This window comes from Zingiber officinale, chromosome 5A (genome assembly GCF_018446385.1).
Source record: "Zingiber officinale cultivar Zhangliang chromosome 5A, Zo_v1.1, whole genome shotgun sequence".
NCBI classification, from domain to species: domain Eukaryota; kingdom Viridiplantae; phylum Streptophyta; class Magnoliopsida; order Zingiberales; family Zingiberaceae; genus Zingiber; species Zingiber officinale.
Window position 1 is genome coordinate 6,212,056 of NC_055994.1, and position 65,309 is coordinate 6,277,364.

Sequence of the window (65,309 nt, forward strand, 5' to 3'; positions counted from 1 at the left end):
GTGACCAATACGATATCCATGATATATATATATATATATATATATATAGCAGAAGTAAGAACTGAGAGGCAATAGCATAACAGGAAATGTGATATAGTAAAGAAATGTGCAATAAGTGAAAATTCCTATGTAGCTAATAAAGGTGAATATGATACATATCCGGTAACCACATTTAGAGCCAGTCAACAGTCCCATGAACCTAGAGGCGTCCCTACTAGAGAACATGCATCCAGTCATATAGTCGAACTAACGATAAATTACTAGTCAAGTTTGGATGGGCCCTCCCCGAAGCTCATCCCGGGTCACCCATCCCGTACTGTCACCACATATGTCCATACTCATCCTATTAGCTACATAAACAAAACATAAACTATCCATACCATTTCCATACCACTTGCATATTTCCTTTATACTGTCAACATTTAACAATTTGATAGCATAATGAACACGTAATAGCATAACCACAAATAAAGCAGAACTAGCATTTATATCTGAACTGGCAAAATAGTCACCATTTACTCTAAGAAATTTAAGAATTCTCTATACAACTAAGCTCCTTGATTCTATTCATTGACTACAAGCACACACAAGAATTCCTCCGCCTACAGGTATAGCATCTATAATCCGATCTAATTGATCCCTCAATTAATGAAATGAGTAAAACAACACAAGTAGAAGCAAATCCACCGAACAGAACACTTAAATAACAACCAAAGAAAACATCACCGGTGAAAGGAAACTCGCAGAACAGATCTCTTAAGTAAAAACCCAAACGTCTCCAGATAATCCTGAGATTTGAAAACAGTAAAGAACGATCAAGGCCTTTAGAACGAGAATTCTGCACAAATCCTTTAAAAAAAACAACAGAATAGAACATCGCAAACCAAAGCTTAATTCTCCATGAAATTCAACGCCATTTCACCTTTGAAAACACTCATGAATCCACGGGGTAAATCAACCGGAAGTAACCAAGCTAAAACATCGTAGAAACCTCAAAACACCACACACTCCAACAATCTAGCACCCCAGCCAGACATTTATACAAACAGATTTCTTACCTTTTCGATGCCAAGAAACTCCACGAGATTCCCGAACAAAGCAATCCACATACCTCAAAAAGAAGACTCGATCGACAACAGAATGAACTGTAAGAATCGGAAAGAACCTATGCAAACTAAGCAATACATCAAAGTAACCAATAAATCAAACTGTACTCCGTAGAGGAAAAGAAAAACCCATCCAAAGCATACTATCGCAACATCCTATGGTAGGAAAGTAATCCTGCACTGAAAAGAACCAAACTCCGCACATTAACCACTTCACCGCACATTAACCAACATCGTGAAAATGTCTAATAAAACCAAACTCCACCAGAAATCTAGGAATCCATACCGTAAAGAACTGATCAACACAAAAATCGCGGAGCAAGAAAACCCATTCAGAACCAAACACCATACTATCGAACAAGCGGACCAGTACCTCATCATCTCCATACGTTCCACTCCTATACCTCACAGATTTCATAGCGTCACAGTTAGATTCACTTGCCTCCCTTTCCTTGGGTCGCCTTCCTCGCCTTTGCGTTGTCCCGTCGCCGATGTGATGGTCGATAGTCTCCTCGCCGTTCCCTTCAAGCTTGCCGACTCGAGGAGCTACTTGGCCGGAGTCGTAATCCTCGGTGGAGAGCTCCGTCGCAGATCCCGCGCGAAGCGTGGAGTCAGCGAATTTGAGGAAGGGGCGTGAGAAACGGTGCGTGAGAAACGGTAAGGTTAGGTTTAAATACCTAAGTCAATTAAATCCCAACTTAGGTAATTGAGCTCAATTAACTCCTAACTTAACTTATTTGGGTATTTCTAAATTGGCTTTTTCATACCTAATTATATCCCTTAAAATCTAAAATAATTCCCTAAAAATTCATAAAAATTTCAGTAAACTCCATAAATTCATATCAATTTAATTCCTGATAAATCATCCATAAAAACATATCTATTTTTCCTAAAAATAATCCAATTAGGTTAGATTTTATCTCACCAAATCCCCCTTTTATTATAACTTTTATACATATTTAGGTCATGCAATTTATTTAAGTTCGGATATACTGTAACCTATTATATTAAACATAATTAAAGCTAGCCACTTAACGTAAACTCCATTCTAACTATACCCGAACCAATTAAATAATTTCTTTTATTTAAAACAATTAGTGTAGGACATAAGAAAAATTTAAAAAATAAAATTACTGCAGTAATAATTGATTTTGGCAGTAAAAAATAAAATCAAGCTAGGGTCGGCCACCTCATGAACCCATGAACCATGCCTTTGGCCGGCCCTAGCTTGGACTCCAAGCTAACTTGGTTGGCTCCTATAGGATGGGTAAGAAGGTGGGTATAGGTGGGTATAAATCTCTATATACAAGAGGCTACGATAGGGACCGAGAGGAGGAATTGATTTTGGTCTCCCGATGAAATTAAACTTCCCATGTTCGCCCCAAACACACAACTTAATTCCATCAATAATAATTCATTCCACTAAAGAACTATTATTGAACTACCGCACCAATCCCAAATTACATTTTGAGCTCCTTCTTATTATGAGTGTGTTAGTCTCCCTGTGTTTAAGATGTCGAATGTCCACTAATTAAATGAGTTACTGACAACTTACTTAATTAATATCTTAATCCAAGAGTAATACCACTCAACCTTATCGTCATGTCGGACTAAGTCCACCCGCAGGGTTTAACATGACAATCCTTATGAGCTCCTCTTATGGACATTATCAACTTAGATCACTAGGACACGGTTTCCTTCTATAATCAACAATACACTATAAATGATATCATTTCCCAACTTATCTGGCTTATTGATTTATCGAACTAAATCTCACCCATTGATAAATTAAAGAAATAAATATCAAATATATGTGCTTGTTATTATATTAGGATTAAGAACACACACTTCCATAATAACTGAGGTCTTTGTTCCTTTATAAAGTCAGTATAAAAAGAAACGACCTCTAATGGTTCTACTCAATACACTCTAAGTGTACTAGTGTAATTATATAGTTAAGATAAACTAATACCTAATTACATTACGACCTTTCAATGGTTTGTTCCTTTCCATCTTGGTCGTGAGCTACTGTTTATAATTTATAAGGTGCTGATAACATGATCCTCTGTGTGTGACACCACACACCATGTTATCTACAATATAAATTAATTGAACAACTACATTTATCATAAATGTAGACATTTGACCAATCTGATTCTTATTTCTAGATAAATGTTTATACCAAAAGCTAGAATTTTAGTATACACTCTAACAAATATTACTTCTATAATCCCACATAAGACAAGGTGTTTGTTGCCAGGACTGGTGTATTTCTAGAAAGGGAATTTATTTCTAGAAAAACTAGTGGGAGTGAAGTCGATCTTGAAGAAGTTCAAGATACTAGCACTGACACAATGATGGAAATTGAACAAGTACCATAAGATGTTGTGGATTAGGATTTTGTTACACCACAAGAAGTTGTGGAACAACAACTTGTTCAAGTAGCATAAGCTCTACACAGATCTGATAGGACCCATCGTCAACTTGAGAAATATTCTTTTCTCTTGTCTGACAACGGTGATGTAGTGCTAGTTGGTCTCAACGAGCCTACATCTTATCAGGAAGCTATACAGGGCCCAGATTCTGAGAAATGGTTAGAGGCCATGAGATCCGAGATAGAATCCATGTACACTAACCAAGTATGGACTTTGGTTGATCCACCTGAAGGGATCAAATCCATTGAATGTAAGTGGGTCTTCAAAGTGAAGACTGACATGGATGGAAATATGCATACCTATAAAGGTAGATTAGTGGCTAAAGGATTCAAGCAGATTCATGGTATAGACTATGATGAAATATTTTCACCAGTTGTGATGCTCAAGTCCATTCGGATCATGCTTGCTATTGCTGCTTACTATGATTATGAGATCTTGCAGATAGATGTCAAAATCGTATTTCTTAATTGAAATCTACTCGAGGATGTGTACATGACACAACCTGAGGGTTTTGTAGATCCAGAGTATGCTGGAAAGGTTTGTAAGTTGCAAAGATCCATTTATGGATTGAAGCAAGCTTCTAGAAGCTGGAATCTTCGATTCGATGATGCGATCAAAATGTTTGGTTTCAGTAAAAGTGAAGATGAACCTTGTGTCTACAAGAAGGTTAGTGGGAGCACAGACATCTTTTTCATATTGTATGTAGATGACATACTACTCATTGGAAATAATATCCCTACTCTTCAGTCAATGAAGACTTATCTTGGGAATTGTTTAGCAATGAAAGAATTAGGTGAAGCAACCTATATTTTAGGTCTTAAGATCTATAAAGATAGATCTAAAAGATTGCTTGGTCTGAATCAGGGTACGTACATTGACAAGGTGCTTAAACGTTTTTCCATGGAGAATTCCAAGAAGGGATTCTTGCCTATGTCACATGGTGTGAGTCTTTCGAAGACTCAATGCCCCTCTTCTAAGGTAGAAAGGGACCACATGGATCAGATTTCTTATGCATCTGCTATAGGGTCTATCATGTACATCATGCTTTGTACTCATTCAGATGTCTCATATGCTTTAAGCATGATGAGTAGATATCAGTCAGATCCAGGTGAAGGTCATTAGACAACAATCAAGAATATTCTTGAGTACTTGAGAAGAACTCAAGATTATTTCTTGATCTTTGGAGGCGATGAAGAGCTTGTTGTAAAGGGTTACAGCTGTTGCTGTAAAGAGTTATAGTTGTTACTATAAAGGATTATAGTGGTGTAAGTTTCCAAATTGACAAAGATGATTCTAGATCGCAGTTAGGGTATGTATTTTACATAAATGGTGGTCTTGGGTATTGGATACTACAACGATTCGAGGGATCATCGATATATGAGATATGATGATATGCAGAGAACCAAGCAATGCTAACATTACGGATCCTTTGACCAAGGCTTTGACACCGAGAAAGCATGATGGTCACACTAGGTCAATGGATATTAGATATTTTAGTGATTGACACTAGTGACATAAGGAGATTGTTAGTGTAACCCCTAAGAGGCAATCAAGAGTTGATTGACTTAGGACATTTTGTATCATATTTCGTTGTATCATTAGAAGGCAAAGGTTATGGTTATTATATTTACTTCAGTTCAGTGCCGAATGAATAAGTATAATAATGTCCTTGGGTAGTAGATTCTTATCTACAGTATATCAATTAGTTGAATTGATAGTGAGATATTGTAGAGAACACTACTCTTAACTGTTCCTAGTCGAGCATTAATATACAAGGACAATATTAATGCATTGAGACTAGTATGTAGGTCAACGGATAACTTGATCTCACAAGTCATGGATATGAGATATCAGGTTGACACATGGGTATATATTAGAGAATATATACTGAATGACTCACCATGAAAATGTTTCATGGATCGTCGTATGAGTGTCATAAACATTCTCATGTGACTATTAGTATGAATAGTCCTTAGACCTGAAGTCACTACGGTTCCCTACATAAGGAGTTGTATACTTTGGTATCGTCAAACGTCACCCGTAACAGGATGGACTATAAAGTCGATCACTGGGTAGGTAATAAATTATGCGGAGGGATGTGAGTGATGTAGATGGGATCTATCCCTTCCATATGACGGAAGCGATATCTGTGGGCCCCTTGATTAGTAGGACACAAGAAAGCATGACCATGCGTAAATGAGTCAATATGAGATATTGAGCTTATTTGATAAGTGTGTCTACTTGGAGATCAAGAAACACAAAGATTGATAAGAGGATGATAGGTATATGCCTCATTGATCAATCTAGATATCAAGGATAGAGGGACCAAGTCATACAAGATAATAGCCACAGACAGGTTAGGTCGAATCTCGACTTTCTTGTCAGTTGGGTAGCAATGATGTTTTGCTAGATGCCACTCATTGTTTATGTATCGCAAATGTTGATTTGGATACATTGTCAACGTTATGAGAGCCTATAGGGTCACACACAAAGAACATATTGATTTGGAGATGAGTATTTTAGTTTGACTAAAATATTAAGGATATTAAGAATAATGGGTAAATCCAAAGTGTTTGTGTCATCTTAGTGATGATTGGCACTAGTGCTAGTGGGACATTGTTAGTAATTAGCCCTAAGAGTCAATCATGAGATGATTAGGCCTTTTGGGTTACTCATTGAGTTAGACTCAAATGAACCTACTCATTGGATTGAGTCCAATCCGAATTAGACATATTGGATTAATGGGTTAGACTCAATGGGTTAGACTTATTAGGTTATTGGATTAATGGTTAATCCAATATAATAATTCAATCCATTAAGAGGAATACAAAGAGATAAAAGACTCTTGGTATTCATGGGATAAATATAAATAGTCTTTTGTAATGAATTTTTCATAGGTGTTGAGAAGTGAAGAGAATGGTGTCTCTTCATCTCCCTCTTCTTCCTCTTCCTTCCATGGTCGAATCTTCCTCCATGGGCGAATCATATTTCTTGCTAGCACAAGAAGATGATTCTTCTCCGAATGCTTCGTTCGTGCGACGAACGAAGGATATGTTCGTGTGGATTCCGTAGAGGCGCGGACGCTTGAATGCGCTGAGATCTGGATCCAAAGAAAAAGGTTGCTGTCGGGATTGCAAAGGGCACGCATCAAAGGTATAATCCTATCATGTAACTTAGTATAGATTGTTTCAGAAAATGTTTCTTCCCTTCACATGGATCCGCTGGATAAGAGGATCTAGTAATTTTTCCACTGCGCTTTCGTGTGTTTAGCGTGCTAGATCCCAACACTACTTACTGATGGTTTCTCTCTTCCTTTTGCTCGTGCTTGCAGGTGTCTCCTAGTTCTCAAGTCTTCTTCTAGTCAAGTTTGACACAAACTCACCAACAGTCCACTGCTCATCGCTTTCAAACATGATCACTCATTTATATTTATATTTCAAAAAAAAAAATTGTTTGCTTACTTCTTTCAAATGTAGGATGGTAATGTTATTTGAATTCTCCTTTTATTCATTACATGTAGACTGACTTCTTTCGTGAATAGAATAGATTCGCACAAGTATCATAAGATATACTACAATTCTTGATACTTATTTTTCAATTCGTGCCACTAAACTCCTAGATCTTCATCACCTCTCTTGTAGAGAAGTTAGAGATTTTATTTGAAATTCAATGAATCATCACCGGCTATCAAAAGTCATCTTGTTTGAAAGTATCTAGAAAGAATCAATGTTAGGCACTTCGATGTCAGGTATGGCATTTGGCACAAGCAGTGCTATTGCTCATAAGGTAGTTGATGATGTCATAGGGTCTCGTTCACACCAATCAGCATGAGACTTAAGGGTGTAAATGAGCTAAACTTAACTACATTCGAACTTAAGGTTTTAGGTGATTGGAAACCTGCCCTTCCTCTTTGATTTGTTTCTATCATCTTCTAGGTTAACTCAAAATTTTTACCCATTTGTTAGGCATTAAGTGGCTACCTTTTCTAAATCAATTATGATGTCTTCATAGGACGCCATTATAGTTGGTGACGAACATTACTCACCCTTGTAATCGGCGTGTTTTCTTCCATTAGCACTATTATTGCCGGTGCGGCAACATCACTCACCCTTGTAATCGGAGTGTCTTTTCCTACTCTTGTAACATGCACTACTTTATAACCAACACCTCTTCTGTCACTCACTAATGCCTTTTCAGTTTTGCAATAGTCCTATCATGCCTGCACTCGATTTTATCTGTCTTGCTTCGGTGATGACTTGGAAGGACCTATTGGGGGCTAGGCTCCATGGCAGGTTGAACTCGGAGGAGTCAGTTCTACCTATTTCAAGTTCATCACAACCTAGATTGAACTGTTGGATTTAATCTTTTTAAGATGAGCATCATGTAATTTGTATATGTGAATACGAATTAAATTTGTTTAAGTAATCTAACTTGAGGTTATTGGACTTCGGGTTATTATATGTGAATTGAATATATAGAATCTTTTAGCTCGATCCATTTTTATCTATGGATTGATAACGAATTTGATTTCTATATAAGGGAGAGGTTCCTATTGGATTAGGCTTTCTTGACAGAACCCTCGTTCCTCATTAGCAAGTGTTTGCGGTGCCCTTTGAAAGGCTTCCCTTCTCTTGCTTGTGCTTCTTCTTCCTCAAGGATTTCGGGATCAAGCAAACGATGCTCTACAACAATTGTCATTCCACTTCAATTAGGTGCATTGTCATTTTCAGCATTTTATTTTGTTATGCCATGTTTCGTTGAAACTAGATCCACGCTTAGACTTACTTTCTCTGTTTTGAATTCTCTTTTGGGTCCTAGAATTAGTATCAGAACCATAGATTATGTTTCATCATTGTTTGTGGCAATAAAGTTAAGATTTTTCATCGTTTTCATTGTTTTATGCTAGATTCGATTTTCTAGTATAAACCAATGTTTGATCATCAAAGATCTAGCAGAGAAAACCAAGAAAATGCTTGATCTTCTAAGTTTTTCATGATTTCCATGAAGAACGGGAAGAACAATGGTGAACCGTTGTCGTCTTTATGAAGAGCTGCCACGTTCAATCTCTTTTAGGTCAAATCGTGATGATGTAATCGATTACCAAGCCTAAATTTGTGAACAATTTAATCTGGAATCGACTGACTTGATCGATCAGTTGCCATCAATTGATTAACGACTGAACTCGAGCGTAAATTGATCAGAATCGATTATTGGGATACTACCAATCAATTGCTTGTCAATCGATTGATGGTCTTGTCACGAGATATAGAATCGATTAGGTCAATTAATTGAAGCTACCAATCGATTGATAATTTTTGTTGATCGATTAATAACCTTAAATTGTGATAGAATCGATTTAATCGATCAGTATAATTGATTGCAAGTCTCAATCAATTGGTGATTTTCATCAATCAATTGATGGACATGAAGTCAAGAATAGAAGGCTCTAGGATCGATTGGTGAATCGATTAGTGAATATCAATCAATTACCAAGGATCAACAATCGATTGGAGCGTGTGATGTCGAACACAGAAGGTTCTATGATTGATTAGCATAATTAATTGGTTATCACCAATCGATTGACACACACCATCAATCGATTGATGGTCATGTAGTTGAATACTGTAGACTTTTAGATCGATTAAGGTAATTGATTAGATCATACCAATTGATTTTCATATAGTATCAATCGATTAAAAAGTCTAAACTCGAGCTATTAAGGTTGATTAAGTGATTAACTATTCGATTAAGGTTCCTAGAGTTTTCTTGGATCTATATACATCCTGACTACTAAATTAAATTATTGTGTTGTTGCAAAGGAAGATACATTAGGTAAGTTTAGTGCATGTTGTGCCAGTAGACGTATATCTATATTAAAAGTAACTAGCCCAAAGGAAAATTATTTTATGCTAGATATAAAGGTAGCTTGTAACTAAGAAACAAAATATTTTTGTTCAAATCATGCATAAAATATGTCGGCCTAAAGAAAAACATATTGCATGGTAGATTAAGGTTGTTATGAGCTATGAACCATTATATAACTCATATAAAGTATCATGTTATGCGCACAATAGGTCGACCCAAAAAAAACTCATTGTGTCGCCAACTAAAGGTTGAGTTATATTATAGAGTGTTGGATCGAAACACGCATGAAAGAGGAGGTGAATCACGTGGTTTTTAAAACTTTTATTTTTCTTTTAAAAATAAAGTAAGTACGTGCAGTAGAAAAAGTGAAAATAGGAAAGTACAAGAACGCAAGTGGTTTTACTTGGTTCGGAGCCTTCGGTGACTCCTACTCCAAGACCCAAGTCATGTGGACCTATCAATAGGTAATTTACTAAATTAAATTATTGTGTTGTTGCAAAGGAAGATACATTAGGTAAGTTTAGTACATGTTGTGTCAGTAGACATATATCTATATTAAAAGTAACTTACCCAAAGGAAAATTATTTTATGCTAGATATAAAGGTAGCTTATAACTAAGGAACAAAATATTTTTGTTCAAATCATACATAAAATATGTCGACCTAAAGAAAAGCATATTGCATGGTAGATTAAGGTTGTTATGAGCTATGAACCATTATATAACTCATATAAAGTATCATGTTATGCGCACAATGGGTCGACCCAAAAAACTCATTGTGTTGCCAACTAAAGGTTGAGTTATATTATAGAGTGTTGGATCGAGATACACATGAGAGAGGGGGTGAATCACGTGGTTTTTAAAACTTTTCTTTTTTAAAAAAAATAAAGTAAGTACGCACAGCAGAAAAAGCGAAAATAGGAAAGTACAAGAATGCAAGTGGTTTTACTTGGTTCGGAGCCTTCGGTAACTACTACTTCAAGACTCAGGTCCTACGGACCTATCAATAGATAATTCACTAAAAATCTCTTCTGAAACTGTTGGAAGAGGGGATCGAGTGCAAAAAGAATATGACAAGTGTAACACGCTACACTTTCCTTTTCTGTAGAAATTAAGTATAAAATTTACTTTCATTACCCAACACTTGTAATGATCAAATCAGATTTGGTATTGGTCAGCTTCTCAGTGGTAGTTGGGTGTAGTAGTGTCGTAGCAGAGTAGCAGCGCAAAGCAGAAGTAGTCATAATGTCAAACAGACGCATAGAAGCTTGTAATTGAAGTGTGTTTGAGTTGTTGGTCGAGATGCTCTTTTATTAAGTGTTGAAGGCACCTTTCATAGCACCGAAGGCGCCTTCAACCCTAAAATTTTATCCAGCAATTTCAGCTTATTATTGTCACCGAAGTCTTCTGCGTTATACTACTGAAGGTATCTTCCAAGCTCCCGAAGGCGCCTTTCATAAACAGTACAAGGCGCCTTCTATCGCCTAAAAGACGCTTCAAGTACTGTTCACCCGAAGTACTTTGTGCTCCTTTTGCCCTACAAATTGTTTTAGTCCAACATAAAAATATCTAACTTGTAAAATAAAGTTAGTATAATAAACATAGAATTGAATAGTAATTAGATCTTGTCTCTACAAGACCAGGATCTAGTTAGGGTCTCAATTTAGGTTTTTGAAATAAACATAAATTGGACTGACACCTATTGTCCCCTCAACCGGAGCGCGTCCTCACTGAGTCACTATCCTCTAGTGACTTACTTTCACTTAAAAGGTGTCGAGTTATCTCCTCAACGTCCAATTTGACCCACCAGGTCTTTCTGCTAAAATCGCACATCTGGACTTCGCTAATCTAGAATTGAACATCTCGATCTCCTATTGGAATCGCACATTCGAACTTCAACCCATCGGGACTTGAACATCCTGATCTTATGCCAGAATTCCACATTTGTATTTCGCCAATCGGGAATCGGACATTCCAACTGGACTTCCTAAGTAGTATCTGATCCTCTTGACTCGTCAAGTTAGTCAACCCTACATACTCGATAACAATGTTAGATCAACAGCACATCTAAATTTAATCCACTTGTCATTCATCAAAACTTAGGTTTTATCATTGGTGCTAATGACACCAACATAAAGTACCGTTAATAAATTATATTTAGTTCAAAGAATAAACTGTAATATTGTATTTGATATCTCATAAAGAGCTCATTCATATGCATTTAAATTTTATTTTTATGCATATCTTATGTTTTATTATTTGTACTTATATACGCTCTTAGCTTTAATTAAAATGTGAGCTTACATTATTTTCTCTCTTTAATTTTAGTTCAATCTGTAACAGCTAATATTAATAACATCTTTATATTAACTGGTTTAAATTTTATTAAATGGACAGAATACGTTATAGTAGTTTTAGGTTGTATTGACTTAGACTATGTATTGAGACATGATCGCTCTACACCCCTGACTAGTGCTAGCACTATAAAGCAGAGGACTAAATTTGAAAAATGTGAGCGATCGAATCATATGAGTCTAAGTATCATGAAGCTTTCCATTTTGGTACCAATTAAAACTTCAATAATTGAGGGAGAGGATACTAGGAGTTTTTTTAGCCAATTATAAATCATTTAGTAGCAAATAAAAATGTCGAGACAACCACACTTCTTTCGAAGTTGGTAACTATATGGTATAATGACAAAGGAAATATTAGAGAGTATAATATGAAGATGTCCAATATCACCACAAGTCTTAAAGCACTAAAACTTAAAATGTCTGAGTCTATGTTAGTATATTTCGTCTTAATGTCTCTGCTTGCACGGTTCAGTACTTTTAAGATATCTTATAATACTCAAAAGAAAAAGTGATATTAAATGAGCTTATAGTCAGTGCGTGCATGAGGAGATTGAGGTATGAGAAACCTAAAAGTGTTCACTTAGCATCTGGTTCCCAAGGTTCGAGCAAGAAGCGAAAAAGGATTAACAATAAAGGAAAGGGAAAGTAAACCATAGAATATTAGTATTTTGGTCATAAAGAGGATAAAAAATAGGACACTGAGTCCACTTGTTTCTTTTGCAAGAAGAAAGATTCCCTCAAATAGGTCAATTGATATGTAAAAAAGGGTAAACTTTTCAACTTTGTTAGTTCATAAGTCTATTTGGCTATTGTACTCCTAACACTTGGTGGATAAATATCGGTGCTACTACTCACATAAGTGGTGGCAAAAGGCGACTACGCTCGCCCCCAAGGCCCCCGCCAACCCGTCCCAGGGCCAACACGGAGGAGTACTACTCACATAAGTGTCTCTATGCAGGGTTGTCTCAGGAGTCATCTTCTGCTTGATGGTGAAAGATACATCTATAAGGGAATGAGAAGAAGGTTAAAGTAGAGTCTATTGATGTTTTTAGGCTTTATTTAGGAACTAATATCTTTTTGGATTTAAAACATATATTTATTATATCATCTTTTCGATAAAATTTAATTTTAATTTCTTGTTTGGACAAATTAAGTTATTCTTGTTCATTTAAAAATGGAATGTTTAATATTTTATTTAATTTAGTGTTGGTTGGCAATGATTTCTTGGTTGATAAGCTTTATAAATTAAACACTATAACTCCTACGATTAACAACATGATTATGCATAGTATAGGTACTCAATGCAAATTAACTAATGAGTATTCATCCATGTTGTTGCATAAATATTTAGGACATATATCTAGACAATCCTAAAAAGGTTAATGTCATATGAAATTGTTGGTGTAGACAACTAACAAAATTCTTAATTTTCTTAACATGTTAGACTTTGATATTTGCATTAAGTGTGTTAAGAGGAGATAACTAACAAAAGAAATAAGAGAACAAGTCGATCTAGTGATGTTTTGGAGCTAATTTATACTGACGTTTGTGGCTCATTCCTTAAAGTATCTTGGAATGAACATACATATTTTATTACCTGTATAGATCATTACTCTTAATTCGGCTCTTAGTACCTTATTTATAAGAAGTCGCAATCTTTAGACATGTTCAAAATTTTCAAAGCTAAAGTTGAAAATCAACTAGGTTAGAAAATTAAAGTCATCATATTTGACCATGGAGGTGAATATTACGGTGGATATGATAAATCAGATGAATAACATCGAAGAACATTTGTGAATTACTTTACTGATTGTAGAATTGTGCCTCAATATATCATATCTGATACTCTCAGTCAGAATAATATAACTAAGCGTCACAATCGTATCCTAAAAGATATGGTAAGAAATATGACAGCTTTCACTTCTTTACCTGAGTCTTTGTGAGGTGAAACACTTAAGACTGTAGTTTACCTACTTAATAGAGTACCTAGTAAGATAATAACTAAAATCTCTTTCTAAATACGGAGGAGTAAAAAGGCTAGTATTTTTGGAGTTATCTGTTGGAGTTGCAAGGTTGCAAACATAGTCCCACATTGAAAACACATGGAAAAGATCATGGGTTTATAAGAGAAAAGATATTTTCATTGGTATGAAGCCTTTTGGGTAGAGCCCAAGAGCAAAATCATAAGGGCTTAGGCCTAAAGTGGACAATATCATATCATTGTGGAGATATCTAAATTTTTTTCGATCCAACAATTAGTATCAGAGCCCGGGCTGCCAGAAGGTTTAACCACCGACTGCGCACAATAGCTATGGTCTGATTGAGCCATGTGGGTACAATATTGATCTCGAACAAAGAAAGTGGGGGCTTCTATGTTCCGATCAAGAGGATCAGACACCAGGCAGAAAGTCCTAGTTGTGGCTAGGCAAGGAAGTCCTAGTAGGTCGGGTGGACCGAGGAGCAGGAAGACCTGGTGGGTCAAGGGTCGGACATGGGAAGCCTGTGGTCCTTTATTTGAGGGGGGGATTGTTGGGGTTGCAAGGTTGCAAACATAGTCCCACATTGAAAACACATGGAAAAGATCATGGCTTTATAAGAGAAAAGATATTTCCATTGGTATGAGGCCTTTTGGGTAGAGCCCAAGAGCAAAACCATGAGGGCTTAGGCCTAAAGTGGACAATATCATACCATTATGGAGATATCTAAATTCTTTTCGATCCAACATTATCCATCTAAGGCTAGGCCTTATAGGCCTAATGAAAAAATTGGATTCAAGAATTGTTAGCTATAATTTTGTAAGTTACTATGAGAAGTCAAGGGAATATAAATTTTATAATCCCTTTAAAAGATCCTTCTTCAAAATGAAAAGTGTCAAATTCATTGAGGACAGTGAGACCATTAAACTTAGGGAGATAACTTTTGAGGAAAGTCTTGATAATCCTCCTATGGTCACTATTAGTGTAATTACTAGCAATATGGTTTTCATACCATACATCATGGATATTGCACATCTAGTGGGAGCAGTGAACCAAGATATGCTTGTGTCATCTCCAATATAATAGGAGGTTTCTTCCACTCAAAGTGAGATATTGCCTTATATTAATGAATAAGTACTACCTTAAGCACAAGTGTCTTTAAGGTGATCCACTAGAAATAGAAGATCCACAATTCCTCATGATTATGTTTATTTCTAAAGAGTATGAGTTTGACATAGGTTAGAAAGTGATCCTGCATCTTTCCAAAAAGTCAAACAATGTTCTAACCTCAAAAGGTGTATAAACGCCATGCAAAAAGAGTTTAAGTTTATGACAGACTGACATTTGGAAACTTCTTGAATTGCCTAAAGGTACGAAACTCGTTGATTGTAAATGAATTTTTAAAACCAAGCAAGATTCAAAGGGCAATATCGAAAAGTATAAGACTGATCTTGTTACCAAGGGATTCACTCAGAAGAAAGACATTGATCACAAGGAAATTTTCTCAGTGATAAGTCCATTTATAATTTGAAACAGACATCCCGTCAGTGGTACCAAAAATTTAATCAAGTGGTTATCTCATTTGGATTTAAGGAGAACCTTGTTGATCAGTGCATATATGTCCAGCTCAGTGGGAACAAGTTTGTTATACTTATCCTGTATAAAGACAATATATTGCTAGCAAATAATAATTAGGGTCTACTACATGAAACCAAGTTATTTCTATCCAATATTTTTGAAATGAAAGATCTTGGTGAAATATCCTTTGTTTTAGCCATACAGATATGTGTTGTGATCGTTAAGAGATATTTTTGGACTTTCACAGAAGACCTATATTGAAAAGATGCTTATAAAATATGACATGCAAAACTGTACACCTGGTGATACATTTGTGTCTAGAGATGATAGATTCAGTTTGTAGTAGTGTCCAAGACTTGAATTTAAAATAAAGGAGATGGAGCAATTCCTTTATGTGTCAGCTATGGAAAGTCTCATGTATGCACAGGTCGATACACGACCAGATATAACATTCATAGTGGAGATATTAGATAGATATATTAGTAACCTAGAACTGTCTTATTAGAAAGTAGTAAATAAAGTGATGCGGTATTTGCAAAGAACTATAGGACATATGCTCATGGATCGAAGGTCAGATCGCCTTGAGGTGATTTGATAATCAAGCTCTGATTTTGCTGGGTGCTTGGATAGTAAGAGATCTCCTTTAGGCTATATTTCATGCTTGCTAGAGGGGTTGTATTTTAGAAGAGCATCAAGCATATGCTAGTAGCCACTTCTACTATGGAGGCAGAGTTGTTAGCATGATATAAAGCATCCAATCACGGAATTTGGCTACAAAATTTCATCACAGCGCTGCAAATTATTGATGGCATTGACAGATCGTTAAGGATAAACTGTGATAATAAAGCTGCATAACTTTAGTTTAAGCACATCGACATCAAGTTTCTAGTGATTAAAGAGAAAGTTCAGAATCATCAGGTGATGATAGAGTACATCAGCACAAATTCTGCGTTGGCAAATCCACTCACTAAAGGCTTGGTGTCTAAAGTGTTTTATACACATACTGTGGATATGAGAGTTCTTCTTAGGAAAGAAATACTCATCTAGTGAGAGTTTGTATTTATTTTATTGTTCTATGTTAATAAAAACAAACATTTGATTTTGATTATTGTGCATACTTAAAGTTTAAAATATTAATGAGTATTTATATGTTTGTTTGACACTCTGAATAAAGTATCATGATTTACTGTTGCTGTTTAACATTTGGTGTTTGTAAATATGATATAAATTTCTTTTGGAATCATAAGACTTAGATATTTGCTGTTGTAGTTTAACATAAAATATTACAAATATGATAGCATAAAGTATTTACAAATATAATCATAATCTTTTGGGTTACTCTAGAACTAGTTGGAAATTGATATGTATTAATCACATTTCATATAATTTCATATTATACAAATGAAGTTATGACCTATTTATAGTTGGGCTTGTTATAATGACATCTTAATTTATGTCATTAATGATATTAGTATTATAATTATTGTTGGGCTTGTTATAGTCATATATAATAACTATGACATATTTAATCCTATACAAATGAAGTTAATATATCAAATTGTTTACAAGAATATTCTGTATCTATAAAGTTTGATATCAATCAAAGTTATAGTTGTATATTATATACACATCACATGTAGCCTAAGTAGGAGATTATTAAATTTAGGTCTCCGTTGGATTAGATCATCTTGATAAAATTCTCGTTCCCCATTGATGAGTATTTACAGCACTGTCACCTTAAATCCTTCGGAAGGCTTCTCTTACTTCCACTTCTCCTTCCTCCTCAGGGATTTCGGGATCAAGAAGACAACTCTCTATGATAGTAGCTATTCTGCTTCAATTTGATTTATTGTCGTTTTCATCGTATCATTTTATTTTGTCATGCCATGTTTCGTTGCATGCTTAGACTTAGTTTCTCTCTTTAAAATTATCTTTCGGTTTCTAGAATTCATGTTGATTGGGGATTACAAGAACTATCATAAAATTCACCATGAGGTGACCTCGGCAAAACAAGTCCGACTTATTCGAGCTTGCCACGAGTTAATCTAATCTAACTTGAGTTCCATCTTGATTCGGACGGATCAATATCTATGCAGATCGAATCTCGGTCATATCACGTGGCGCCGATATCCTCCCTACATCAAATACATTTTTGTTAAATCAATTCTTATGTTCTTATTATATTGGAATTTGATGGACAATTAAATACATGAAGTCTAGGGTTTGAATTTCGATAAAGTTAAGATAAAAATTTTCTTTATATGTTAGTCATTATTCTAAAAGCTAGTAGTCATCTATGATTTACCTCCTTCGTGTTGGCCTTGGGACGGATTGACGGGAGCGCTGAGGGCGAACATATTCATTTTTTATCACCATTTGAACAATTTAGTTGTCTCTAGGGCTATGATACTGTGATAAAATATTTAGATTATCATCTAGATATCTAAGGTTTGATTCTCAACTATAACATTTTTATAGAAATTTTTCCTCTAAATGAAAGATAATCTAAAAAACTTTCGTGAAATTAAATCGGACCGATCATCTTAAAAATATTCAAGAAGATTAATTAAAATTATCATTTTATGATCTATTTAGTTGTAGAGACCGACTGAAAAATATTCGGAAAACTTTTTAGCTACAAAACTTTCCACTGTTTACCTTCCGAAGAAGGATGAACTACTCATCGATTTTGTAGTTTACTTATCATTAACAGAGAGATGGATTTGTGAATCCATTAGCAGATCATTTTTTGGATATGTTTGATTAGAGATTATCCTTCATAATCCTAGTTATTCATCTAAGATTATCAACGAAAATCCTGTTTGATTTAGGTAATCGATGATTTCTGAATAATATTCTATGTCCGATACGTCAGCAAAAGAGACATGCAATCCGGAATCGAAAAATCTCGAAAAATTAAGATTTTTTTTTATTTTGGGATTAACGAAATATTTTTACCCAAAATATTCTCGAATAAGAGAAAAATGTGATAAAAAGAAAAACGTAAAAAAATATATAAAATAAAATTTAAAAATAGATTTTTTTAAAAAAAAATCAAAAAATGATAAAAAAATTAAAAACGTAAAAAATAATAAAAACATAAAAAAATATATATAAAATAAAAGAAATAGAAAAAGCATAAAAAAAATAAAAATCATTAAAAAAAAATAAAAAATGTAAAAAAATTTTAAAAAAATAAAAAAAAATGTAAAAAAATAAAAAAAAACTTTAAACAAATAAATAAATAAATAAAATAAAAAAACACATAAAAATAAAGAAAAAAAATTAGAAAAATGACTTTGTCGAGATTCGTCCCAGGGCCAACACAGAGGAGGTAAATCACGGACGATTACTAGCCTTTGAAATAGTGATTAGCACATAAGGGAGACATTTACCTCGCTTTGTCGAGATTCGAACCTCATAGTAGCAATATCTCATGTGCTAGCCACTGAATCCATCCGAGGAGACTTAAAAATAAAAATAATAATAATATATATGGTTGATTTTGTAACTAAAGATAATATAATAAAATATTAAATTAGGTTATTCATTAAAATCTTCAAATAAACAAGTTTTTGTTGCATTACAAGTTGAACAAAATAATATTTGATTATTTTTTATTCCACATAATCTTGGTTATGTGATTACTTGATAATCACATAACCAAAATTATACATGATAATTTGAACCAAACGCATCTTTTAAAAAAAAATTTTCTCGTTCATCCAAATCCTCTTGATCTTCCCCTGCCGCGGCACACACGACCACCTCTCCATCGGCGCCATGACACGGGCAGCACCGCTAGTTCACTTGCACTCGCCGCCTCTCCTCCTACCGCTCCTTCAGCTGTTGTTGCTCCTCCTCTTCCTTCTCTCCTCGCCCTCTACGGCCACTAGAGCGGTGGATAATGCAGCCAAACTCAACTTGCAGGCTTCTTCTGTTCCAGCGCACGGCGGCTTGGATGCTCTAGCAAAGGCTTGACTTCACGGCAGCGTGCGGAGAATCTCCACGCCTCTGATCTACTCCACCACCACTGATGTTAGTTAATTAATTAGCTCCCTTCTGCTCTCTTCTCCTTCCCTGCAATGAAGCATTTCTTCACTGTATCGACTGTGTCTTATTTTCATGTGAATCAACTTAACTCCCTTCCACGGTTCCACCCTCATTGTCCCTGCGCAAATGTAGCACAACCAACCCAAGGTGGCAGCCTCGCGAGGCACCTTCACAGAGCTTGAGCCGGCGACGCTGTGAGCACTTGAAGAAGGTCTTTGCGCACTCAGCGGTCGAACCCCGCCTTGAGAACCTTTGCTTTTGCTAGCGAGAGCTTAGAATAGAAGGAGAAGATACGAGATGTCGAAAGAGGTGGCAATGGAGGGGAGCATCCACCGACATCTTATTGAAGAATTTTGGTAGAACTCTTGAGGAGAAAGAGATATTTTGTTTTCTATATCATAAACTTTTGATTACAAAGCCTTTATATAGACTTGAAAGAAACTTAGAGGGTAAGTAAGCTTAAATGCTAAGTAACCGTTTAGCTTATCAAGGTGACTCTTTAGCTTATCAAGGTGACTCTTTGATTCATACAACAATTGCATGCACGATGGAAGAGTGATGGTCCAACTTCCTCATAATGATGGTCAACACATTAACTTTAACACTCCCCCTTAATGTGTTGTCGGATTCCAAGTTTGGCTCGGAGTTGTTCAAATCTTTCTCTCGGAAGTGCTTTTGTGAAGATGTCAGACAATTGCTCCTCAGATCGACAGAACTCAAGTTGAATTTCTTTATCTTCAATTGTCTGTCGAATGAAATGATGCTTGAGTGCTATATGTCGAGTTCGGCTGTGGTGAACTGGGTTCTTAGCCATAGCGATTGCAGATTTGTTATCGCAGTATAGCACGGTTCCTTCAATCTGATGATGACCGAGATCAGCTAAGATTCTTCGAAGCCAAATTGCTTGTGAAGTGGCTACTGATGCTGAGATGTACTCGGCTTCCGCAGACGATTGTGCAACACTTTGTTGTTTCTTGGACAACCATGAGAATATTGCTGAACCAAAAGAGAAACAGTACCCCGAGGTGCTTTTCATGTCGTCTAAGGATCCACCAAGATCACTGTCACAATAACCGACAAGGTTAAGTGCGTGATTCTTTTGAAAGCTTAGACCGAGGTCGGTTGTCCCTTGAACATATCGTAAGACGCGCTTTGCTGCACCGAGATGAAAATGGCTCGGACTCTGCATAAATCTTGAGAGTAGACTTGCAGCATACATGAGATCAGGTCTAGTTGCTGTGAGGTATAACAAATTACCAATGAGGCTACGGTAATGAGTGACATCCGCTGCTTTTCCTCCATCTTCCTTTTTCAATTTCTCCCCCATAATAAGTGGTGTAGAGACAGGATTGCATCCCAGCATGTTGAATTTCTTCAGAATCTTTTCTGCATATATCTTTTGGCAAATAAATACTATCTCTTCTTCTTGGTAGATCTCCATGCCCAAGAAATGTCGAAGTAGACCCATATCGCTCATTTCATACTTTTGAGTCATGTCATTTTTGAACTCTTCGATCATCTTCTTGTTGCTTCCAGTGAAAATTAGATCATCAACATAAAGAGTGACTATAAGAACATCATTACCTTGCTGCTTGACATACAAAGTTGGTTCACTCTTGCTCTTCTCGAATTTTGTTTGGTTGAAATAGTTGTCGATCTCACTGTACCAAGCGCGAGGAGATTGTTTAAGTCCATATAGCGCTTTCTTAAGTTTGTAGACTTTTCCTTCTTTTCCTTTTAGGATGAAACCCTGAGGTTGATCTACATACACTTCTTCCTTCAATTCACCATTGAGAAACGCTGACTTGACATCAAGCTGATAAAGTTTCCACCCTTTGCTGGCGGCGAATGCAATTATAGCTCGGATTGTGTCAAGCCGAGCTACTGGGGCAAATGTCTTCCCATAGTCAATTCCAAGCTGTTGAGAATAACCTTTGGCAACTAGTCTTGCTTTGTGTTTTTGAATGGATCCGTCTGGGTTGTGCTTGACTTTGTAGATCCATTTAACACCTATGACTTCTTTATTTGTCGGTTTATCAACAAGCTCCCATGTCTGATTTTTTTCAATCACACGGACTTCCTCCTCCATTGCTTTTTTCCACAATTCTTCTTTGATTGCTTCATCAAAGTTCTCAGGCTCAATGGAGCAATAATTGCATGTAGCATATATATCATCTAATGATCTGTACCTTTTTGGAGTTGTGCTCGGGGATGAGGAGTTTGATGAAGTTGGATCAGTTGAGCTTTCGTCATTGGGTTGAGATGAGCTTGAATCTGGTGTGCTTGGCTCAATTTCATCTTCTTTGTCAATACTGATCAAAATGTCTTTCTTCTCAACTTTGTTTTCTTCCCAATTCCATAAAGCATTTTCATCAACTTGAACATCTCGGCTAATAATAACTTGACCCAACTGTAGGTTAAATAGTCTATAACCTTTGCTCATGGTACTGTAGCCGACAAAAATACACCTTTCGCTAGATTCGTCAAGTTTGCTTCGTTTCTCTTTTGGAATTTGAGAATAGCAAATGCTTCCGAATACCTTGAGATGGTTCACCGATGGTCTTCTACCACTCCATGCTTCAAACGGAGTCTTGTTTGGTATGGCCGTGGTTGGACATCGATTGGATAAGTAAACGGCTGTGTAGACTGCTTCAGCCCAGAAGATTTTGGGTAAACCTTTCTCGTGCATCATTGATTTTGCCATTTCAACGATTGTCTGGTTTTTCCTCTCGGTAACACCATTTTGTTGAGGGGTGTACCTTACCGTTAGTTGCCTTTCTACTCCTTCATCTTCACAAAAATTATGAAATTCTTTAGAAGTGTATTCTTTGCCTCTGTCACTTCTTAAGGTTTTGATGAAGCATCCACTCTGTTTTTCGACGAGACTCTTAAACTTCTTGAATATCATAAATACTTCCGACTTCTGTCTCATGAAATAGACCCAAGTCATGCGAGTGTGATCATCGATGAAAAGAATGAAATACCTATTCTGAGCATGAGAAAGGGTGTCCATCGGTCCGCAGACGTCGGTGTGGATAAGTTCCAACTTTTCTTTAGCTCTCCATGATACTCCTTTCGGAAAAGGAAGTCGATGTTGCTTTCCAAACGTGCATCCTTCGCATATATGTTGCTTTCCTTCTATGTGAGGAAGTCCTTGCACCATACTCTTGCCAGATAATTCTTTGAGGCTTTGAAAATTAAGATGACCAAGTCGTCGATGCCATAAGGTTGATGTCAGGTAGTCCGAGGTAGAAGCTCGATGAGCTTTTAGATCGGCATAATTGATGTTGAGAGCAAAGCTTCGATTGACCATTTTGATCTTTGTGAACACCTTTGACTTATCTCTCCTGTCAAATATAACACATTCATTGTTATCGAAGCAGAGCTTGTACCCATTTTCCACCAATTGTCCAAGGCTGAGTAAATTTTGACTCAAGCTTGGCACACACAAGACATTGTTGATGCAGCTCAGACCTTCCTTCGTCTCGATGGCGATTCTCCCAAGTCCTTTTGACTTTGTTTGCTCTCCGTTTCCAAACTGAACAGGAGCATTGATGTTATTGTCGATCTCAGAGAAAATTTCTGAGATCGGCGTCATATGGTTGCTACATCCGTTGTCTAGCAACCATTTTCCTTGCTCCTTGTTGGTGGCTGTGTGACATACATAGAATGTTCCATGTGTCTCCTCAGCTGTTTGATTTTCTCCAACCTGATTTGCCTGATAAGAGTTCCTACTTCGGCAATCTTTGGTGAGGTGACCAAATCGATTGCATATTTTGCATCTCGATTGGCCTTTGAACCAACAGTCCTTCTCGGAGTGATTTGGCTTATTGCAGTTGCTGCAATTCGATGAGTTATCTTTTCCTCTTCCTTTTGAGTTACGTCCACCTCGTCCTCTTGATTTCCATCCACCTCGTGATTGGCCCTCTCGTTCGTTGTTACCAATTTTGAGCTTTGATTGGAATGCACCCTCTATTGGCTTTTCAGAATGTCTGGACAATCTTTGCTCGAACGATTTTAGGGACGCCATCACTTCTTGAACTGTGAGTGTTGTTAGGTCCTTTGTTTCTTCAATAACGGCAACAATGGGATCATATTTCTCAGGAAGACAGATGAGAATCTTTCGTACCAATCTCTGATCTGTAATATCTTCACCATGAGATTTCATTATGTTGACCAAATCAAATATTCTGGTTGAGAATTCCATGAGTGTTTCTTTCTCCTGCATCTTGGCATTTTCGAATTCCTTGAGTAGTGATTGGAGCTTAATCGCTCTCACTTTCACATCTCCTTGAAATTCGCTCTGCAAGATCTCCCATGCTTCTTTAGCAGTGTCGGCACGCATGATTCTGGGAAATATAGCCTTAGTGACTGCTCTTTGAAGGATTGAGAGAGCACTTGCGTCGGCTTGTCGAGACTTCTCTAATTTCTACAGACCGGCTTCGTTGAGGGTAGTGGTTTCCTCGGGCTCTTGCACTCCATTCTCCACAATCTCCCATTGGTTAAGAGATCGAAAGATGGTCTTCATCTTTACATACCAGAAATCATAGTCTTCGCCATTAAACTCTGGAATGAGATGGTTGATGTTTGTTAAGCTCGAGTTGGCCATGGATTTTGATTGGTAGAACCTGGAGGCTCTGATACCAAATATTGAAGAATTTTGATAGAACTCTTGAGGAGAAAGAGATATTTTGTTTTCTATATCATAAACTTTTGATTACAAAGCCTTTATGTAGACTTGAAAGAAACTTAGAGGGTAAGTAAGCTTAAATGCTAAGTAACCGTTTAGCTTATCAAGGTGACTCTTTAGCTTATCAAGGTGACTCTTTGATTCATACAACAATTGCATGCACGATGGAAGAGTGATGGTCCAATTTCCTCATAATGATGGTCAACACATTAACTTTAACACATCTCAAGTAATATGCGCGTGATCTACTTATTGTTGTCGATTTGAGTGTTCCTCATTTTTACTTTGAAAAAAGAAAAAAAAAATGATAATCTTAATTAGTTTCATTAATTATTTTAGGATGATTGATTAGATTTTATGAAAATTTTCTATCGATCATCAGGATAAATCAAGAAATACACATGTATGATCAATCTAAAAGCCTCACATCTTTTGATTACGCCTCCCATTTGAAAAAAAAATTCTGACAAATATTTCATAATTAGGATTCAAATTATGAATACCTGAACGATAATTTTAACATTCTATCGTGACACCATAATCCTGAAAACTCTCATTTCTAGTTGAGCACTGATGGTGAAGAAGTTTTAATTAAGGTGGACACATCATCCCAGCGGTGACAGGAGCGGAATGTGTCACTTTTTTTTTTCCCTCTTCGTTTTGGATTTCCAAAGATATTATTCTTTTAGACATTCTTTTCTCTCCTTCTGATCCGTACCTTGAAGTAAACATAGCATTACATTACCTCGAAGTAAACATAGCATTAGTGTAAGTTTGGTCACTTTCATCCTTGCAAATGGAGCGATATTTTTTTAACAGTTAAAAAATAACTAAAAAATTCAATTGGGCTTAATAATTAAGAAATAACTCCAGTATTAACTTTAGATTTAAATAATAATTTAATTAAACTATTTACTTCAATATGTTATTCATCAGAATCACTACCATTATTATATTAACAATTACAAATTATCTATCAACAAATATATTTAATTTTTAAATTAAATAATATAAATACTCAGATGCGGTTCTGATATAGCCGATAATCCAATCTTAGACCAGGTTAATCCAATCTTAGACCAGGCTAACCTTCAACGTGCACCGCGAGGCATCCTATTGCACTTTCCTAGAAAAAGGCCTTTAAAATCATGCCGTGCGCGGTTCACCTTTATTCGCCTAGGGTTTGCATTCTCTTCGATCCGGTTCCTGGTAGGGTTTCAGCCTTTTGCTATTGCTTCTTTGTGTTTCTGATCGAGGACCAAATGATTTTTTACTGATCGTCGGGGATTTGTTGTTTCTCTGTAGATTTTGTGAAAGAGGGATCTGTAGCGGTGATGTCGGCGAAGGAAGAGAACCGGATCTTTGTGGGTGGCTTGTCGAGGGATACCTCGGAGCGGCGGCTGGAGGCGGAGTTCAGCCGGTTTGGAAAGGTCGTCGAGGCTAAAGTATAAATCGTTTCCTCTTTTTTTTTTTCGTTTCGGCAAATTCAATTAGGGTTTTATTTCCTATGACTTATCTGATTCGATCTTCATCCAACAAGCAAGATGACTTATTTTTCTTCATGGTTTGACAAGGTTTCAATTGCATATTAAAAATGTCAATTTGTTTACCGAATGAATAAGATCATTGTGAAATGAACGGTAAAGATTGTGTTCTCAATCGGATTTTTCTGAGTTAAGAAAAGCAACAGTCATCTAATTTTGTTGCATCAGTTCTAAACAAGCAGCATAAATACTTGTTTCGACGGCAACTATTTTACTCATTGATTCTCTACATTTGTTTTTTTTTTGTCTGTGCAACTGACTCTTACATTTTTTATGTCTCTTATCATTGAAAATTTATCTGACATGATAAGATGTCTTGGCTGCTGGGCTTGACGTGATTACAATCCTACTTCGTCCTTAGGTGAACGTGCAAGATAACCATCGATCTTAGTTTGCCATGCGTGGTGGCATGAGTATAAGTTTGTTTGTTTTTATCTCGGTAAATGACTTATCTATAGATAATCTCCTGGTTAAATCTCTGAGCAGGAGCCTGCTTTTTGTTTTCTGGCTGATGTGGTGCTTTCACAGTTGGATTATGAAAACTTGCACATTCAACTCTCCAGTCAACTCAGAGACCTCATGGGTTATATTATCTGACTACTGTTTATCAGTCTCAATGTTATGAACTAGTTTCGGAGAGAAATCAAGATTGAGTTGCATGGTTAATGTTCAATAGACTGTTCCAGACCATAAGGCTTTAACTTTTATTCAGTGGACAAGGCTTCTCAGGTGATGGATTTTAGTGAGAGTGTTCACCCAAGCAAACACTTTGAGACTAAAAGAGAAGAATGCCATACTAATACCATTTGAGTTGTTGGCGTCCCATGTCATGCACCATTAGTGAATGCTGGCTTGAATCAAATGCTTGATTCTTGATTTGACTTGTCTGCTTATTAGTTTAGGGTAAAATTCTTTTTTCTGCTCTTCAACGTTTCTGCTGAGAAATCCATGGGAAGCAGATCACAACACCTATCTTCTAGTCAGTGGATTGCCTTGCTGACAATAAAAGGCTTCTAGAGGTGTGATTTTTAGTTTAATATTCACCTAAGCAAACACTTTGAGATTAAAAGAGAATGCTACCATATTGATCATTGAGTTGTACACCCAATGTTCTACACATATGGGAATGTTGGCTTGACTCAAGTTCTTGATCCATGATTTGAGTTGTCTAGGTAAAGTTCATTTTTCTGCTCTTCACTGTGTCTGCTGAGAAATCCACTGGAAGTGTGTTCTGTTGTTGATTTTGAATCGACTCTTTTAGCTTCTCTGAGGGATGCTTGAAAGATCTTTAACAGACTCATCAATTCAATTCAGAATAAACTTTCCCAGGGCTTCTGGCTCATCAAACTCTGTGTTAAGTGAGTTGCAGATTTCACACGTTATCACCTCTTCAGTAAGCAGAAGGATTGCAACCACTTCTTGCATGTTACCGCCTTTGTTTAAAATTTTTCATGCCAATATTTGTGGTTTTAGAGTGTTACTCTAAATGGAGACAGTTTTATAGGCAAGTGAGAATGGGCATTGCTGCAAAGGTGAAAATTGTGCTTGGGTGCAAACCATTAAGCAGAAATGAGTGTCACTGTAGCTGGAAAATGTGTAGAAAGCGGAAGGAAATACTTTTTAATTGGTCATTTCTTTCTGAACAAATTGGATCATTTCAGCAACTTGACTTTGATAGAGAACAACAAAGTAACCAACAGTAACATCAAAACCAGCAGAAGGTCCCTAATTGACAGTTGCTGAATTGTAAAAATTTTCAGAAAAAGAATCTGCTGCCTTTTCTTGCAATTTTACTCTTGAATCTCAGGCTATTATATCGTCATTACCCAATCAGGGAAAAGCATACCATCCTTATCTTGATTTCCTCATCTTCTGCATCAAATTGCGCTTTTTATAAGATCTCCATCCCTTTCTTTTGAAAGTTGGCCTTTCAGCTGCTTTTTTCTTAAAGCAAAATATGTGGTTAATTTTGTTTAGGTTTGTCACCAGATACATGTGGTTAGATGCTTACTTTAACTTTCTTAAAATGTTGTTCATAGGAACCAGTAATGAATGATACGGGATATCAGAGTGATAGTACTAGCATTAGTGTTATCATGTTGCTTGCTGTTCCTTTGACTATTGGTGTGTGTTTCGGGGATCCTTGGATGTAAAAGTTATTTTTGGATTCATATTGTCGCTCCAGTTATCTCAATTCAAGCTTCTTCCTAGTATTTTCAGAGTTCTTAATGTGGTTCTGGAACTGGCCAACTCTTCGTGCTCTAGATTTATTGATTCTCATCAACTGTTCACTTGGCTGTTGTCTCTGAGCTTAAGATTTTGACTGTTGTGCAATCTGCATATTTGAATCAGATGAGATTTTTGTGGCAATTTAGTTGCGGTAGTTGTTGCAGTGTTTTGTTTTATTCATCGTCTAGGAAAATCTTATTTGAAGGTGGTATTGAAGAGTTGCATATTTTGTTCTTAAGGGAATACCAACTTAAGATTGAAACGGTACAAGAGTCCAAGCATAAACTCATTGTTTACATCATCTGATCCATCAAAGTCATCGAACTGTTTATTGTGCTTTGTTGAGCCTGTTTCATTGGGTTGCATTGCCCTGAAAGTGAGCATTGTTACTGGTTGTAAGATGAAGAGTCAGCAAGGTTTTGTATTATCAGATGTCTATATTGGATGGTAAAACTGTCATACGTGGGTTTTTCTTTAGTCACAATAGGCTGTGGGTTCTTTCACACAAACAAAAATGCAGTGAAATGTCTGAACATATCACATTGTTAATTGACAAATGAGGTGATTGATCTTCATCAGTATCACTTCATTATCAGGTAAATTGTGTTAGCAAATACATTGAATTTAAACACGGATAATCTCTATTTAATTAACTTTTTTTTGTTATGCATATTTGCATACCAAATCTCCTTGTTGTATAAACTTCATTTCCATCAACTTATGCAGATCTCCATGTAATAGATGATTATGTATGTCTTTTCATGCGTGGTATATTTTAGGAGAAAGGCTGAAATGTTTCTTTATAAATTTAGTTGCATATTCTCCTTTATCATTCTACACATAAATCAAACCATTACCTATATTAATTACCATTACCAGTATCATTACTGTTAATACTATCAATACTCTTATCCATACCAGGGAAGTTTGGTACTAATATTGTTACCAACAGTAATACAAATAGAGTGACCATTTCAGGTAACATAAACAATAGTACAATGAAAATTCCTCCAGTCTCTATGATTATCAATTTCCTTACCCATGCCACTTTTCTTTTGCCATTTCGTGGTTTTATTACTCCTTTTCCCCATCCTTCATCCCTCCCATTTTTTTTCTATTATACAAGTTACAGTTTCTTTTTTTATCTAGTTATATTTATATTCTCATCACATCTTAACAATATTTCATTTTTTTAATATTACTGAAATTAGCCCATGGGATGTATTGGATGCAGGGAGCATGATTAATTAAACTTGAAAATATTTATATTTTCATGCATTTTTCACATTTTTTGATATTTTCATAATTAATAGTTAAGCTGATTTTGCTACATTAGTATGTTTTTGGAATTTCCTTTTGAGCACATCAGTGCATTCACATGGATAACTGGTGTTTTTAGACTGTCTCTTCTATTTCGACCAAAATATTCTACCGGGTAAAAAGACAATAAATTCCTATTAATAAATTTAAATGTTATTTCTTGTTGTCTCTCTGCGCCACTGCTCATATGGTTCTTATATTGGCTGTTGCTGCAATTTCTTTTTTGTCTTTTGAATTAAAATTGGAAATGAGGAATTTAGTAGCTATAGGACCATCACATTTTGTTATGTTCATTTAAGCATTATGCCTCATTATATTGTTTCTTCATGCGGTTATTTTCCTAGTGTCATACATGATTTTGACAGCAATACATATTTTGAGAAATTTTTTTTGGGTTAGTGGAATTTAAGCAAGATATTACATTACTTGTCTGACCATATGCAGGGTAACTAGTTTGAATAGCAGTATCTATTGCTTAGTAGTCTTCTCATTTGTAGGTTATGGTTGAGAGAGATACTGGCCGCTCTCGTGGGTTTGGATTTGTGACATTTTCTGATGCACGTGCAGCTGAGATCTCTATTAGCCAGATGCATGAATGCGAGCTGGATGGACGTGTCATTTCAGTGAACAAGGCTGAGCCTAAAATGAACACAGATAACACTCGCTATGATGGTGGTGGGTACAAGTCCTATGGTATGGGAGGCTATCATGGTGTTGATGGACCCCCACCTGCAGGGCGTTCTGATGAATGCTTTAAGTGCGGTCGTCTTGGACACTGGGCGCGTGAGTGCCCATCTGCTGGAGGAGGTAATGATGGTCGATTTTCCTCTCGCTCCAAATTTGGAGGTGATGGGCGAGGGGGACATGATCACAATGATCGTTTCATTGATGATCGCTATGATGGTGGCTACTATGGTGACCGAGACCATATAGACAGCAGGGACAGCCGTTATGGTGGTGGTCGTGAACGATATGGGCCTCCTGGTGATCACTTTTCAGGTGGTAGATATAGAGGTGGACCAGAGAATTACGCACATAATGGATACAGCAGGGAGAGAAGCTATGAGAGGGATGGGCCTCATGTTGGTAGCTATGATAGAGATGCGGTGCCAAGAGGTGGCAGTGGCTATGATAGAGATGGATCACGTGGTGGTGGAAGCGACAGATATGGGTCTGGTGGACCTGCTCGCTACAGTGGTGGAAGTTTCAGGGAAAGGTCAGGGCCTTATGATCGTCCTGGTAGGGGTGGACGTCCGTCATCCTACGATGTTCGCTATTAATGCTTCTGGTGGTTTACTAGGTAAATCAGGGTGGCATGTGAAACAATGCAGTTGCTTTGTTCAAGACTGAGAGACATGTAAACTCCTCTCATTAGGACACTGGAATCTGTCTTTGCAAACTGTTGTTTATGGATGTTTGTGCTTCATCTGCACTAGTTGTAGCCAGCAGTGTCTTTTAATATGATTTCTATCTGGATCTTACTCTTTTCAGTGCAGACTCCATCCTTAAGTTCTCAGGTTTCAGTTTCTTCAGTATCAGAATGTTTGTTAGTTGTGATCAAGTTAAGCTGAGCTGATAGAATGTGATGCCTATCTCCATCCTTCTGAAATGCTATTGCAATTTGTTTCGACTGATTGTAAAGTTTCTCTTCACTTTTGATCAGGACAAACTTCGAGTGATGTAAGTTTAGTGGCTATCTAAGAGGCTATTAGTTCAAATACCCTTCCTGCTGATCAATGCTGAGAATGAATTAGATACCAGATTATGTTATTAATCCAGATTGGTATATTGATGCCTGACAGTACAGATATGCAGCTAATTAATACTTGTAAACATGTCTGATGCTGTGCTTTGTCTCAGGCAGCTGTACATGAGATATGAGAAGAGCCACTCATGCTTCTTTTCATTCATAGTTCAGTCGTTTTAAGGTGCTTCAGTTGTCTGTTTGTTATCGACACTTTTCAGACAAATGAAAGGATTTAAGTGAGCTCCACGGTTACTAGTTTTGCTCATGGCAGGATTGCCCTTCGGGTTATATGATGTTTGCATAGATGGGACTCCTGAGCTTTGTTTTGTGAGCTCGATGGAATTTAATGGCCATGTAGTCAGACAAGATTCGCCCAATTGATTTCAAATAGGTGAGACTAGCACTTAATGGTTTTGATTCTGCCGAATATTAGGATTAGAGAGCATTTACAATTAACTGGTCTCTAGATTCTTAAAGAGCAGTTTCTTGTTTTCAGTTCATTGAAAATGGTGAAAGAAGTAAACCAAATGATTATTCCAAAAGTTGTTTTTGTGCTGAATGTACATGTGATCTGGAGAGGCGTTTTTAGTTTTATTAATCATCAATGAAACTTGTGAAGTTGAAAGATAACATGAGATGCATACAATTGCATGTTGCGCATGATGTAAAAATGCGTAGTGTTGTATTAGATAATAATATCACTTATTATTGAAGTTTTATTTTATGGACCATTCTTCTTCTCCTCGCGGGTTGTTGCAGATCATGCTTGTATGGTTGTTTGTTTTAATGGATTTTAGGGTTAATTTTTAGTGGATAAAAAATATGGGTGTTTGATCCTTTCCAGGTAAAAGACTGAAGTATTAGAGTAAAATATTTTTTGTGATTTATTTGTTTGTATTTTGTTGTGGTATTGATGATATTGGGCCGCTTAAGGAGAGTTATAACACCTTTTGTTTGTCATAATCGTCTTAATTATGTTTTCCTAGGTTTGATTGCATGATTTTCTAAAATTTGAATGATTTGTACAAATAACAATCTTTTATTCTTATAAAACTAGGTATCATAAAAATATCCATCGATTAGGTAACCTGTAAAAGGGTAAATCATGGAGTTAAGTTATAAGTTGATCATTAAGTGGTTAAGAGATAGGAAGAGCTTTGTTTTTTTCTAACACGTTGGTGATTCATGCCATAGTTTACAAAATTACGATTCGGATCGTACGATCCTATGATTCGGAAATCCAAAATCGATTTAGGATTGTGTAGAATTATTTTTTGTAGTAGGATCAGAACATAATCAGTAGGACTTTGAGAGGTCATAGTTTTTGACTCGGATTGAACCATGGGACCTATAATATATCAAATCAAAGCTCGTTCAGAGATCTTTAATAAATTTCAAAGTTTATCCTTAACCATCCTATTTCAAATCCAAAAAAAATATAATTTAAATCCTCTTCATATGTTTAGAAAATTTTATCTTTTTTTTTCATCTTATTTGGATTTTAAATTATTTAAACATATATATATATTTTTTAAATTAGTTTTTTATGAATAATATTTTGTCATTTCTTTTCTCTAAAATGATGAGTTTTTGGATCATATTATATAGTATTGTGTGGCATTAACCGGTCTTTAGAAGATTATTTCCGACGTTTATATTTGAATTAAAGGATTCAATAGCTTCTGTTATATACGTTAAGTATTTTGTTGGCCTTTAAATTGAATTATCTTATAAAATAAAAAAATATTTTTGACATTGAATGTGTTATTATTATTATTGTGTTAATAGAATTTTTATAGTTTTTCATTGTATAATATGAAAATATAAATATTATTATTATGCAGTGAATGATAGTTGAATTACAAGTTAATTTAAATTTGTACATGTAGTAATATAATTTGAATGTTAAGTGTAAATGATTTTATATATATATATAAAATTAGTTATTTATTTATATGTAAATGAGTTTTTAAGATATTTTTTCTAATTATTAATCATGTATGATAATATTTTAAGGATTTTGGTAGGATCGTACGATTCTACGATCCGATCCTGACCAATCCGATCCTGACCCTAAATCAATTATACGTAAGATCGCGATTCTATAAACTATGATTCATGCCCGCAAATGTATCATTCATGATTTCTATTATTGTGTCATGTAACATCAGATTATACACAACATGAGAGGTGATTGACTTAACTTTAAAAAGGATTTAACCACAAATGTTATTAGGTATCTGCTACTCTTAAATTATTATTGATTGAAATACATAGCTATATTATGTGATTGTTATCTCCAACATGTTCATATTACCTTGTTATATAGTCTTATAAAGTTTTTTCTTCAAGTAGCATGAATGATATTGAATAATTACCTTACGTCAGGAGTCATCTTACTTATTCAATTTATTTGATGACCAAAATGTGAAGCTGAATAGTCCAGCCTCAATCAATATTTATTTAAACAAAAAATGTAAACCTAACAAGCTTTAATATTTTGATATTTACTTCATATATATTTTTTTTAAATCAATATTTAATAAAAAAAATTCCAATAACTCAAGATAGGTTGGAAAATTCAAAAAAAAAAAACTATAAATTCTAACAAAACACTGTACATTTCCAATCCAACCTCACTTGATTTTTTTTTTTTAAACACAAGCAAACTACTTAGTTGACTTTAGTTCAACTAATATTAAACTTCAAAAATATTATAAAAAAAACAATCTATTTTTTTCAGCACTTAAATATTATTTCCCATTTTACCATCATTTTAAGCTGAAAAATTCTATATTTTTAATGAATTTAAAAATAGACATTTAACTAAAAATACCCTCTCGGCGCACGTTATCCCTTCCGCTGCGAACAAAAGAAAAGGGCAATCTTCCGAAACACGTTCTCTCCGCCAATAAATCCACGTCCACGACCTCGTCGTATGTTCCAGTTCTACCAATTTCTTTATTGGCTTACCTACGGTGGTCCCACTGTCCGTGTCTCAGGGCGAGAATGCGGGTTAACGAAAGGCGACGCCCCAAGCCAGGAAACCTTCGCTCTTATATACGACCTTTTATATGCGCACTGTCTCATTCTCCCCCTTCTCTTCGCGTTCTCCTCCTGCTCCTCCTCCGTCTCGTTCGATCTCTCTGCTCCCCTTCGACTCCGTTCTTCTCCACCACCCAAATCGCCCCCCGAGTCTTCTTCTTCGTTTCTCGGGTCCCTTATTCCCTCGCAAAATCGGATCTTGTTCGGTTTTTCTCGTCAGATCCCTGCTTGCCGCGCTTCGGCAAGTGGTTGATCCATCAATGCCGTGCCTCGAGCTGTAGAAGCGGACCTTGTCGCTGCGCCTGGATGAGGAGAGGTATCATGCACGGTGGGACCGCGGCGGAGTGACGAAGGGCTCCTGGCTGGCGGCAGACGCGGAGATGGAGACCTCGGGGGCGGAAGAGGAGGAAGAGGCGGCGGCTGCGGGACCTGCGCAGATGGTGAAGGTGAAGCGGAAGATTTTGGCCTCGTGCTTGACGTGCCCCATCTGCAATAAGCTCATGCGGGACGCCACCACCATCTCCGAGTGCCTGCATACGTGTGAGCACACCCACCGCCCCCTCTTCTCTTCGCTTCTTCCTCCTATTTGGGCCTCCCGCCTTTCAGATGTTTCGAAGTCGTGATCGATGTTTTTTTTACTGTGTTTACGAAGATTCCTCATGGTCTTGGTTTCTCCGGTCTTCATTCTACGTAATATCTCGGCGTTACGATGCTCTTTGTGATAACAAACTGCACGCTTGCTAGTTTCTAAGATTAGAGATCAACAAACGTCCTTGAAGGTTGGATTTCTGGTATCATCTAAACTTTCCAATTCCTTCCCTTACGCCATGACGCGTCATGATGGCATGCATTGGTTTTCCGTATTCCTGCGTTTATCCTGTCCCGGTTTCGTCTCTGCTTTGATTCATTATTAATTCAGATTTGTATTTTTATCAGATCGAAATTACTTTATGAACCAAGAAAGGACCTCAATGCATGCAGGGAAAACGATAGAGTTTTATCTTTGGCTTTACGTAGCTTCTTGTATGATTTATTAACATTTTTGAAATATATTTAGGTAAGTAACTTGGGATTGATCGTCATTTTGTTGTAAGATTTTGAGTCGTTGATGTAACCGCAATATTCGTTTAGCTATGCGCCTATTTGGTTTACATTAGTTTTCTCTTGTTTGCCGTCATAGATACCATTGGCTTCTATCACATATGTGACGCACGATCCTTTTCTGTTAATTATTCAACTTCGAAAAACTACTACAGTCTGCTGATTTTTTGGGTTGATATCATTCTCTTATTCAAAATAAGATTGTGATGGTTGGATAATCTTTTGCTGGTAAAATTTTAATTTTGAATTTCGTGACTAATTGAAAATTATATTTCTTGGCCAATTACTTCTTCATATTTTAGTTACTTTATTTTATGTACTTATATCCTAAAAGATGTGTCTTCGTGTCTGTAACTTGAGTTGATCAATTATGTAAACTAACATTTCTTCCTTGTCCAGTTTGCAGGAATTGCATATATGAGAAGCTCGACGAAGAAGAGACAGATCGCTGTCCTGTGTGCAATATTCATCTAGGGTGTCTTCCTGTAGAAAAGCTCAGGTAATTTTGTTTTCCTTAAACATTTCAAACTGTATTTTGTATGGATTTCTCATGGATCATCATTCTCAATTGCATTGTGCTGCATTTGTTTGATCCTTGAATCTGTATAACTGGCTATTTAAGTGTTAAACATGGTGGATATTCTTGTAGTTTAAGTTGTAACTTCAATTTTCTAGGTACTATTACTAACTTTATAATTGTAGACTAGGCGAATGCAAGAATCTAAATAAAAGAAAAACAAAGTGCCCAGGATTAATTGCTGGTATTGGACAACAGTACCAAATCTTCATGTGCTTTTAAGTTGTATAGCAGGTTTCCTAATTATCTTAGTGGTGGGAAAGTTAATTGTCATGCAGCTCAAATTTCTGGCCCGAATGAAAGAAGTTTAGCCTAGGATAATACTACATTCCCTTACTTATGAAGTCAGCTTATCAGAAGTCGAATGCTTTCTAGAAGTTACACTGAATGCATATGAGACTTGGTTTTGAAAGTCAGCATGAAGAAAAGATTGAGTTCAATATTTTTTAGGTAGAAGGCAAGAAATTTTAAGGATGATCCTTTTTCCCCTCTTCTTCCTTCTCTGGGTTTGAGTCCCAAATTAACTTAATATAGTTATTTTTAGTTTTTGTTTTCAAACATAGGAAACAAGTGCAAAAAATTGTCTCAAAAGATGGAGAAGGCCAAGGTTAGTGATGAAGTATGAAAAATCACACCACAAAAAGCTCAAACTCTCAAATTCACCAAAGTGAAAAATATTATAAATTGAAGAATAATATGTTACATGACATCTTAATCACTTTTTTAAACATATGTAAAAAAAACCCATATTTTCTTTAAAAATTATAACAAAATTTAAAATGTCTACTTCACCTCTAAAGAAAATAACAAACTTTTAACAACTCTTACGAATTTAAAACTTATAGAAATTTAAACTCTAAAATTATAGAAGAAATTTCTAAATTGATCCCTATTTTTCGAGAGTTTTTGGAGTTGTGCTTGAGTAGCTCATTCAAACTCTGCAAATTTGGATCCTTTGAACTACGAGGAAAGTTAATACATAATGTTGTAGGGTGCTGCTTATCGTAGGATGATTGCTGTATGGAGTTCTAAATTCTTGTGATCTCACAGCAAATGCCACATCGTCAGTTCCTGATATGCAAAGCAAGGCAACTAATAGTGCAAGCAAGGAGTTGTTTATGGAATTCCTTTATTATAAATATTGAGGAATATAAGTTATGAGTCACTGTTTTATTTCGTCAAAGACCCTCCCTGGATTTGTGAAAATAAAGTGAACATCATCAAGTGTGATTGTTATAGGTTCAAGTGAACAATTGGAAGTTGGATTTAGTTCATGAAGGAACAGCATAATAGAACTTATGAGATATGTATTCTCTTGATACTCAGAAATAGATGTCGTGTTTTGCTTTGAAGAATCAAGGAGAACAGACAGCCACTGCTGGTGCAAGTCATAGATTTTTAACCATTAAATCCAGTGGATGTTTCTCTTTAAAATTTAACATGTGACTGGTGAGTGGTTAGTATTTAAATCAATTGCCAAACTTAACACTTTGTGTCAGGCATTATTGTCATCCTACTTTAATTTATTGCTTTAAAGCCACCATTTGGTTTGTGAATGATTCTTTATTATCATTACTTGAACTAGTGTATTGATTGAGAAGTTTTAGATGGGTTTTCTATGGGGTCCTTGAACATGCTTTACACAAATATTCTGTTTCTATTAAAATACTCTATGAAACCAAGATGCATCCAAATTTCAAACTTCTTCAAAGAATGTTGAGGAAAAACTGGAAATCATCGTAGACAGTAACATTTTTTGAATATTACAGATGTTGACAGTTTAGTTCTTGGGTGGATATAAAAATCAATAGGGAGACACCAGTTCAAGAAAGTCGTGTGACAATTTACAGAATTGTCCAAACAATGGCGAGACTTCACACTATCCATTGGCTGTCTTTGGTTCTAGCATAGGAAGATGGGTTGTTGAGGACTTGTTAAATGGAGCTAATAAATCAGCATGATCAGTTTATAATCTTTGGTCAGCTGAGAAATGCAAATTTGGATTCGAAGAGTAGGTCTTTCATAACTTTAGGAGCAAATATGCAGTGGACACATGCCAGATGAATGCACACCGACACCGATGTGTCTACATGGAGCAAAACCATTATATAGTCTGTTTTTTTTTAAGTCCAATCTATCCAAGAAACTCAATACAATCCTTCAATGCTAGGTGGTAGTATAATATTATACCTCATTTATAATTTGAGTTTTGACATTGTTTTCTGTATATTACATTTGGATCCTGCCTTGGCATTTCTAGAAGTTCCCGTCTTAATCAGGAATTATTTACTCTCAGGAACTTCCAAGAAAACCTTCCATCATGTGGAATCTCTTTATTAATCAATCTGAAATTCTGTATTCTTAATTGTTGCTCCTGCAATCTAAAGCTTTTGTACACATTGATCCAAGTAAAACTTATTCAAGGAGAGATGTCTAATTGACTATCTCATGATTATTGGGATGTTACCTCATGATTATTGTGATGTCTAATGATCAACAACACGTGTAGGCACATACATGCAAGACTAATATACATAATCCAATTTCTTTTTATAAAAAATATGCATATTTATGTGCTCGTGGTTGGGTATATTGTAGGTAGAACAAGGTAGTATTTACTTCTACACCAACAACAATAAATTGTGTAAGTCCTAGTTATTTTGGAATGGCTATATAAATCTTATCATGAATGAATAAAAGCTGTATCCTTAGTAATATCTGAATCATTCAAATCACTTTTGATCAAGTAAAATAGAGTTTTCTTTGTCTCCCCCACCAAGTTAAGTATCAATTCTGAAACTAGTTCTGTCCCCACCTAGCATGGTTTCATGTGGATGCCAACCTATGCCAACATGGTACCAATTGATACTGATCAATCATGCTGACCTGGTAGGGTAAGCATAATTCAGTATATTGGTTTACTACAAACTGAATTGAACTTGATAAGTGTTAGATTTGAATTGAAAAGAAAAATTAAATTTATTTTTAAATTATTGATACTACAAATTTATTATAAACCAAACAATATATATATATATATATATATATATATGATATACTGCGCGGCGTTATAGTGCGCAATTGTGCGCGTCGCGCAGAACATCAGATTTCTTTGTTTTTTTTTTATTATTTTGAATTAAAAAAAATAATTAAAATATATTTTTTAAGATTTTATATGTAGGGTTCAGGCTTTTCAATTGGATTATAGTATTTAGTTAAAAGAAAAATTAAAAATGAAATAAATTTAAGTATTTACGTAGTATTGTAATGTATTAAGGGGATATCGTAACGTATTAGGGATTTATATAAAGAATTTTTTTTTTTTTAATTCAAATTTTTTTTGTTTTTTAATTTTTTAAAATTTTGAATTAAAAAAATAATTAAAATATTTTTTTAAGATTTTATTTTTAGGGTTCAAGTTTCTCAATTGGGTTTTAATTTTTAAGTTAATTTTCTTTTTTAAGATTTTATCTCTAGTGTTCAGACTTCCCAATTGGGTTATAGTGTTTAGTTAAAAAGAAAAATTAAAAGTGAAATAAATTAAAGTATTTATGGAGTATTGTAATGTGTTTAGGGGATATATTTATGTATTAATATAAAATTAAAAGTGAAATAAATTTAAGTATTTATGGAGTATTGTAATGTGTTTAGGAGATATATTTATGTATTAATATTTTATAAAAGGAAATGTTGAATTTTTTAAATTTAAAATCTTAAAAAATAATAATTAAAAAAAAGAAAGTTGATATGCTGCGCGACGCGCACAATCGCGCACTGCAGTGTTGCGCAGCATATCACAACTCTCTCTCTCTCTCTCTCTCTCTCTATATATATATATATATATAAGTTCAATTGATCAACCATTATTCTAAATCGAAACCAAACCGAAACTAAAATCTTTTTTGATTTCTAAACCAAAATTGAATGGATAAATAAAAAATTTTCTATTTGGGCTTTAGATTTCGGTTTTGGTAGGAAGAAGAGAAGGGGGGAGGTGGCTGAAAGATACCATTCTTGTTATTGCAGTCTTAGTAGTTAAGGTTTGTAAGTCAGGGAAGCTTAGAGAGTCACTAGCGACATGAGAACATGGTGCCATGTTCTGTTCTTGTGTCGCAACTAGGTGCAAGCAAAATGGGATGTCTTTCCAAATAGAGGTGAGATGCCATTGATACTTGAAACCTTGTCACCTACCACTCACATCTTGAACACATTGATTATTGTCTAATTATAGATCCCATTGGCTTTTTTAAGCATGTCCATGCCATTTTGACATATTTCTCTCATGTTATTATCTTTAGAATTGTACCTAATTGCTCTAGAGTGGTATCCTTTTTTATTGTTTTCTTAGATGGTACCTCACACATTCATTTGAGCATTCCCATCTCTGTTAGGGTAATTTTTGTACATTTTATTTCTCAATTTCCAAATATCCTTACATGTATATAAAACTTTCCTTTTACATTAAGGAGTACAGCAACCACTTATTTTAGCTGCGACTTTTTATCCTATTAATGATATATTTATCAACATCTTTTTCTCATTAAATAATATGAAATTTTAAAATCTTGCAGGAATTTCTTCTTGCACCACAATTATTCTCTTGCTTATGTCTTAATAATGAAATTACAACTCATATATTTCTGCTCAACTTAGAATCTTGAATTTCCAAAGTTTCTTTTCACAATTCAAACTTTTAATTAACTCCTTTTAAACTTTGATGAATTAGCACAATCTTATGGTAATAATATATAACAGGGAGCTTTCAATAGGATCGATGAGTTTATCTAGTACTAATGTAAAAAAATAAACTCAGTTTAGATTTAGCCCTTGATGTACACCTATGGAAAATCATTGACTATGCCCAGACATATTAAGCAAGAAGAATGCTTAATTCCTTTTGATTTATAACACATGAAAAATCTGCTTAAGTTAATTGCTCAAACTCAAAGTTATATGTTTTTATGTGAATTAATGCATGTCTGGATACTATCTTTTTCAGAGCTGATCATAATCTGCAAGATTTGAGAGCAAAGATATTTCCTCTAAAGAAACTAAAAAATGGAGCATGTGATAGTGTCCCTTCCATTACATTACCTGTTAGAAGAAAAGAAATTTCTCTTTCTTCATTGGTGGTGAACACTCCAAAAGTAACTACGCAGACAGGTTCAACAGGAAGGAGGAAAAAAGCACTTGGCAATAAAGATGCTACATTTCATGGTAGTGGATCAGTATTCTGTAAAAATGAGAATGATACAACCAATAAGTTTGTGAAAAAATCAAACTCAAATGGGAATTCAATCAAGCAGGCCTTGAGCAGCAGACAGGTAAACTCTGGTCTGCTGTGGCTTAACTTTGCTGCTGTAGTTAGAAGTTACTTTTACTGAATTCCGGAAGTTTTGAGAGTTAACATATGTTTATTTCTTTGAAATAATTTCAGGCTTCTTCAAATTCAAAAACTCCCTATAATAATGCTAATAAACATACAGAGAATGGTGACAAAGCTATCCAGGATAATGGAGAGCTCTGGAAACCTTTGAATTGCTTAGTTGAAGCTGCAAATAGAACAAAATCATTTAGGTCAACTCCACAGAATCCTATCATTAAGGCTGAGAAAAAAGAACTTTCTGATGGTGACACAAATAGAAACAAAACCATAATGGAGCATCTTCATGATTTCAAAGCTCAGGATCAGAAGAATGACAATTTTCAAACAGTTCGTATGAAAGTTAAGGCCAGAAGTTTGAAGGCAGTTAACCAGAAAAAGAGTAACCTTGCTAACTCCACCCAAACACTGCCTGATGCTTTTAATGCTCGAAGTGATAAGAGGATAACTCCATTGTGGTTTTCCTTGATTGCCTATTTTGACCAGTTAAGGAGCTTGAGAACTGGATGATTTTTGTTTCATTGTCTTTTACTGATCTCATGTGCAATGGTTTCAGGACTGGAGACTCCGCATTGCCCCAAATATCAACTAATTATTTGAGGATAAAGTGAGTTGAATTTTCTTATCTTGCTCAAACGACTCTGGAAGATTGAATTTGTTATTGTTTTTATTTCTTTTATTTCAAGTTTCCTAAACTACATGCTGTGGTTTAGCTATATTACTAATTAATGTAGTATGTCTAACAGGCTGTGTTAATGTTACTTGACAAAAATATGTAAAACTGTTGCAAAAAGACACATCTAGCATCACAATGATCCTTTAGGTTATCATGTAGATCAATCAACTTGGTCCATAGATCATACTGTTCTTGAATTTGACCTATTTTGCATAAAAGATCGTTAGGCAAAAGATCGATTAATAAATCAATTACTTTGATATTTGCTTCTGATTTTGTATTTGGCTCTTGATCCATTATCTTTTCATGATGATTTTTCGATTTTTTTCTTTGGAGGTTCAAAACTTTTCTTCCGGGTGAACCAATCTTCAATGTTCATCTTGATTGATAGTGGAAAAAAAAATTTTTGTTTGCTACGATATGGGTATATATACCCATACATATGAACAATTCCTACTATATTTGCTCACCGATATAACTCCTTATGCTTACAGGCATGGTAGATATTGATTAATTATACATTTTTGTGTCCATTGAGTAAGAAATGAATCTACAACAAGCACTTTGGAGAATGGGAAAGTATCTTAAATGAATCTACAACAAACACTTTGAAGAATGAGAAAGTATCTTACAGTGTTTCCAGCTAACTCTGTTGGTACTAGGCTGAAGTCAACACCATGTTATTTCTGCATTGTTGTATTGTTGAGATTGTTAATTTTTCTTCATAGATGTAGAATTCAATTCAAATAAAAGGATAGTTTTTCTATGTGCTTTTCTGATGCTTTTATGGATTGGAGATAAATGATTAGTACATTTTAAGTTATATACTTTTTTCTTTTACCCCAGCATCTACTATTAACCATTTGATTGCTCTTTTTTGTTCTTGATCATAGAGATGACAGTATCCCTGTTTCTTACATTCAGAAGTACCTTGTCAAGAAGCTCAATCTTTTCAGTGAAGATGAGGTGAGTCTTCTCCCTGAAATAAATACATATCACTTTCTACAATCCAAGTTTGGATATCCATGAAGTAGTGATCTGCTAATCTAATACTTTATTTATGTAGCTAACAAACACATTTACTAGTTTAACTTGCAAAGGATAGATAGTAGTATATTGATTTGTGCTTTAATCTGTGATGAACATAGCTATACGCAATATTTTGGTATATTCAGGTACACTAGATACATCCGTCCAATCATTAATCTTTCATTTATGAGCTCAATAATATTGTATCATCACCATCAAATTGTGTTTCTCCGTTGAACTCTATAATTCTATATCATTAAGAACATTAATATCACTTTGATCACTTTTAATTAACTAGATTTTTCTTTGATCTCCTTTACCCTTGCATTATTAACTCTAATCAATTTAACATGTATACCTATAGAGCTCATTCTATGAGCATCTTCATAATCATATCAAGTCAACCTATTTTTTCCTATTTTCATTATTGTAATCGCACCTAATTGCTCCTTAATATATTTTTTAATTTAATTTTACAACAGTATATATTAATCTTGACATCTTATGTCTACCCCATTTTTTTTAATATATTATTTTCTGATTGGCCATCATATTATCAATCCAGTAGGACAATTCTCACCACAACCTTGTAAAAATTTTCTTTAACCTTGTAGACCCATGATTATCACATGGCTCTGGAAGCTAATTTCCATTTCAATCCCATGCTTATCCTCCTATTAATGGTATTTTCATCAATATCACCTTGTTGAATAATAACCCACTAGCCAATAGGCACATAGATAAAAGAAGAACTTCTTCCATACATGTGAGAGTTCCACAAACTTCTTTTATGAGCGAGATGATTCAGAGTTGCATTCTGGCCAACCACCAAAACTCCTACTCATGACGAGATTTTAAACCTTGATTGATATTACATTGTATATTTAATTTTAGTTAACTTAAAGATTTTTGTTTCAAAGTTCTCTCCATGATTCAAGTGTCGAGTCCAATTTATAGCCTTCATTTTATTCCAAATATAACAATATAGATTGCAAATAACATCAAAGAGGTTTTGAATGTTACTGATAGATTCACTTAATACTATTGTAAAAATATTAAAGAAAAAAAAACTTCTGTTACACTCAATAGTTCTGATAGTAGCCATAGTATCAATCTATATCATGGAAATTAGTCTAGATCTTCAAATGCTTAGTATCAATGCTCCTCTTCTCTTACCCATGCATTAATATCCATGCCAGTCTCATAAAACTTTTCTAGCAACTTAAGTGGTGTACAATGACCACTTAATCTCAAGAAGTCAATCTCCATTTCCTCTTCTGGGATGGATCTTTCTCCCTTTGTAATTTCCTTCACTTCAGAAATCCAAGTTTTTCCTTGTCTGCATTGTTAATAAAATAACCTCCCCATGTCTTGTCTTTGTTCTACAATAAAAAATTTCATCATTCTCTTCTTGTTTTTGAATAATAGATCCAAATTAGGAGGAATCTCTGACTACTTAGTTCGATCATTACTTGGAATCATGCATTTCTATGCTAAAAGCAAAAATTCAACTAAAGCTCTTGAAATTGGTCTTTGGAATAAGTGTCTAAATCTCTGCTGTGCACTGGCTCTAAATGACCTTGACTTTGCAGCTTGCATGTGTTATGGGTTCTGTGAACTTGGCTTTTCAGATTGCCTTTATCCAGAGTTTGACAATTCCACAATTAATGGAAGTCAACTGCTCAAGGTTGTTATGTCACTAGTTATACCTTACACTTCTCCACAAACAAGCTACATCACTCTACCAAACTATTCCTATTTCTTCTTTATCAGCAAGTTAGTTCCAATTCTTATTACATAAATGTTAAGCGATTTTCTGCATATGCCTTAGTGAAGAGATCTAGTGACCTGCCACCTAATCTTAGTAAGGTATCGAAATGTTCGTTTCTCCTTTTGAATATACATGAATTACTGTGAATACTCTTTCTAAGGTTTCGTCTCGGTGAGAGAGTATTTATTGTCAACTACATGAATTACCATCAGTTACTAAATTCTGTCTTTCAGGTCGAAATAACATGTCACAATGAACCACTGATGCCCACAATCTGTCTGCACAATGTGATCGAACAGTGGCTACAAGGGGCACGGCTATCGCAGAGGCTACCAGCAGTTATCGGCACGTCAGCCAAAGAGTTCGTGGTGACGCTGGGTTACAGGCGGTGCAAGACTGAGCTCGAGCCATCGGCACTGAGATAGAACTTTGCATTCAAGATGGTGAAGAAGAGCCTTGTTTTCGCATCTGCTGGCTTCTTGTTTTCACATATTGTGTGTTAGGCATGATTCAATGGTTGATAAAGTATTCTGATTCATACATGTAGCATTAAAGTGGTGTTGTCTTTCTAATTAGAGGGGGCAAATGATGCCATCCTAACTTTTTTTTGGTTAAATTTTGATAGAATATCTTGTGATTTAGAGAAAAGAGTATGATCATTTTCCCTGTATTAATCACTCGATCAATTAGTTTGGCCCATTAATCAAAGTTTTTTTTTTCTATAATTAATCTTTAGGCACAAGCCTTTCAAATATAATTTGTTGTTCTTTGGAAGCTCTTCAGATTTTGAATTTAATTTGTTTAAATCTTCGATTTGAGAGGGGAATACGTTCATACAATTCAGCAATTTATGCCAAGTGAATTAATAATTTTTTTTTTTGTTTATAAAAAATACCTCTTGGTGAGATTTTTAAAGTTTAGAAAAAATAAAATAATATTTTTAAATGTGCGAAGGTAGTTTTTTAAAAAGATAAATTAATTATAAAGGATAAAATAAAATTTATTCTAAAATAAGAAGATTAGGCATTGGGAAAAAAAAAATAGATACTGTTATTTCTACTTTTCTTCGGTTGACACCATTTATCCCAGCCGACTAATCATAGGTGATTAACTTTCATAGGTCGAACAAGTCACGAAGCGCAGGTAAAATTTATCCCTAATATTTTTTAATCTAATACTCAAAAAAAACTTCATAATATGTTGCAACTGAGTTTTTCTTAATTCTACCATCGGAGACCTAACTAAGACATCAAGCCTCCCTGAGGTCAAGTATTTCTATCCTTTATTCACCTAGAGACGATCGATCTAATCCTACGAAAGTTTTCCATCGGCCATCTGTTAAATTCGAAAAACACAGATGGATCACAGTAGACAGTTCAGTATCACGAGTGATTTAAACACAGCGGACATTTATTTACGCGGTATGAAAATCAAACCCTCAAAATCCATCCGTTCATTTTACCATCACATCAAGGTGAAGACAAGGCATTAGATTTGTAAAAGGTGAAATCTATCATCCTAGCAGCCCCTCTCATAACTATCTCATATCATTGAGAAAGAGTAAATTAGGTACCTAGTAGGTCTCCATATGGAAGGATATTTCTACGATTTTACCAAGATTCGACCCTTAATTCTATAAATCTACTACATGATCATCGACTTGGCTATTCTCTAGGGCAAAGACAAGACATTGGCTATACTAAAAGGTGATTACGCTCATCCTAGGTGCCCCTCACAATCTGTCCCTAGATTATGTAAAGGGAGTTAAATCACAGGGTCAATTATAGTCAACTGCCAAGTGGCTAGGGGTGGGCGAAACTTTTTCCTGAGGATATACAAAGAGAAACCCAGTGCATAGAATTTCCGCCATGTGGAGTCTTGAGAAAGGATCTATTATACATAGCCTTATCCTATTTTTTACAAAAGGCTGAAAATTAATCCTTACCCGTTATAATAAATCTGTCGCCACCTAACTAACTAGGTACCATGCTGACGGAAGACAAAGCATTGGAAAAAAAAAATGATTAATCAGGTCAGGTAACATTGAACCTGGGTGATCGATCCGACCTCACGGAAGTTTCCCACCGGTCATTAGGATAAATAAGGGAAGTACACATGGAGGCCCATCTTGACCGCCAGTATTCTCAAGTTTGCTAGCCATTAAGGAGAAATTTTTTTAATAATAAGTCTCGAACTCTATACCTAAGAGACGATCCTCTAGTCCACTTTGTTATGGACCAGGAGATGGTTCATAACTCAATTGCGACCGGATCAAGACCGTAATTCGATCCTGTCGCAATTGGTTACGATTTTTCTCGATTCACCTTCTTATTTAAATTATAGTTTAGATCAAGATAAACGACGAAAGCTGTCCAGAGACTACCACGATGAGCTGTCGGTCATACTTAAATGAAAAAATGAACCTACAAAAAATCACAATTCAATTATAGTCGATTATGATCATTATTCGAACATAATTAAATTGTGGACAAAAAGATCCGGTCTACTGGATCTACGATCTCTTATCAGAGGGTGTCAGACACCCGTCCCGCGGCAAGACAAGGCCTCGGTAAAAAAGATATTTTCAAGATTTATTTTAAAAAAAAATAAAAAGAAAAGAAAATGAATGGGTCCACGTAGAAATGCAATAAATACTTTAGATTATACAACGCTTCGATCCTCTCCGCTATTTATTTCTAGTCCGGTTGAATTCCTTTTGTCGCCGAGGAGGATCGTCTTGAAGATGCAGCAGGTAACCCTAACCCTATTTCTAATAGTCTCGAAGATTTTAACTTTTCTCCAAGAGCAGTTGGGGGATCCTGAAAAGTTTGATTTTTGTTCGGTTTTTAAGGGCGAAGGATCGGAGACCCAGGTCACATGGGAAGATCAGCAGAACATCAACAAGTTCGGGAGGTTGAACAACCGGTACCATGAGCTCGAGGAAGAGATCAAGGTCGCCAAGGTGTGTTGCTTTCGATTTCGCATCGACCAGTCGTCTCTTTGCTATCCTCCCTCTAATTTCATACAGCTTTTTCACTAGACTTGTGAAGATAACATATTGCTCGTTCTTCTATCTTTTGTGGGTCTGCTAAAAGTGGGTATGTGTTGGTCGATTAAATTGCTATTATCGCGAAGTAGAGGTTGCTCGATTTAGTAATTGATCTTCTTTATTGGATTACTTTATCTACATAACAAAATACGGTTACCTTTATGGCTGTTGAGGTTTTTTTTTACCAAATTTCTATTGCATTTAGTTTATCATTAGCAAAATAGGTTTACATTTGTTTTCTCCACCTATATTTTTGTTTTTGAGAGTGAAGCATGATGAAGCCCTTACATAGAGTTCAATAATGTGATAAGGTAATATATGCATATATTAAGCTTGAAGCTTTCAAATGTCAGTGATTAAGTGAGAAAAGTACTCCTAAAAACTTAGTCCAATTGCGTAAAGGTAAGGAACTTGGATTAGAGGTTCAAATTTACAATATTAATCATAAAACTTTGTTGTGAGAAAAGTACTCCTATCAACCACATAAGTTTGTCAAAGACCAACTTCTTTAGTTTTCTCATCAGATGTCTTTACAGTTACATAATTAGAATTTCATACGTGATAAACGTGAAACATTACAATATCAGATTCCGGTGGCATATCAAGAGTACATTGCATAGTTTGTCTTTGATAAGATGCAAGCAAATTGCCTCATACCCAAGAAGTGCATAAAATATAAGACAAAAATTGGCAGAAAAAAAAAGAGTCCACTCTGGTTTTAGCTTGTATGACTATGAACAAATATGCCCTTTTGTTCCAACATTGTGTTTGTTTTAATTTATCTTTTATGTGATATTTACCCTTCAAAAACTAAGCAAGCCAAGGAGTGATTAGTGAGGCTAGTCTCTTTTTTCCAAACATATACAGATCACATTGGTCTTCCATAGTCATGCATCTCTGTTTCCTTTCCATGACTTGTCTTTATAAGTGATCTAGTTGTCTTTTTTTCTTTCTTTTAAATCAAAGCGATGGTAACTGGAAGTTCCCTCATCAAATACATGGAAAAATATCAACTACTTCCTTTCTAGGCCTTAACACTTCAAGTTCTTCAAGATGGTGTTTCATTATCAAATTAGTTCTTCAAGTTTCTCTGAAGTCCTCTCTCTTGCATTTGTTTTCTTCACTAATGCAACTGGGAGTTCTCTGGTTGTGCTTTTCTCTGTTGACTTGTGAATTCAATTTCTCTTGGATCGAAGGGGATGATGTTAGATTAGGGACACCCTATGATCTGCTAATACTACATGGAAATTTTTTTTATTAGGATAGGTTTCCTGCCATCTGATATGATATGGTCAAGTTGCTACTAGAAATTTGACTTATTGATTGAGCTTACATATTTGAAGCTTTGTATTTCTTTTTGCGAAATAAAAAGAATATCTGCTTGATATTTTTCATCTTAATTTTAAAAAAAAGATCTCATTTAGACTTTCATTGGGTTATCGTTAGTGCTGGGTAAAGGTTTTAGGTATGCTTGTAGCCTTGTAGGTTTAGTGAAGATATAGACCTTGTGTTGTATATATGTATTGGTCGTGTTTACCCTTGAATGATCCCAACAGTATTTAGTGCTTAGCTGGTTCGGCTAACATCAAGTTTACTGTGTAGAAAAAGATTTATTTGCATATCAGAAGTATTCAATTGTAGACATCAAAAGTATGTTCATTTTCACTCACTTCACCATGAAACCCAAAACATGGTTCTTTTAGAACACCAAAATGGATCTCGACTATTTGGAATTGATTACTTTGATTTAGAAGGCTGACAGTTATGCTAGGTCCACAGAAAACACTGTATACAGATGCAATTCTCTCTAATTAATCTGTTTCCCTTTTTGTTAGGAAGCAAATGAAAACTTGGAGGATGCCAGCAACGAGATGATCTTATCTGATGAAGATGTTTTGAGGTTCCAAATAGGGGAGGTGTTTGCTCACGTGCCTTCCGAAGAAGTTGAAAGCAGACTGGAGAAAATGAAAGAGGATGCTGCTAAGGAGCTCCAAAGGCTGGAGGAAGAAAAGGAGTCTGTTCTTGCGCAGATGGCTGAATTGAAGAAAATCTTGTATGGGAAGTTCAAGGACTCCATAAATTTGGAGGAAGATTAGTGGGAGATTTAGTTTGATGCATTTTGGCTGTCTCTCTGCCCCTTGTGTGCACTCTTTGATGCGTTGAAGTAACTGTTCTTTTATTTCAGCTCTGTGAGATGATGTGGAAGAAACCCAATTAGGCACATTTAGAACGTATTTTGGATCAAATTTGACTATATATCCTGAATCTAAATTTCCTGTATTCTGAATCTTTTGATGCAAATTTTTTTGTAGCATCTGAAAACTAGATATGGATACAAGTGTATAGCACTCTTTGATGCGTTGAGTATCCTGAATGATACTCATTCAACAATGTGATTCTAGTTTTACATAAAATTCTTGCTAATATATAGTTAAGAACTTGACACTAACTTTTGTTACACCAATGATCTCTCCATTATTTTCACAGCTTCCTTCAGTTGCTGCTGTGTCTCTGCTCTTGCTGGCGATGTGATTTCATCCCAAATGCTCCCGGAGCCATGACCAGTGTCATCCTCAGGGTACAATTCATAGATCGAGTCGGCGTCTTCATTCAACTTGCTCACCTTCTCCAAGCAGTTGATACAATCGCGATCTTCCGGTAAATTTCTGCTTCCATCTCTCCACTCTGTCATCTGCAATCCAATACTAATTCACTTAACTCTAAATCTCACAGTTAACAAAAGCTGAAACATAACCAAAAATCAGACCTTTGCAGATCCCATAGAGTTGGTCGAATACAGCTTCGCGGAGTCGGCAAGTCGACAATATCTTGGAAAGGCACTCGCAAACCTCTTGTGGGATTTCAATTGAGATTGAACTCTCACTGCTCTCCCCATTATTATAGCCCTCCTGTCAACATGATTCTTAACTTGAACATCAAACCTATATATATCAAAAGAAGAATAGCTTGGTGTACGAAACTCCCCTCAACGCAAGACTCAGTTTTATCTTGCATTGTAAGAGTTTGTTTCCGTGTAATTTTTAAATCACACGGAAATAACTTTATCGTTGCACCAAAGCTCTCCTTCAACATCAAATGTAGACTTTTGTGCCTTAAACTATACCTGACTCCTCTAACAACTGCTAAGTAGGCATCACAGATGACTCCAACTAGTTCTATTCTATAAGGCTTCCTTTGGGGGCTCTTGTGCTCCTCCTGTTGCACCACTGGTTCCCAGTAGTTCTCTGTGACTGTTCCGTCACCGGAAACCTTGTATCCGACTCCCATTCGATACTGCTGGAGATGCACATTCCGCGCCATGGTGATCGTTTGCCGGACAAATGGTTCCCAAGAGAGTGTGCCATCCATGATCACATCTCGGCCTTCGTTTAGCGCGGTCACGAGGAGGGAGGAGGCGGCGTCGGTGGATGACTGGTGCACCAGTTCAGCTGTTTGGAGCATGTCGCTGTGGTTGCCTCTCGAGCTGATGGCTTTGTAGATCACGTCCATCTCTTTGAATTGATCAGCTTCCACTACAACTGTGCTTGCCGCGGCGGCTAACCAGAAGGGACTGCAACAAAGGTGAATTGAGAGTTGATGACTCTTTGGCTGCCATTGATGTTTTGAAATGGAGCTCGGAGCTTACTCCTTGAGGATTTCTTTAAGCACGGTGCTCTTGCCGGCGCCCATCCCTCCACCCATAAGTAGAAGAACCGGACTGCGGTACTCCGAGGCGTCTGCTGGCGCCGGAAGTACGACCTCCGAGCGGCGGAACTCCTCTTGGTGGATGATGCCGATGGCCTTCAGTTCCTCCACCAGCGTAGAGAAGACTCTTGTCACCTTCAGGTCTTTCGCCACCCTCTCGAATCTTATGTTCCTGTGTTTTTAGTCAATGTCTGTAAGCTTCTCATGATCTAGACTTCACCAGCAATTTATGTACAATTACTCAACTATTCTTCAGTATATTATTTTCATTATTTTCTCCTATTTAGATTGCATCATAGCAATTATGAAATCGTAACTGTTACAATGTGAATATTAGATGTGCAAGTTGAATCTGCATTATAGAGGTTATTATTTCGTAGTTATTATAACGCAAATGATAGGTGAATATAATTAAATTCACATTGTAACAACTATGAAATCGTAATTGTTATAATGTAAATATTTTTGAACAGATTAAATATGTATTATAGTAACCATGATCCGTAGCTACTATAACATACGTAGCACCTATAAAATCATAGTTGTTAAACGTGCTCGACCAATTCATGATTTCAACAAAAATAGGCAGAATATGTTTTGATAAAAAATTAAAAAAGGAAACATAGAAAGCCCTTCTCATTTTTGCCCAACTATTAAACCATTGTGGATAAGTAATGGCACCTCGTCGCCTCCATTACAAAGTTCTTCAGCTTCATTTTGTGCTCGTGATCGGCACTTAGAACCTGTACAATTCGATAAAACAAAGGAAATTGAAACTAGTTGATTCTCGAGACGATTAAAATGTGCATTAATTAATAAATACCTGAGTAATTAAGAAAGGAGCATGGCTCCAGTGGAATGCAAAGTACCCTAGTATGCATTTATCCAACTCCTCCACAAGCTTCACATACAGGGATTCATGTTCTTGCTCTTGTGATAAAAAGTCGAAAATGTTGTCTTCGCATTCATTGCTTCTTCTCAGATAACCATTGGCTAGTTTGCAAAGGATAGGGCATTCCCTAGAATCTTCGAATCCAAGCTGCCTAGCTACAAAGATCACAACAAATCAAAGATGTTTCTGCAAAATATATATATATATAAAAGCAAAGCCATGAACGATCAAAAGATCGATAAATATAGAAGTTGTAATTACCAACATATTGTTGGAAGCTCTCGAGTTCTTCGATCCGGCCGGATTCCGCCAGCACCAGCCTCGGCACCACCTTTGAGTCCCTCATAGGTCTGCATACAACACACAAGATTCAGAGAGACAAGGCATTTAGGGAATGGAGCATGAAGAGTAATTAGACGAGTTTCAACAAGAATAGAGGCATTTGAGGGAAGAACAGAGAGGAAAGGAGGTAATTGAGGTGAATGCAAGAGGAGATCTGAACGAGCGGCCAAGCAAATATGATGGATTTGAGGTGGTGAATTATGTACCTTATTTAGAGGCATATCTTATTTGAGAGTGTATAGATATTATGAGCATTTTAAATGGATTGTTTGATCGAATTTGCATGGATTAACTGTTTTTAGATCGGTTGTTTAATTTTTGGCGGCAATTGAGAATTCTTAAAAGATTTTACATATTTATTTTCTATTTTACCTATTTCGTCAACTACTGAGCTTCAAAAAAAAAAAAAAAAAAAAAAAAAAACACACCCACACAATTTTAAAAAATAGTACCAATTTAGTGTTATATAAATTTTAAAATTAATAGTAGACTATGATGATGTTATATTTTAAAAATCAATATTATTGTAGTGTTGTACAATAATATTTATATTTAAAACGTAATACTATTATTTTTTAAAATCTAACACCACCCGTTAATTAGAAGGTGATGGATTTACTACTGATTTTATCCGAAAGTTGAAAAGATGTCTTGCTAAAAATGTGGCTCTGATGTTGACTGGAAGAAGATTCCATAGTGGCTCTGGTGTTGACTGGAAGAAGACTCCGTGCTGTCTTGTAAAACCAGTAGCGTTAATGTGTCGGGTCAGGGAGGGAGTCTCTAGCATTAGCCCTCCGACACTTAAGTCAGTCGTCAGTTCAGGAGGAAAGAATAGTGGCAGTGAATAGTAGCAGAGAATGTGTACAATAATGAAGCCTTGCATACCTCCGCTTATGGATGGAGACCCCCTTTTATAGTACCATTGTAGTGCTTGTGCACGCCTCTCAAAGCATATGCACGTTTTCTAAAGCTTCCTAAGAAAAGATAGGTCGAAATGTATCCCTAATACCTTTACTTAAGCTGACATGCAAATCTCTAATGTTACAAGCTAAAAACTTCTAAAGTACGATTTGCCTACAGAAAATTCTCTATTGTAGGCAACGTAAACTTCCAAAAGAGTACGATAAGATGTGTGTGTAGGTTCCGTTGTAGATTAATAGGGGGCCACTTGGCCGGGATGTCATTAGCTCGGTCGTACTAAATAGAACTATTGGCCTGTTCTTCACTCGGTTTTATTGTTGCCAGAGAAGTATATGCGTTTGATCAGACCTAAGGTCCGATCGACTATGGCAGTGAACCGAATAACTTAGTATTTGACTCTTAACCTCAACTACAAATGTAGAGGATGACTGCTCAGACTGTTTGGTCGGTCTTTCACTTCCGACCAACTCTCAGGACTCGCTCAACCAACCTTGCTTAATTCACACTCCACGATCTCATCCTGCGACTTTGACTATTAAATTTTGATTTCTATGTCAGTCAATTTTTTCTATTTTGACCCACTTTTAAGGGACATTTTTATTACCGTATAATTTATAATAGAATATGGATCAATTTCCTATCTGCTACAATTGTAATCATCTTTTTTCACTGTCATTTAAACATAGTATCATAGTAAATGACAAGAGAGATTAAATGGAAAAAGTCATATCCTTTGAAACATTTGAAAATTAAATCGGTCTTGTGAGAATTCCTCAATTTTAAGTGCGATTTGATCAAATTGCTGAAATTTTGGAGAAAGGAAGAAATTAAATTAACAGAAATGCAGTCGAATTAAACAGCGATAGTATCGATTCATTCATGCAGAAATTGTCCCTTGACGTCACGTCACGTTACGTCAGCAGGCTTCGTCGTGCTGGATCGTCCATGCTGACGCCGTTCAGTTATTGATGAGAGTCGGCGGCGTTGGTCTTGGAATTGACGAACTCCACGAACGCGTCCAAGTTCCTGTCGGTGCTGCCTCGCTCCTGGATGGCGGATCGAGCCAGATCGCTCCACCGCCGCGCGCTCCGGCGAATTTCTTCCCCCTCGTCGCCGTCCATCACCGCCCGAACGCAGCGCTCCAGCTCCGCCTGGGTGACGAGGCCGCCGTCCCCCGGGCGCGCCCGCACGCCCACCTTCCATTCGGTCTCCACGCACTTGGCGTTGGTGGGCTGGTCGGACCACTGGGGCAGGCCGATCATGGGGACGCCTAAGCAGATGGACTCCAGCGTGGAGTTCCAACCGCAGTGGGTGACGAAGCAGCCGACGGCCGGGTGGGCCAGCACCGCCAGCTGCGGGCTCCAGCGCACGATGAGGCCGAGGGCCGGGGAGAAGCCCGGCGGCAGCGTCCGGCGCTCGGCGTCGCGGACGACCCAGAGGAAGGGGCGGCCGCAGGCGGTGAGGCCGAGGGCCAGCTCCGTCATCTGGGCCGGGCTCAGGGAGGCGAAGCTTCCGAAGGAGACGTAGATGGCGGAGTGAGGGGGCAGCCCGGCCAGCCACCGCATGCAAACGTCGTCCTCCGCCGGGAGGAGGTTCACGCCGTAGGAGGCTCCGTCGGCGGCGGAGATCGGCACGCAGGGGCCCACGTTGACGGCGTGAAAGTGATGGGCATTCAGACATTCGATCACCTTCCAATGCCATTACAATATTACACACAATATTTGATATTTTTTTTTATAAAATCTATTTAAATTTATTTTTTATGTTTAATATCATAACTCAAATAATAAATCTTCAAAGCTACATTATGTGACTGTGCATATCGCACAGCATATCAATTTTTTGTTTTCTTTAATTTTTTTTTTAATTTTGAAATATAAAACAATTAAAATATATTTTTTTAAGATTTTATTTTTAAGGTTCAAATTTCCTAATTGGGTTATAATTTTTAAACTAATTTTTTATAAAAATTTTAACTCTAGAATTTAGGCTTTCAATTGGTTGTAGTATTTAGTTAAAGGAAAAATAAAAAATGAAACAAATTTAAGTATTTATGAAATATAGTAATGTGTTTAAGGGATATATTAATGTATTAGGGATTTATATAAGAAAATGTTGATTTTTTTAATTCAAAATCTTAAAAAATAATAGATATTATTTTTTAAATTTTAAATTAAAAAATTAATTAAAATATTTTTTAAGATTTTATTTTTAGATTCACACTTTGGGTTATAGTTTTTAAATTATTTTTTAAAAATATTTTATCTCTAGATTTTAATTTTCTCAATTGGATTATAGTATTTAATTAAAAGAAAAATTAAAAATAAAATAAATTTAAATATTTACAGAGTATTGTAGTATATTTAGAGGATATATCTATGTATTAAGAATTTATATAAATATATATAAATATATATATAACTAAATTTTAAAAAATAAAAAGTTATAAATTTGACGACTCGTGAAGACTGAAAGTTTTTTTTAAAAAACAAGGGTATTAAAAAAAAAGTGCCCTTTTTAGGTATTTTCAAAAGTTGTGGGGGTAAAAAGTTTGTAATTGATGAAAGATTGAGGAGTGCGATGAAGATGTGCTCACCGGGCCTTCTAACTCGTCGAAGGAATTGAAGAGCACCCAGTCGTCTTTCCCGGCTCCGTCGAACTGTTCCAGCGCGTACGCCGCCAGCGTCGCGTACGCGCCGTCCCCCAACGCCATCGTCGGGAACTCCCGCCTCTCCATCTCCGGCATCCCCGGCGGCGCCACCCGCCCTCCCTCCTCCACCGGCGCCGCCAGCTCCCCCCTTCTCACGTAGTAGTATATCGCGCTCACGCTGGCCGACTGCGTCGAGAAGCCCACCGCCGCCGCCCCGTGCCGCCGCGCCACCCCCGCCGCCCAAGGCACGAACGTGTCGTACACCACGGCGGTGAAGGGGCGCCCCTCGGCGGCGCGCGCCTCCATGAGCTCCGACAGCGCGCGCGCGCCGTGAGCTTCGAAGACCTCGAGGTAGACCTCGAGGCTCGGGGACGAGGCGAAGCCCCCGGCGTCGTATCCGTCAGAGATGGCGGCCACCGCCACGGGCCCAGCCTGGGTGGCGATGGACTGGACGATGAAGCGGGTGGCGAGGAAAGTGGTCGCGGGCCACTTGGCGGCTAGGCGCTTCGCGAACAGGAGCATAGGATTGAGGTGGCCTTGAACCGGGAAGGGGAACACCAACACACTAGCCGCCGCCGCCGCCGCCATTTTTTTTATCTCTCTCGATCTCAACTCCACCCAACCTCCACTGCTTCCGGCGAGCTCTAGATTTTGCATGGAACTAAATCTATAATTAGATTATATACAGAGAAAATTAAGATCAGGAAGAATTTTCAAAAAAGGAAACAAGGAAATGCCAACCATGACGGTTTCGGTATGTTTGTTTGCTGCTTCCCTGGTGTGATTGACGTTACCATTGGAAGTCAAATGGAAAAAGCACCTTGGAAGTGCGAAAGTACGTGACAACTAAAAATTTATTATTATTCATTTAATACTTGTAACAGCAATTAAATAGGTAAATTTAAATAACTTACTAAACTAAATAATAAATTTAAATAATATTCATGAGCATTATTGATAAATAATGTCCATAAATAATAAATAATAATAATAATAATAATACTAGAAAACGTTCATGCATCATATTTGTAAATTATGTTCATCAATAAAATTTTTATCAATGTGTTACATGACTTAATTTATTTTAGATTTGACTTGACTCTATTGTTAGGATGGTTGACCGGTTAGAAAGGAGGTTGAATAATTCTATAAAAATTCAAAATAAACAAATCCTTCTCGGACTTAAAGGAACACTTACATAAAATAACTTACTTTACCCTCCTGTTATTCCATCCCGTGTTTTACTTTTCTATGCCTTAAAAAGCCTTCGACGTCGACGACTCCCATCAGCCATCTTCGACGTGGTTCGCCGTAGCTCCGGCTTCCCCTCCCTTGGTCGACGAAAGCAGCTCCGGCTTCCCCTCCCTTCGTCGACGGCAGCAGCTCCGACGTCTCCTCCCTTCATCGATGAAAGCAGCTCCGACTTCCCCTCCCTTCGTCGACGGCAGCAGCTCCGGCTTCCCCTCCCTTCGTCCACTAAAGCAGGTCCGTATCTCCATCGTCGTCCTCCACCGTTGTCACAGCTCCACCATTTTTCTGACTTCAAAAATGGCCCGATCGTGTAAAGAAATCACCTCCACCAACAATTCTATAAATGAAGGGCTTTAAACTTAGTCCTTGAATTTTCTTTATTTGAAGTATAGACACTGATTGTTGTCCCGTGGGACATAATTTATATGTGGCTACTGCAAAAGCTATTCAAATAAGGATTGCAGTAATGCATGAAGTAGTAAAATAACTCTCTATTACTAGTTTGCATTAGAACCCTTCGAGATCAAAGGTTTATCAAAATACATCGACAAACTTTACATGAAATAAACTAGCTCAGACCCAGACACTTCTTTGTCATTTATTAACTCATGAAACTATAAAGAAGTGTCTGGGGCTGAGCTAGTTTATTCAATGTAACAGTTTGCCGATGTATTTTGATAAACCTTTGATCTCGAAAGGTTCTAATGCATGCTAGTAATAGAGAGTTATTTTACTACTTCATGCATTACTGCAATCCTTATTTGAATAGCTTTTGCAGTAGCCACATATAAATTATGTCCCACGGGACAGCAATCAGTGTCTATACTTCAAATAAAGAAAATTCAAGGACTAAGTTTCCAGCCCTTCATTTATAGAATTGTTGGTGGAGGTGATTTCTTTACACGATCGGGGCATTTCTGAAGTCAGAAAAATGGTGGAGCTGCGACAACGGTGAAGGACGACGAAGGGAGGGGAAGCCGGAGCTGCTTTCGTCGACCAAGGGAGGGGAAGCCGGAGCTGCGACAGACCACGTCAAAGATGGCTACTGGGAGTCGCCGACGCCGAAGGCTTTTTAGGGCACAGAAAAGTAAAACACGGGATGGAATAACAGGAGAGTAAAGTAAGTCACGGGAAAAGCACGTTTTTGACACTGCTTAAAATTTTGTCGTTTAGCAAATGGGACACCGGGACAGACATTTCTCGGGACAGAGGATCCAAACTCTGGCCTCGGCCTTGCAGCGAGGTCGCTTGTCGCCCCTAGTCTTGCGGCGAGGCCTGTCGTCCTCAGCCTTGCGACGAGATCTATTGCGCTTCTTTTTTCCTCCTATTCTCTCTGTCTCCTTGCTTGCCCCTCCCTTTATGTAATCAATCAATCAATTCCATTTTTTAATGTAATCTTTGCGATTTATTTGGATTTGAGTTCTCAATTTATTATTCATTGGAAGATTCCGTAACAGGATAAGGAGGAAGACGACGAGAAGGAGTAAAACACGGGATGGAATAACAGGAGGATAAAGTAAGTCACGGGAAAAGCATGTTTTTGACACTGCTTAAAATTTTATCGTTTAGCAAATGGGACACCGGGACAAATATTTTTCGGGACAGAGGATCCAAACTCCCGAGGCCAAGGGCAACACACAACCTCACTGCAGAAGTCTGACGAGGTCGGATCCTCTGTCCCCAGAATGCGTCTGTCCCCGTGTCCCACCCAGAAAACGACAAAACTAGAACGTGCAAAACACGTGCTTCTGTGCCAAAACCCATTCACCAAACACTTTTCCTCCCCGAAAGCTTTTTCTGTGCCCTAACCCAAATTCCAGCCGAACCCCACTGCTTCCGCCGTCGACGCCTTCTCCGTCCCCTCCTAAACTCGACGACAGCCATCTCCGTCTTCTCCCGAACTCGACGACACCCATCAGCTTCATCTCCCGAACTCGACGGCAAGCAAACTGCTTCATCTCCCGAACTCGACGGTCGCCGACAGCTTCATCTTCGTCCAGTTGGTACCTTTCTTCCTCCCCCTTTACCCTTCTTCCTCCCCCCTCTCTCCCCTTCTCCAGCCAAGATCTAAATGTCTCTGTCATTTGATTTGGGTGAAAACGAAGCATAAGAAAATGGAACCAAAGGAATTTTGTATTTTGATTTTGATCTATATATTTGTAGTATGATTTACCATACTTCTCTTTAGATAGTTTGTTGTGAGGTTTTTGAATCTTGCTGCTGTTGGGTTAAGGCACAGAATTCCTTTAGTTTATCATACTAAATCTACTAGTTTGCTTGTCATTTGGTATTTAATTTTATAAAATAAATATTTGCAGATCAAGTTTTGTAATATTTGCAGATCTGGGTTGCTACTGCATTCCCTATTTTTTTTTAAATTTGCATTTCTTGGTTGGGCATAGAATTCCTTTGTTTACAAAAAAAAACTATATAAAATAAATATTTGCACATCATTCTATTAGTTGTTTGCTTGTCATTTGGTATTTAATTTTATAAAATAAATATTTGCAGATCAAGTTTTGTACTATAGATTATTTAGCTCTTTTTTTTGTTTGGAAAAGATGGTGTGTCATAAAATTTAGGTATTTTAATGTAAGTTGTAGCTACTTTGAATATTTGCATATCATTTCTTTAGTAGTTTATTTGTCATCTGGTATTTAATTTTATAAAAGAAGCTCATTGTGTGCATGTTGGTCATTAATATTTCGGATGTAGATGCTACCTTCTTCATCAAATGACATTAGAGTTTTCTCCTTATTGTAGGACATCTAATTTTGTAGTGCTCATTTTTTCTACACTTAAAACATACAATTTGATTTTTATCTCATTCATAACACTGTATCTAATTTGGGACTCTGATGGGATTATCCTAATTAGCTTTACTGTAGCATATTGTTACACATTTTATGAATAGATGGTAAATCAAGTTTTTGGCATACAGTACTATACATTATTCATAAAATTATGTGATTTTTTGTTACTTATGCAAACTGCTATTGTTTAGTTTAATTTTGTCGAATTTTACTTTTTAGGTGTTATTGAATGGCATCATCAAGTAACAGCAATAACCAAATTTGAAGTTGTACGATGCAGGGATTGCGGACTGAGAGCATTGGTGCTAGTCTCTAGATCGATCAAGAACCCAGGACGACTATAGTATGGATGTAAGCAGCATGAATGGTTAAAGTGGGTGAGGTCTGATACTGGACCAAATAAAGACACCAGTGATATACATTTTAGGATGTTGCCAAGAGTGGAGTCAAGGGTATGAAGTGAACACATTGCTTATCCTGGACATAATATGGGGAATTGGAATGTAAATTTTATGATCTCAATATTAGTGATAGTGAACTTAATTCTTTTGGTTGTATACTTGTTCTGTTTGTTAGTTGGTTTGTTTAAGTAGTGCTAGTATTGTAATGTCATAAAGAAATGTAATTATAGATGCTGTCGACATTTGATTTTTTTGTTTATGGATTGACATTAGTTGTATCATTAGTATTTTTATCTCATATATATTTTGTCGCTAAATTTTATATTCAATTTTAGATAGATGTATTAATGTCTCATTGGTGCATCATATACAAACTTACAAAACTTTTAAGTTACGAAAAGTTAATCATGTTTCTGGATTATGAACTTTATGCAATGTTTCATGTAACAAAATGTCATGACTTAATATAGCATGTGTTCACATGTTTCTGCTCATAATTCTAATTGTATAGCATGACTTATATAGCATGTTTCATGACTACAGTCACTGACCGTAGTGGGCTCATGTCTGGATTATCAACTTTATGCAATGTTTCATGTAACAAAATGTCATGACTTAATATATCATGTGTTCACATGTTTTTGTCCATAATTCTAATTGTATAGCATGACTTGTATAGCATGTATCATGACTACAGTCATTGACCGTAGTGGGCTCATGTGATGGATTGTAGTGTGCAATGTGGTCTATTGTAACTTTTAAATTCTATCATAAGATCCTATGACTTAGCATTCTAACAATGGGATATTTTAATTTTGTAGTTGCTAAGCTTGTGCTAATGAATCATCCTATTTAAATGAGCACATAACAGTTTTCCTTGGCCTTCTATCAATAAAAAAGCAATTTTTCTGAGAATTTAGCGACATCATCCGAACTGAATTTAGCAAGATTCAACAATTTGTGTCAATGTATCGTAAGATTGTAAGATCCAACAAATTAGCCACATCATCCATAGTTACAAACAAATAAAATATTCTACACATCTTCTTCACTCATTGCACAATGTCCACTCCAACTTCGAACTGCACAACAAGTCTTCGTTCTTCCAGTAACTAGTTACAACTCTGTGCAGCAAAATAAGCCAAACAAGAGAGTAAACTCTTAACAAGAGATCTTGTGTCTGCCCCAAAACTACATCCTTCCTGATACATTAAACTGTTAACAAGAGAGTAAAAATTAATTAATTTTCGTTATGTCAATAGACAAGGAATATCTGACTACATAAAAACATATGGAGCATATAATTTTGGTAACACCTTACCCATTAAAAATTGTCTTTGTCTTGGAGCGTAGCACCAATTAGACTCTCACCACAGTTTGTAATCTGAGAAGCCAAAACACAAATAGAAGCTTGTGGTAAAGCTACCTGCATCATCAAAGTGTGACACAAATGGCACCAGTTACAACCAATGGAAGAATCCTTGTAAAAAAAGGAATTATTTATTAAATCAAGAGCCAAAATGGAATGAGTAGCAATCTAAAGATTATGACTACAACATTGTCGCTATACTATAGTATACAACTACCATTCTGAAAGCAGCATTGTCACTATACTATAGTCAGCACACATTCATGTAGTGCATGATGTCGTGATTCAAAACTCTCCTCCAAAAAATAGTAGATTAAAAAAATTTCTAGCTGACCCATCTACATTTTCATTTGCCTATGTCGGGCTTTTTTTAGTTCCTTCTGGACATCCAACATGAATTCCCAATTGTTTCAACACCAGTAGACATGCCGAATTATTACAGAGCACACTACCTCCTCACTATGCCTTTTTATGTCACTCCACGAATGAATCATAAACACCATTAATGTATCCTAATAAAAGCTCTTCTCAGAACTCTAAACCCCTTTCTCTTTGATTCCAGAACAAGTACCAAGAACAACACCAGACAAAAGGAGACATGGACATTTCAAATCTATAATGCAACACAGCAGTGAAACAAAAAAAGAAGTAACTATATTTCATCAATACTTAACCTGTCGTAGCACCTTCAATATAGCTATGATTTGTAGGCTAAAACCATAAATTATAGTTTTAGATAGTGATAACATAATTATCTTAATTTATCATACTAAAACAATACTTAACCTGATGGATCATCCGTTGACATTTTACATTGAGCATGCTGGATATACTTTCATAATGCTCTTCTATAGACTGTTATACAAAAAAATAGAATGATTTAATTCTATATGCTTTCTCAAAGGTAATGATAAAAAATAAACAGCACTTTAGTAAGAATGGGGATGAAACCTTAATTGTTGAAGTTTGGTTGGTTGTCCTCGCTGCTTTCTTTTTCTTTGAAATCTTATCTAATGCACATTTTAACCTCTTATCTGAAACTGTTTTCTTCTTTGTTTTAATTCCTTTGACTCCAAGAGAGTTTCCTTCGTCAATTTCGAACTCTCTTTCAATTAAGTGTTGGACAGTTGGTTCATTAACTTGTAACCTCTCATCCACAATTTTAAACATATTCAACAAACCATCTTTAACAACTTTGTAAGTGTCTTCTCTCTCCGCTGCCTTGGTAACCAATTGAACAGACAACCCACTCAATTCTTTATATCGCATATTGCTGCAAGTTTTTGGATCCAAACTACCTTTGTTTGCAATTGAATCAATAACTCCAAAGTATCCACCTTTTGCTTTTCGTGTCCACCTTTTCAATATATACTCACTTGGGATCTTCATGATATTTTTCATCGTAAATATTTTCAAAATGTGAGAACACAAAATCCCAGCAAAATCATATTTTCTAGAGCTACACTCAATTTTTTGACCCGATGAATCATGTGTAACTATATGATGGTAACTCTTTTTGTGAGAAGTAATTTTGTATTTTGTATGTGATTCAACATTCTCACAAATTTCTACACTAGAATCCTGAGATTTGTACCACTCTTGTTCAAAACACTTGCATGCCTCAGGAGTATAAATACAACTTGCATGCTTTAAAATTTTAATTGGATACACTAAACACGGAACACTTGTATTTGATCTAAAATCTGCTTTTAACTTCTCATATCGACGATCATCAAGCAATCTTTGGAAGTGATTGAAAAAGTCTAAAAACTTGTGTTGATACGTGACATACCTTTTTACAATACTATTTATGCTCTCACTTCTTTGGGTTGTAGTCATATCCCCACAAAACATTTGTCGTCCATATACTAAAGCTCGTTTTTCCTTTATGCAAAACAAACGTCTCAACCAATCATTGTCTTCAAGTGCATACTTGGTCAACATCATTTTCAAAGCTGAAATAAAATCTTCCTCTTCATCAAAATCATATATACATGAGGAAAAATCTTTAGTAAACTCTTTGAAATCAGAAAAAACTCCACTCAAATGTATTGCGGCATTTTGATAAATGTGTCAAATACACAAACGATGATGTGTTTTAGGCCATTTGGAAGCTAAAGTCTTTGCCATTGCTGCATCTTGATCTGTAAGAATAGTTGTTGGTTTTTTATCATACATAGCTTTGGTAAATGTATCAAACAACTACTCAAACGTCAAAGAGGTTTCATCATATAATAAAGCTGCACCAAAAATTATGGATTGCTTATGACGATTAACACCTACAAATAACGCAATTGGACGGCCATCATTATTCTTCTTGTATGTTGTGTCAAAGCAAACAACATCTCCAAAATTGACATAATCAGCTCTCATCTTAGCATCACACCAAAAAATATTAGTTATCAAATCATCTTCATCAACTTGAATAGCATAAAAAAAATGAGAATCATCAAATTGCATTTTCTGTAAATATTCCAATACACCTCCTGTATCACCAACTTTCATATATCTTGTTCTTTTGGATCGCAAATAGTTTTTGTAATCTTCAGAAATAAAACCTCAATTCTCCCTCCCACCTGCTTGTCTCGCCATAAGATCATGAGATACTTTTGGGGGGATTCCCACATCGCTTGCCATCTCAATGTGAATTGCTGCAGAAGAAGATATATTCCTATGACATCTGTAGAGAAGAGTTTTGTTTGGACTTGAAAGATAATGATTATGCATTTTAACAAATTGCTCCACCATTAAGATGCCATTTTTTCGACAACTAACCTTCATTTTAGCGTCAAAACCAAACCTTGTTTCAGGACGACTTGATTTCACATAAACATCTCGTTTGTCCTTTCCCCTTTTACCTTGCGCACTACAACAAAAAAACCTGTCAACTAATTTACCAGATTTATCATTGTGGCTTTTACTCCTTATGTCAAATCCAACTTGTTTAGCATATTTCAAATAAAATTCATAGGCATCCTCTTCTGTCTTAAATTCCATACCTATTTTTGGCATCAATTCTTCTGTGATAGATGAGTCAGAATTCATCAATAACATAGTAGAGTCCATACCCTCATCAATAACATCAAACTCATATATTCTACTATCTTCATTTGCATCAAAATTCAACCTACGACAACTCGTAGATTCAACCAACGACAATTCCATAATAGTTACCTTAATCCTGGAAAAAAAAACAACCAAGAAATGCACATTTAAAAAAATTAGGGAATGCAGTAGCAACCCATATCTGCAAATATTACAAAACTTGATCTACAAATATTTATTTTATAAAATTAAATACCAAATGACAAGCAAACTAGTAGATCTAGTATGATAAACCAAAGGAATTCTGTGCCCTAACCCAACAGCAGCAAAATTCAAAAACCTCACAACAAACTATCTAAAGAGAAGTATGGTAAATCATACTACAAATATATAG

At 36.2% G+C, this 65,309-nt stretch overlaps 5 protein-coding genes across 6 annotated transcripts; 3 read left to right on the plus strand and 2 right to left on the minus strand.

Moving 5' to 3' along the window:
- Nucleotides 1-25,160: 25,160 nt before the first annotated feature.
- LOC121979374 (glycine-rich RNA-binding protein RZ1C-like) lies at nt 25,161-31,626 on the plus strand. Its single transcript, XM_042531367.1, has 3 exons — nt 25,161-25,264; nt 25,361-25,500; nt 29,646-31,626. The coding sequence occupies exons 1-3, from the start codon at nt 25,204-25,206 to the stop codon at nt 30,426-30,428; spliced, it is 984 nt and encodes a 327-aa protein (XP_042387301.1). The 5' UTR covers nt 25,161-25,203; the 3' UTR covers nt 30,429-31,626.
- A 2,372-nt stretch (nt 31,627-33,998) lies between these two features.
- LOC121979375 (E3 ubiquitin protein ligase DRIP2-like) lies at nt 33,999-45,120 on the plus strand. Of its 2 annotated transcripts, none has more exons than XM_042531368.1 (7): nt 33,999-34,480; nt 35,441-35,540; nt 40,618-40,942; nt 41,056-41,486; nt 41,558-41,608; nt 42,571-42,643; nt 44,711-45,120. In XM_042531368.1, the coding sequence occupies exons 1-7, from the start codon at nt 34,321-34,323 to the stop codon at nt 44,900-44,902; spliced, it is 1,332 nt and encodes a 443-aa protein (XP_042387302.1). In that variant the 5' UTR covers nt 33,999-34,320; the 3' UTR covers nt 44,903-45,120. The 2 variants fall into 2 exon arrangements, with proteins under 2 accessions (XP_042387302.1, XP_042387303.1); XM_042531369.1 differs by having other exon boundaries at nt 42,602-42,643; nt 44,711-44,854.
- A 1,955-nt stretch (nt 45,121-47,075) lies between these two features.
- On the plus strand, nt 47,076-49,851 carry LOC121979376 (probable prefoldin subunit 4). Its single transcript, XM_042531370.1, has 3 exons — nt 47,076-47,229; nt 47,329-47,439; nt 49,362-49,851. Exons 1-3 carry the CDS (start codon nt 47,104-47,106, stop codon nt 49,620-49,622), a joined length of 498 nt encoding a protein of 165 aa, XP_042387304.1. The 5' UTR covers nt 47,076-47,103; the 3' UTR covers nt 49,623-49,851.
- A 130-nt stretch (nt 49,852-49,981) lies between these two features.
- LOC121979381 (calmodulin calcium-dependent NAD kinase-like) lies at nt 49,982-52,469 on the minus strand. The gene is made up of 7 exons (XM_042531376.1): nt 52,385-52,469; nt 52,055-52,278; nt 51,913-51,974; nt 51,173-51,403; nt 50,651-51,097; nt 50,294-50,435; nt 49,982-50,218 (listed from the first exon to the last, which is right to left on the minus strand). The coding sequence occupies exons 1-7, from the start codon at nt 52,467-52,469 to the stop codon at nt 49,982-49,984; spliced, it is 1,428 nt and encodes a 475-aa protein (XP_042387310.1).
- Nucleotides 52,470-54,181: 1,712 nt separating this feature from the next.
- Nucleotides 54,182-57,564, minus strand: LOC121982597 (indole-3-acetate beta-glucosyltransferase-like). Its single transcript, XM_042535738.1, has 2 exons — nt 55,983-57,564; nt 54,182-55,074 (listed from the first exon to the last, which is right to left on the minus strand). The coding sequence occupies exons 1-2, from the start codon at nt 56,691-56,693 to the stop codon at nt 54,349-54,351; spliced, it is 1,437 nt and encodes a 478-aa protein (XP_042391672.1). The 5' UTR covers nt 56,694-57,564; the 3' UTR covers nt 54,182-54,348.
- Between the last annotated feature and the right edge of the window lie 7,745 nt (nt 57,565-65,309).

Coding starts and splice junctions, on each gene's coding strand:
- LOC121979374 (XM_042531367.1), top strand. CDS start 25,204: ATGCCGTGCGCGGTTCACCTTTATTCGCCTAGGGTTTGCATTCTCTTC. Junction 25,265..25,360: donor TCTCTTCGATCCGGTTCCTG/GTAGGGTTTCAG, acceptor GTTTCTCTGTAG/ATTTTGTGAAAGAGGGATCT. Junction 25,501..29,645: donor GAAAGGTCGTCGAGGCTAAA/GTATAAATCGTT, acceptor TCTCATTTGTAG/GTTATGGTTGAGAGAGATAC.
- LOC121979375 (XM_042531368.1), top strand. CDS start 34,321: ATGGAGACCTCGGGGGCGGAAGAGGAGGAAGAGGCGGCGGCTGCGGGA. Junction 35,541..40,617: donor CTTCCTGTAGAAAAGCTCAG/GTAATTTTGTTT, acceptor TATCTTTTTCAG/AGCTGATCATAATCTGCAAG. Junction 40,943..41,055: donor AGGCCTTGAGCAGCAGACAG/GTAAACTCTGGT, acceptor AAATAATTTCAG/GCTTCTTCAAATTCAAAAAC.
- LOC121979376 (XM_042531370.1), top strand. CDS start 47,104: ATGGGTCCACGTAGAAATGCAATAAATACTTTAGATTATACAACGCTT. Junction 47,230..47,328: donor TCGTCTTGAAGATGCAGCAG/GTAACCCTAACC, acceptor TCGGTTTTTAAG/GGCGAAGGATCGGAGACCCA. Junction 47,440..49,361: donor AAGAGATCAAGGTCGCCAAG/GTGTGTTGCTTT, acceptor CCTTTTTGTTAG/GAAGCAAATGAAAACTTGGA.
- LOC121979381 (XM_042531376.1), bottom strand. CDS start 52,469: ATGAGGGACTCAAAGGTGGTGCCGAGGCTGGTGCTGGCGGAATCCGGC. Junction 51,404..51,912: donor TTTGTAATGGAGGCGACGAG/GTGCCATTACTT, acceptor CTAAAAACACAG/GAACATAAGATTCGAGAGGG. Junction 50,219..50,293: donor ACTCTATGGGATCTGCAAAG/GTCTGATTTTTG, acceptor ATTGGATTGCAG/ATGACAGAGTGGAGAGATGG.
- LOC121982597 (XM_042535738.1), bottom strand. CDS start 56,693: ATGCAAAATCTAGAGCTCGCCGGAAGCAGTGGAGGTTGGGTGGAGTTG. Junction 55,075..55,982: donor TCGACGAGTTAGAAGGCCCG/GTGAGCACATCT, acceptor TGGCATTGGAAG/GTGATCGAATGTCTGAATGC.